The sequence below is a fragment of the Nicotiana tomentosiformis genome, chromosome 11 (genome assembly GCF_000390325.3).
Source record: "Nicotiana tomentosiformis chromosome 11, ASM39032v3, whole genome shotgun sequence".
Lineage (NCBI taxonomy): Eukaryota > Viridiplantae > Streptophyta > Magnoliopsida > Solanales > Solanaceae > Nicotiana > Nicotiana tomentosiformis.
This window is the reverse complement of record NC_090822.1, coordinates 100,499,043-100,571,131: the sequence shown is the minus strand read 5'-3', so window position 1 is coordinate 100,571,131 and position 72,089 is coordinate 100,499,043. Positions and strand designations below refer to the sequence as shown.

At 36.4% G+C, this 72,089-nt stretch overlaps 1 protein-coding gene and 1 long non-coding RNA gene across 3 annotated transcripts; both read left to right on the top strand.

Moving 5' to 3' along the window:
* Nucleotides 1-32,143: 32,143 nt before the first annotated feature.
* LOC104099480 (uncharacterized) lies at nt 32,144-43,150 on the top strand. 2 transcript variants are annotated; one of them, XM_009606487.4, is made up of 3 exons: nt 32,144-32,400; nt 33,190-33,372; nt 42,633-43,150. In XM_009606487.4, the coding sequence occupies exons 2-3, from the start codon at nt 33,211-33,213 to the stop codon at nt 42,798-42,800; spliced, it is 330 nt and encodes a 109-aa protein (XP_009604782.1). In that variant the 5' UTR covers nt 32,144-32,400; nt 33,190-33,210; the 3' UTR covers nt 42,801-43,150. The 2 variants fall into 2 exon arrangements, with proteins under 2 accessions (XP_009604782.1, XP_009604781.1); XM_009606486.4 differs by having other exon boundaries at nt 32,144-32,432.
* A 4,349-nt stretch (nt 43,151-47,499) lies between these two features.
* Nucleotides 47,500-48,409, top strand: LOC138900918 (uncharacterized). The gene is made up of 2 exons (XR_011412267.1): nt 47,500-47,583; nt 47,769-48,409. It is a non-coding gene; the product is annotated as an uncharacterized lncRNA (long non-coding RNA).
* Nucleotides 48,410-72,089: the final 23,680 nt, after the last annotated feature.

Here is a 72,089-nt window from a genome sequence, read left to right as displayed (position 1 = left end):
CGTGGAAAACCCTTTCAATGTGAAGAGGTAAAAAATTACGGGACCAAAGGCCCTCGAAGCTCCACTATATCAATCAACAATAGTTACAAAAGTTCTCTAAATTGGCCACAAAGCAAGTGTCAAACCAAGAACAACAATAAACATAAATTGCACTAAAACAATTGAAAAAAGGAGAGAAATCACCCCAAAATTGAGTTATTGTTCACGCCTCCAAAATCAAAGTTACAAGTCTCCAAATCCAATCTTCACCGTTGAACTCCAAGAACCTGATGTTGAGAGCTCCCAGTTAAAATTTGAGCACGATCCAACGGTTAACGAGTCGGAAAACGCTAATTGAAGCTAACTGCCTGAGAAATTTTCTCAAGTAAAAAAACACATTTTTTTCTCTCACAAGGCTTCAAAAACGGCGGCACCCTTATGTTTTCTCTCTTGTTACGTAAAATAGGTTATATTTATATGTTTTGATATTAGTAGGCTATAGGACAAAGTGGGCTAGGTCCAAAAGGTATTTTATTTATCCACGTAGGAAGGGAAAAAGCCCCAAAACCCAATAATTCTCCCCCTCCCGACTATGTGGAGGAGACAACCATCCCGGCGATCATGAAACACTCTTCAAAACTTTCAGCTTCTCCCCTAAAAGTCAAGAGTACATACTCAGTAGGAGTATAACGAGATGAAAGTACTTTCTCTCTAGTAGATCTTCTGAAAGAACTCTCTGGAGCATCGATAGTAGTTGGTAGCAGGTTAACCACATCGTCTTGCACTGGAGCATCAACAACATCATGTTGGTTATTTTGAACATGATCACCATCTTCATTATCAACTTGATTATCATTAGTTTGGATATTGAGAAATCTACGCGGTATGCCTACTAGAAACACCAGTTAACTCCATATACTTTTAAAATATTTATTTTACCTTGTATATCTACTTTATATAAGTTTATTTCATTTTAAAAATTTTAATATTATTATATGCCATTAAACAAATTTCACCTTTCAAGAAACTAGATTATTTCTCACTGATTCTCTCACGTATCTTCTATCTTCAGTCAAATAAAATCTTGGCATGCCGAACGCCCTTAGCTTAAAGCAAACATTCAGAATTTTAAAAACCAAAACATCATTAATCGTAGTCACATTATTTAGGGTTTTTCATTAAAGGAAAAAAAAAATATACAATTACTACACGACATCAACTTGAGTTCGTCGGTTATTTTTCCTTCTTGACTAGGTAAGACGATTGGACCATGAGTCCAGTAGTCTCTCATTGAAAGTATCGTTGATCAACCAATAGATGGAGTACTTTAGAACTGAGATTTAATTGCAGTAATGCAAATTTATTATGGACAAGATAATACTTCTTCACCATTTGTTTGTCCAATGTTTCTTCTCTTCCATCATGTAATCAAAAGAAAAACTAAAATAAAGTGAAAATATTCTAATTTGGAATACAATATCCAAATTAATATACAATATTAGAATATAGTATTCAGACCAACATATTACAATATTCTAATAAAAATACAATATTCAAATCAAATATATCACAATATTCTAATTTGGAATATAGTATTCAAACAAAACATACCACACAATTCTAATTTGAAATACAATATTCAAACAAAACAGGACTAATTGCAATATTCTAATGAAGAATATAATATTCAAACCAACGTACCATGATATTCTAATGAAGAATATAATATTCAAACTAAATATATCATAATATTCTAATTTGAAATATATTATTCAAACGAAAGATTCCATAATATTCAAATTTGGAATATCGTATTCAAACTAAACATACTTTCATTTTATTGGAATATTATTATATATATTTTATTTTGATTGGAATACTAGCATACTTTAATAGTATACAATGGCTAGTTATTGTATAAATTTGTATTGTATAGAAGAAAATAAGGACTAAGGTTCCATAATAAAAAAAATTATTTAATGAATAATCTTCTCTTATGTTCTTTAATTTTGGTCCAAGTTTAAAACGAATGGAGTACGATTAATTGTCGCTATCCCATACTCCTCCATGTTGAATCATGATTGGTATATTTTCCATTGCAACTGATGAAGTTTTATTGAATTGCATAAAACTTGAATACTGGAAAAAACAATATGGTGGAGAAGAGGAATATGTCTTGATTAGGAGAGATGTGAATCTTAATAATATTCTCTACATACATGTACAATAATCATGGCTACGTTTAAGGGATATTATCCCCTAAAATATTGATAGTTAGGATTATGTATATTAGTAAATGGGATATACGCTGTAATTATGTAAGGATTTCCTATGTAATTTTTATATTTAGGCATAAGAGTTTTTATAGATGGGTATACGATATTTTTTTCCCTTGGATATTTTCTTCAGATGGAACAGTCACAGGAACTGGATCAACATCAACTAAGCTCTCATTGCTTTGAGAATCAACCTTCTCAACCTTTTCAAAATCTTCAGTTGTCTGATCTTCAAAGAATACAACATCACGGCTTCTAACAAGTTTCTTTTCAACTGGATCGTAGAAACGATAGCCAAATTTATCTTAACCATAACCAATGAAGATACACTGCGTAGTTTTAACATCCAGCTTTGACCTCTCATCCTTATGAACATGCACAAAGGCCCTACACCCGAAGACTCTCAAATGATCATAAGAATCATTCTGACCAAACCAAACTCTGTCAGGGTCATCACCGTCCAAAGCAACAGTAGGAGACAAATTGATAACATAAGCAGCAATATTAAGTGCTTCTCCCAAAAGGAGTTTGGTAGCTTAGTATCTGAAAGCAAACATCTAACCCTCTCAACTAAAGTTCTATTCATCCTCTCTGTTAAACCATTCAACTGAGGAGTCTTTGGAGGAGTTTTCTGATGCTGAATACACTGCAATATGCAATAATTATCAAAAGGACCAATATACTCACCACCATTGTCTAATCGGATGCATTTTAATTTTTCCCCCATCTGCCTCTCAACTAAAGCCTGAAAATTCTTGAACACATCAAGTACTTAATACTTGGACTTCAAAGGAAATACCCAGAGTTTGCGAGAATGATCATCAATAAAGGTCACAAAGTAAAGTGCACTACCATGAGACCTTACTTCAAAAGGACCACATAAATCGGAATGCACCAATTCCAGCAAATCAAGCTTTCTCGAAGGCGGATGACTCTGAAAAGAAATTCTTTTCTGTTTTCCAGCTAAGCAATGAACACAACTCTGTAATTTTGCTTGATTTACTCCAGAAAGTAAATTCTTCTTAGCCAAACTATCAATCCCCTTCTCACTCATATGACTCAACCTTCTATTCCATAACTATGATGAATCATTCTCCACCAAATTAATTGAGTCAATAGAAATTGAACCATGTATTTTGTACAAGTTAGATACCTTGATACCCCAAATCACATCCATTGAGCCTCTAATAAGCTTCAACTGGCCACCACCAAGGATGTTATAATAGCCATCATCATCAAGTTTTCCTGCAGAGATTAGATTCATGCGGACTTCTGGAGCATGCTTGACATTGTTAAGAACTAACCTAGAGCTATTGTTAGTTTTCAAACAAACAGTACCAATGCCAAATACATCAACCTCACCATCATTACCCATTTTTAACTTTCTAAAGTTACCTGGAGTATAAGAAGAAAAGTACTCCTTCTTTGGCGTGACATAAGAAGTGGCACCTGAATCCACAAACCAGCTAGCCTCATCATGAAATAATTAATGGTATCTTCATTGTGGGCAAAAAGAAGATCATCATAAACAACTGTAGCAATACGATTTTCATTGTCGTCGTCTTTCTTTTGTTGTCTTATTTCTCTCTTAAACTTAAAACAGAACTTCTTCATGTGCCCCTTCTTGTTACAATAATCATATGTAACATTCCTGTACCTAGACGTTGACTTGCTTCTACTTCTGCCTCTATCATTCTGACCTCTGAAGTTACTTCTCCCCCTACCTTCAGTAACCAAAATATCGGAGTGTGAAGCTGAAGAAGATGAAGCTTGAGATCTTCTCCTCATCTCTTCATTTAAGAAACCACTCTTAGCATATTCCATAGTTACAACACCACTGGGAGCGAAATTAGTCAAAGAAACTCGAAGAGTTTTCCAAGAGTCAAGCAAAGTATTCAACAACCAGAGTCCCTGTATTTCTTCATCGAATCTTATACTCATTCCATACAGCTGGTCTAGGACACCCATAAAATCATTTATATGATCAGAAATAGGATTGCCCTTTTTGTATTGAATATTCATCAATTGGTTAAGCAAGAATAACTTATTATTGCCAGTCTTTTAAGCATAAAGTGTCTCAAGCTTTTTCCACAAAGTTCTAGCATATGTCTCATTAACAATATGATTACGAACATTATCTTCAACCCATTGTCTGATATAACCGCAAACCTGTAAGTGCTCAAATTCCAATCCTCATCAGATAGAGATTTAGGTTTGTTGGAAGCAAACATAAGTAAGTGCATTTTCTTTATAAATATAAGATCTTTTATCTTGCCTTTCCAAATGTGAAATTATTGCCATTCAAACAAACCATCTTGCTCGTATTTGCCTCCATAATTCAAATAGACAATCAACACAAATAAATATAACTGTCATGACCCAAAATCCGTTAAATGTCGTAATGGTGCCGGACACCACTGTCACGCAAGCCAACACTAAATAGTTAATTAATTTCTTATTTTAATATTTTTGAAATCCTAAATTCACTTCAATTTATCAAGTAAAAGATGTATTTACAGAATAAATAACAATGTTTTCCAATTTCAATACTGAATATCCCATAATCATCCCAGAACCCGGTGTCACAAGTACATGAGCCTTTTATAGGAATTTAAAATAAAATACAATAACTGTCCGGAATACAAATTTGGACAGGAAGGAAAGTACAATACTCTGAAGGAGACTCTGCTGGCTGCGGAGCGTCGTATAGAATGCAGCTCATCTAAGTCCCCGCCATAATCGCGCCTTTGCGCCTACAAGGCCGCTAAACATATGTGTACCTGCACAAAAATATACAGCAAGTGTAGTATGAGTACGTAAATCAATTTGTACCGAGTAAGTATTCTGCCTAACCCCGAAGAAGTAGTGACAAGGGGTCGACTTTGACACTTACTGTGGGCTATAAATAAATGGAATAATATCATTAAATTAGACATTGATTAATTAATACTGTTGCAAGCCCATTATTATGAAGTAAGTAAATAGTTCTTTCATAATTAAGGAATCTCCAAGTTTTATCTCCCATTATTTAATGATTATATCTCCGGCCAATGAGGCCATATCAAATTATCAGTTTATCTCAGACCAGGGAGGCAATATCGTTATTTATAAATTTCAAGGTAAGCAATACAAGCATGCGCAAATCATGCCGAGGTCGTACGACCCGATCCAACAATTATTTAAACTATGCACTATCAGAGGGTCGAATGGCGCGAACCATAGATGCATTTATTTACTACCGAGGCGCTCGGCCCGATCCATAAATAACAATTATTTTCAAGAAAATACAAGTTTCTCATTTATAGTCAAGTATCTCATACAAACCTTCCAGTAAGTGAATTTAACCTCATATAAACCTTCAAGTAGTGAATTTAACCTTATACAATTCTTTTTATCAATTTCTATCGTGACTAGGTGATTATATTAGCAAGTAAGGGCACAAACATTCCAAGTATAGTATGATACAGGTGCTAAACTATCCGGACAATAGCATAATAGCAGCTACGTATGGACTCTCTTCACCTCGTACGTACGTAGCCCCCACAATTAGGTACAAACATTTATTTAGTTCACCTATGAGGTTAATTCCCTCTTACAAGGTTAGAAAAGAGACTTACCTCGCTCCGAAATTCCATATCTAGCTTCAAAGCCTCCATAACACCTCAAACTGATACCAGTCGCTCCAAAACTAGTCAAATAAGTTACAACCCAATCAAAACATACTCTAATACTCATAATTAATCAATTGGTTACAATTCTAGCCCCGATCGAAAAGTCGATAAAAATCACCCTCGGACCCACGTGTCCGGATTCCAAAATTTTCGAAGATAACTTTACCCATAACCTCAAGAACTCAAATATATAGTTTATTCTCAATTCCATGCCCAATTTCGTGGTCAAAATCCAAAAATATCAAATTCTAGGTCTTCTACCAAAACCCCACAATTTATACTAATTTCCATGTTCCAATCCATGTATAATTTATGTTAACTCACAATGGGAAGAATTACTTACCTAGAATTGCTTGATGAAAATCTCCCCTTGAAGTTCTCCAAAATCGCCCAAACCAAATGAAAATGGGAGAAAAATGGCCAAAACCCTCGCTTAAAAGCATTCTGCCTAGCCCGGCCTTCACACTTGCGGTCCAATAGCCGCTCCTGCGGCTCCGCGGGTGCGGTCCAATTTTCGCTCCTGCGGTCCTCAACCCAGCCAAATCTCGCGCCTGCAGAAGTTTCTTTGCTTCTGCGAGCTTCGCAGGTGCGACCTGCTATGCGCATCTGCGCAAATATTACGCACCAGCCAAAGTCACTCAGGTGCGATTACACCAGGAGCATTAAGCTTCAGAAATTCTTAAGTCCAAAAATCGATCTGTTAACCTTCCGGAACCCACCCGAGGCCCTCGGAACCTCAACCAAATATACCAACACGTCCCAAAACACGTTACGAACTTAGTCGAGCCTTCAAATCACATCAAACAACGTCGAATTCATGAATCACACCCCATTCCAAGCTTAATGAAATTTGAAACTTCAACTTCTACAATCGATGTCGAAACCTATCAAATCACGTTCGATTGACCTCAAAATTTTCACACAAGTCACATTTGACATTACGGACCTACTCCAACTTTCGGAATCAGAATCCAACCCCGATATCAAAAACTCCGCTTCCGGTCAAACTTCTCAAAAACCTTCAAATTCTAACTTTCACCAAACTACTCCAAAATGACCTACGGACCTCCAGATCCACTTTCGGATGCGCTCCCAGTAACGGAATCACCATACAGAGCTATTTTGAGACTCGGAATTTCAAACGGACATTGATATCATTGAAATGCACTTCAACCCAAATTTATGGAATTATTCTAAAATGCTAACTTCCACAATAGGTGCCGAAATATTCCCGGGGCATCCAAAACCCGATCCGAACATACGCCCAAGTCCGAAATCATCATACGAACCTGCTGGAACCTTCAAATCTCGATTCCGAGGCCGTTTACTCTAAAATCCAATCTTAGTCAATTCTTTCAACTTATGGCTTTTGAAATGAGAATTATCTTTCCAAATCATCTCCGAACTTCCCAAAATTAAATTCCGACCACGCGTACAAGTCATAATACCTGAAGTGAAGCTGCTCATGGCCTCAAACCACCGAATGATGCGCTAGATCTCAAAACGACCGATCGGGTCGTTACATTCTCTCCCACTTAAACATATGTCCATCCTCGAACGTGCTAAGAACTGCTCTGGAGTTATCCGAAATTCCCGGTTAACACCTCGTGCACCTACCCGTGCTACCACAACTCAGTTGAGCACATTAGCTCGATCAAATCTGAAGATATTCTCTTTTATTTAGGAAAATAATCCTTAGAGCCCATTTCCAACATCTGAAATCCTCTGCCAAGCCTGCTTCCAACATACGAACACCGTATCAATCACCACACGGTGTACCAGAACACGACTGCATACCTTTTCCGAATTCATACCATATAAAGCAACATTCACATGACCATAATAACATTCTCTGATCATAATAGACGACATTCCCCGAATCGGATGCTCGCCATGCACCTCATGACATATATAAGTCTGGTTCCAACTCTTGCAATACCGCCACGACAGAAGAGACGTGTAGAAATTCATAACCGACTGCCGAGTTAACAAAGCATTGAGTCTCTCCTCCTGACTAGAATCATCACCCCATTATAACCAAATAATGGTATTTGCTCTTTACTATACTTCATATAATCTGATCGCATTGATCCCGGGTCCAATAATCTCGTCTCACCCCAGTACAAGCTGCTCAGGCAATAAGCCACCTCAGACACGATCAAAAGTCTCATGTGATGCCACAATGTGCCAACAAGCTACCAACTCGAACATGATACATAAAGAAAACGAACTCTGGAAAGGACTACTCAACCCACGTAACTGATTAAACAACCGAAAAGGCGTTATGAACCTTCCCTGGAAAATGAGAAACAAAGCACACAAGAATAGATATAGGGAATTGTACTCCACATCACACTATTGCGGCGGGCAACCCGATCAGAACATAAAATCTATATAAGGAGATACTTATCGAGCTAGAATGTTCATTATTACAAAATACCCGAATATCAGCCACGAGCACGTTAAGTGCATAATACCATCCATGGGGAGACAGATAGTGCCATACGCTACAAAAGTCAAGCACAACTAAGGTGCGATATATGATCTGAACCTCGAGAGCCATCCTGCTCACATAACATCATCGCTACGCGGAACCTCAACACATATGAAATTAATAAGCCGTTTCACAACTCACACAACACAATATAGTATTACATGAAATAGCTGACGATGAAATAACATCCAACGTCTGAATACTCCTCCATAAAGAGCGCTATGCCGAAATGAATGCATCCTGCCTGACATAGAGCCCATATTCACTTTTACATCCATCCACAGACCTTAAGACGATTCTGATCGCACCGTACTAGACTAATAACCTTTCAGGGATTCATAATAACACTTTTTCCCATAACACACAAGAACAACCATCATAACCGGAACAAACTTCCACAGTCCACAACCAAATGAACCGAGTGCTCTCTAAATATAAATTTCCAATTAGCGATATTACCAAAATCTTCATACTTGGTTTTCATTCTTCAAACAATAAAGTGACTACATGTCACACTTATACAATCTTCCCGTGGGATATGCTCCCATGACCTGCCACACCAGGTAATAAGTCTGTACATTCATACTACTGGCCACACCAATCGTGGTAAAGCAAATTCAAGAATTTGCTTTCAGTATGCCAAGCCTCTTCACACCAGGTACCGATCTCAGGCAGCGCCAAAGACCATACCAGCTTACTCTAACGATCTAAATCCTTTCCCGCTCATCCGAGCTCTTGACATTCTTGTCGACACCAAACTGTAACCTTGATCCTCAACTTTCGAATCCCATGCCGATCACTACACTTAATCCTACAAATGCGCAAGAGTACAAGAATTTCATCTTAACCTCCAAACTACTAATAGGGTAACACTTCACCATATAGAACCATTTTACTTAACTCATTCCAAGAGAACCATCTCAACACGAGACTGAATCCTCATATCTGTAGAAATACCAACCTCAAGTAGTGGTCTAAACCGCCATAACCCTTCCGGGATCCATCTGCACATAACATGCCATAATACTCGAAAGCCTCCAAATAAGATCAGTTATGGCGACCGTCAAACCTCGCACGTACGGTCATAAATCACATGAATAACCCAACACACTGAAAGAGCTGATCATTTCCATCAGTATGCTGATTCAACCATTGCTAACCAAACCCGATTTCTCCTAATTTTCTCTGGATCTTCCTTAGAACTAACAACAACCCCCTTATCAATATAACGAACTCAATTCGCACTTATCCTGAGTGACCCCATATCACGAGACCACATTGTCCCCAAAACCAACGAACCATCTCACACCTTCCTTGTGCGCACATCCGCATCTTCAACTGGTACACCCATTCTAATATTTTCTTTACGATTCCGAAGTTATTTTCTCCCATTCTTACATTGCTGCACCGCATACCGAAGATAACATAGAACACTACAAGTCACTTTTATCATAATCCGCTGCAAAAGCTCGATATTCAACCATACTATGGACTCGAAATCCTTAGACACCACATCTTAACTTTTGAATTTACTAGGACCGTTATTGGGAGTCACCCACTCTAACTTGGTCCCGAATATAATCAACTCCAAGGCTCCTCTAGCACATGAGAACCCTTTCAAAGAAGCACCTGGCCGAGTCATCTTCCTTGTAACTCGCCTCTACACGAAGCAGAAATCCTGAGTCTTCCCAAAGTCTGAGCATGAATCGGTAAGGCCAACTATAGCACACATTCCTCAAATCGCTTGCTCAAATTATCACTGATGTTCTCTTTCCTTAGTCGTAATAACCCATCAATATGATGATAACTAGAAATCTTTCAAATAGACGACCATGTAATCCAACTGTAGGCGGTGGGACTCTCCCACTTAGCTTGAAGCTACTATTGCATAAACCTGAAACCCACCAAGATTCTTCCTTCATCGACGTGATCTAGTACAATCAACCCGCTAAATTCCTCGAAATCCTTCCATTAACCTTTAATAAACACTCCGAACCACTAGCCACATTTACATATTAAATCTCTCACCGGATAGCCAGTAGAATTCTTTGCAGAAGCTTCGTCAATCACCACACGACCACTAACCTGCTCACAGGAGATAACCCACCTGTGGAGATTACATGCTGACATATTCCAATGTCGCTGCACTGGGTATAATTACTGTGAAATCAGTAGATCATCCTGAGTGTGAGTTTATTCACCAACTGCACCAGTCTGTTCACTCCTCACGGACGTCAACTAAAGGTGTGACAATACATTCCAATCCAAAGTCATGTGGTATCCTTCTTCATATCCTGCAACACCTTTCTATCACACCCAATCCTCCTCAATATAGCAGCCAATATTCCAAATTAAGTTCGTAGACCTAGTCACTGCCCACCATGAATCCCAAATCACTCTAAACTTCCTCAAGACGTGTAGCTATCCTACCCCGTAACCCATATGCTACCTTGCCACTCTCCCACTTTGGTCAAACTCTCTCCTTTAAGCAACTACTCGGCTTATGTTTCTCATACTTGGCCTTCTAGGAACTTAACCACCACAAGACACCTCCCACATGTCCTTCCTCATCCCTCGCTGCCCAGTTGTTGCCTTAAATCAAAATCTACTTCTGTAGCACTTGAACTGATGGACCGCTACCAACTTTAAACCCTTCCAGAAATTATCTTTCTCGAGCCATAAATATCGGGAATGCCGATTCGATCCTGAACCACTGCACACTGCAACCTCAGACAATCGCTTTCCCGAAAACCATTTATAATACTCTGTCCCAAGGCGAATTGATGAAGACCATAACATCGGCGAACTTAACACATTCAATCCAGGGCGATGACACCACATCACAGATAAAAATTGCACCATGCTCGAAATACCAAGTCTCGCAACTCCGTCAACCTAAACCTCAACATTCATAGTCCGATTGCCTTTCCTTCGCCGGAAATAAAATATTGGATCTCTGAATCATGCAGTGAGTAAACCTCATTCCAAGTCATTCACTGCTTCGACACATAGACAAGCATCCTACTATTACATAGACACGGTACGATAGCAACGCACGAATCGTCATAACAATCAATGCCAAACTTCAAAATCTTAGGTAACACTGATACTGAGCTGCAACGATAGAACGACCTTCCGCAAGGCGACGACAATAGCCCAATCAAATACGCAGGGAGAAACATCCTGCACCACATCTGTAGTATCATTAAAATTCCTCGATCCCCAATTTATAACAAGCGCTTCACGTCGCATAAGATTGAATAGAAAAGAAATGAAGGCATAAGCCTCAAAGGAATCAAATCACACGATGAGAAATCAAGAAGGGAAGTACTCCTAACAGCCTTGTAGCCTCTCGAAGATAAGTACAGACGTCTATGTACCGATCCGCAAGACCCTACTAGACTCGCTCATGAATCGTGAGACCTAAGTGAACCTAGTGCTCTAATACCATGTTGCCACGACCTAAAATCTATTAAAGGTCGTGATGGAGCCGGACACCACTGTCAGGCAAGCCAACACTAAATAGTTAATTAAGTTCTTATTTTAATATTTTTAAAATCGTAAATTTACTTCAATTTATCAAGTAAAAGATGTATTTACAGAATAAATAACAATGTTTTCCAATTTCAATACTGAACATTCCATAATCATCCCAGAACCCGGTGTCACAAGTGCATGAGCCTTTTCTAGGAATTTAAAATAAAATACAGTAACTGTCCGGAATACAAATTTGGACAGGAAGGAAAATACAATACTCTGAAGGAGACTCTGCTGGTTGTGGAGCGTCGTATAGAATGCATCTCATCTAAGTCCCCGCCATAATTGCGCCTTTGCGCCCACAAAGCCACTAAACGTATGTGTACCTACACAAATATGTGCAACAAGTGTAGTATGAGTACGTAAATCAACACGCACCCAGTAAGTATTCCACCTAACCCCGAAGAAGTAGTGATGAGGGGTCGACTTTGACACTTACTATGGGCTATAAGTAAATGGAATAATATCATTAAGTTATACATGGATTAATTAATGCGGTTGCAAGCCCATTATTCTGAAGTAAGTAAATAGTTCTTTCATAATTAAGGAATCTCCAAGTTTTATCTCCCATTATTTAACGATTATATCTTCGGCCAATGAGTCCATATCAAATTATCAGTTTATCTCAAACCAGGGAGGCAATATCGTTATTTATAAATTTCAATGTAAGCAATACAAGCATGCGCAAATGATGCCGAGGTCGTACGACCCGATCCAATAATTATTTAAACTATGCACTATCAGAGGGTCGAATGGCGCGAACCATAGATGCATTTATTTACTACCGAGGCGCTCGGCCCGATCCACAAATAATAATTATTTTTAAGAAAACACAAGTTTCTCATTTATAGTCAAGTATCTCATACAAATCTTTTAGTAAGTGAATTTAACCTCATACAAATCTTCAAGTAGTGAATTTAACCTTATACAATTCTTTTATCAATTTCTATCGTGACTAGGTGATTATATTAGCAAGTAAGGGCACAAACATTCTAAGTATAGCATGATACGGGTCCTAAACTACCCGAACAATAGCATAATAGCAGCTACGTACGGACTCTCATCATCTCGTACGTACGTAGCCCCCACAATTAGGTACAAATATTTATTTAGTTCACCTATGGGGTTAATTCCTTCTGACAAGGTTAGAAAGAAGACTTACCTCGCTCCGAAATTCTATAACTGGCTCCAAAGCCTCCCTAACACCTCAAATTAATGCTCGTCGCTCCAAAACTAATAAGTTGCAACCCAATCACAATATACTATAATACTCATAATTAATCAATTTATTACAATTTCTAGCCCCGATCGAAAAGTCGATAAAAATCACCCTCGGGCCCACGTGCCTGGATTCCAAATTTTTTGAAGATAACTTTACCCATAACCTCAAGAACTCAAATATATAGTTTATTCTCAATTCCATGCCCAATTTCGTAGTCAAAATCCAAAAATATCAAATTCTAGGTCTTCTACCAAAACCCCACAATTTATACTAATTTCCATGTTTCAATCCATGTATAATTCATATATTTAACTCACAATGGGAAGAAACTACTTACCTAGAATTGCTTGCTGAAAATATCCCCTTGAAGTTCTCCAAAATCGCCCAAACCAAATGAAAATGGGAGAAAAATGGCCAAAACTCTCGCTTAAAAGCATTCTGCCTAGCTAGACCTTCGCACTTGCGGTCCAATAACCGCTCCTGCGGCTCCGCAGGTGCAGTCCAATAGCCGCTCCTGCGGCTCTGCAGGTGCGGTCCAAATTCCGCTCCTGCGGTCCTCAATGCCCAGCCAAATCTCGTGCCTGCGGAAGTTTCTTCGCTTCTGTGAACTTCGCAGGTGCGACCTGCTATGCGCATGTGCGCAAATATTACGCACCAGCAGTGGCTGCCTCGCGCATGCGCACACACAGGTGCGCTTCTCTGGTACACTTCTGCGGCTCCCCCAGCTCCAGTCCCTTCTCGCTTCTGCGAGCAATTCGTCGAACCCGCGATCTCGCACCTGCAGCCAAAGTCACGCAGGTGCGATTACACCAGAAACATTAAGCTTCAGAAATTCTTAAGTCCAAAAATCAATCTGTTAACCTTCCGAAACTCACCCAAGGCCCTCGGGACCTCAACCAAATATACCAACACATCCCCAAAATACGTTACAAACTTAGTCGAGATTTAAAATCACATCAAACAACGTCAAATTCATGAATCGAACCCCATTCCAAGCTTAATAAAATTTGAAGCTTCAACTTCTACAATCGATGCTGAAACCTATCAAATCATGTCCGATTGACCTAAAATTTTGCACACAAGTCACATTTGACATTACGGACCTACTCCAACTGTCAGAATCGGAATCCGACCCCGATATTAAGAAGTCCGCTTCCGATCAAACTTCTCAAAAACCTTCAAATTCTAACTTTCGCCAAACGACTCCAAAATGACCTACAGACCTCCAGATCCACTTCCTAACGTGCTCCTAGTACCGGAATCACCATACGGAGATATTCTCAGACTTGAAATTCCAAACGGACATCGATAACATTGAAATGCACTTCAACCCAAATTTATGAAATTCTTCCAAAATGCTAACTTTCACAATAGGTGTCGAAACGTTCCCGGGCATCCAAAACCCGATCCTAACATACGCCCAAGTCCGAAATCATCATACGAACCTGTTGGGACCTTCAAATCCTGATTCTGAGGCCGTTTACTCTAAAATCCAATCTTAGTCAATTCTTTCAACTTAAGGCTTTTGAAATGAGAATTTGCTTTCCAAATCAAGTCCAAACTTCCCGAAATTAAATTTCGACCACGCGTAAAAGTCATAATACTTGAAGTGAAGCTTCTCAGGGCCTTAAACCGCCGAACGACGCGCCAGAGCTCAAAATAACAGGTCGGGTCGTTACAATAACCACAAACTATGATACCACTTGTTAGGATAAAAAAAATCAGGTGTCATGCAGAATCTAGTAAAGCAAACTTTGAACGACAATAAATCACATAACAAAAGAGAAATATACCAAAAGAGACACAAATATGTAACGTGATTTAGTCAATTGACCTACATCCACGGCGGAGATGAGCAATCTACTATATAAAAGAGAGTACAAAATATCGAAAGAACAACCTCAAGAAAAGGCAAACTCAAGTGACACACTAACACTTATCCCGTAAAGTTCTTCCCCTAAACAAGACTCTCAAACCCCTTATGGTTACAATGTGGATGCTACTTAAAAAGAAAAAATGATCCTCAATTTATAAAAGTCTAAAACCTTTTCTTATAAGAAAAGGAATTAGCCAAATATGAGAGATTTATACTTTTCTTCTACAAGAAGAAAAACTCAATTATGGTAATTATATTGCCCTTTTCCTTCAAGATATATAAAAACTAAATATGATAAGAAAACCAAGACAAACACCTAACAATTCTCCCCCTCTAGCCTGGATTTTCTGACAAAATAAATTTGATCCACATTCTTCACATAATCTTCAAGAGGTCGCATCTCCAAATCTCCACCACAAAATTTGTCTCAACGTGAGTAGTAATCGGTCAAATTTCCCATACAAAAATTACGATTACCGTCAAATAGGTTGAGACTAGAACTAAACCCACCAAGATGAACCTGTCTTAAACCTCGCTCTGATACCACTTTGTTAAAAAATAACAAGCACAAGCAATGTGCACGATGAGGTAGCAACGAAATAATCAAGTCAAACTTTCCCAATCTACTTGAACCAAGAGAAGACAATAAATTGGCACAAATGGTAATACGGGAAGCAACTATACAACAAGAAAACGAAGAATAACAAAGCAAAAGTAATCAAGATACGACACACCACATTTACGTAGAAAACCCCTTCAAGATGAAGAGGTAAAAAAACTACGGGACCAAAGGCCCTCAAAATTTTACTAAATCAATCAACAAGAGTTACAAAAGTTCTCTAAATTGGTCACAAAGCAAGTTTTAAACCAAGAGCAACAATAAAAATAAGATTGCACCGAAATAATTGAGGAAAAGAGAGAAATTACCCCAAAATCGAGCTACTATTTACGCCTCCAAAATCGCCGTTACAGGTCTCAAAATTCAATCTTTACCGTTGAACTCTAAGAGGCAGATGTTGAGAACTCCCCGTTCAAATTGGATCACGATCCAACGGTTAACGAGTCGGAAAACACTAACTGACGCAGACTAACTGAGCAGAAATTTTCTGGAGCAAAATAACACACTATTCTCTCTCACAAGGCTTCAAAAACGGTTGCACCCTTATGTTTTCTTTCTTGTTATGTGGGATATATGGCAAAGTGGGCTAGGTCCAAAAGATATTTTATTTATCCACTTAGGAAGGGAAAAAACCCAAAAATCCAACTAATTGGCCTTCCGTGCTACACAACTACATGGAAGAAATGTCCACCGAAAATAAATTTATCCGCACTTAATATATTTACTTCAACTCAATCCAATCAATACATAATACAATCTTTTAATGTATTATTCTCACTTATTATGGTTGACTAGTATTAGTACCCGTGGAGATGCACGGACATTGATCATGTCAAATTATGATCTTAGTTATTTGGCTTATGTGTAAATAATATTAAAATTTAATTCTTCTACATAATTATAGATAATCATGGGAAATTAATAAAGAAACAATAGATGCTCACCCAACTGCTTAAATTTAAAATTTAAATGATGTATAATTTATATACAATCCATGTATAATATATATAATCGTGAATAATTAGTGTATCATTTATGTATATCAGCTATAAAAGATAAATAGTAAATTTGAACGCATATTTTATATAAATATTTTCTAAGATTTCAGTGACATGATTTAATACACGATATGACTTCTCTTATAATAATTCGAAAAAATATTTACTAAAATTCATAAATGTCTTATCCTTTTATTTTTAAAATGGCACTATATTCTAAAAAATATCCCATTTCGAAATACATATTTTTATAGTTTTTAAAAAATATTTCATGTCATACCAAATATTTTTTAAATATATACTTTTTGTTAAAGTTGAAAATTTATTTAGAAAACTATCAATTAGAAACCAATATCTCTTGTTGAAATTCGGGAAGAAAAATTTTCGTATAATCTAATGACTCAAAATTAATATTCTTAAATAAAAATAAATTATATTCTTTAACAATGAATATGATTCTAATGTTATTTATACCGTACCGTTGTGGTAGATCTTAAGAAATTCCATCATCTTATTCTGAGCTAGATAGCTTTCTTAACTTTAAAAGATTTAGTTTTTAATTCAAACTTATAGCTAAAATTTAGATGATATTATTTTTAAGTCGAGATATTTTTTCACACTTAATATTTACTTCAACTCAATCAAATCAATACATAATATAATTTTTTAATATATTATTCGCACTTATTATAGTTGATTAGTACACCTTTTTGCTTTAATTTTAACACGTAGATCATAATAAATTACTGTAATTTAGTGTAAATAGTAAGAGTGGATAAAAGATATTTCCCATTACTAACCATAGTCATCCTTTAGAGGACTAGAATCACACGTGAGCTAGTATGGGCTTTATATATCTATATACATATATATTAAAAGAATAAAATTACCATATATAATTGACATTGTGATTAAGCCAAATATCAAACTATTAAAAAGTCACTTGGCATTTTTAAGTGAGTTTAGGGGGGAGATTTTCAAATAAGAAAATAGAACTTATATGAAATCCCATTTAATGGACATCTAAGTTTTTTTAAAATTTAGTTTTGACTCTTATATGGCAATCTTCAACTCAATTCTGTTATGAATCTTTAATTGTTTCATTTTCGGCTAAGTAGTTTTATTTGTCCAGACAAATATGAAAAAAAGGAAAAGTAGGAATTTATTAAGATAACTAAAAGATGTATCAATTTCCTAAAAAAATGTAGATGTCATATAGAATACTATAATTATGGAAAAAATAGAAAAGACAAATCCATCGAAACATTCATGGATATAAAAAGCAATAGGAATTACTTTAGCAAAAAGGAAGACGAAATAAATAAAGTTATTTGAACTGTTAAAAAAGAAAAGAGTAAATTGCTCTTCCACATAGTGCATTTGATATATATAATTGTTTATGTGTTTGAAATATAATAACTAAGAGAGTTTTATTTGTTTTCGTATTTTTCCTTTTATTCATAAAAAAATATATAAGTAAATTTACTATAAGAGCAAAAGGATAAACAACAAATATATTGAAAGGAAGAGAAATCTTATTAGAAGAAGAATAAAGGAAGATTGAAAGTGATGATTTCAAAAAATAATAAATATATTTATATTGAATAGTAGGTCAAAACTGATAAAAAGTCACTTAGTAAAATTAAGTAGCAAGCTAATAAAATGTCACTTGGCAAATTTAGGCCAAAACTAATAATTAAGAATTTGAGAAGGAAACATGATTAATGGGAAGCAACTGAACGAAGTTATCTAAAGTATAATTAATAAAAGTAATTAAATAAAGTTATCTAAAGCATTAAATAGTTTAAGTAATCTAACTAACGTTTTAGAAATATATAGAGAGATAAGAATATTTGAATTGAGAATTGTATTTTGAAAGATAAAAGTATATTAGTTTTAAATTTTGCCTCTAATTTCTAAGATCTAAAATAAAGACAGTTATAAAATTAATTACATGTCACGACCCAAAATCTACTCTAGGTCGTGATGGTGCCTAAAGCCGCTGTCAGGCAAACCAACGTTAATTCGTCAATTTGTTTACTCATTTTATTACTTTCGAGATCATAGTCTTCCTTACTTAAATAGTATAAAATGGAAGTTACAGGGTAAAAAGATAATAACTACGTGAACTACAATAACAAACAACCAGTAGGAACTCCCAAAATTCGGTATCACAAGTGCATGAGTATTTTTCTAAGGAGTACAATAATAATACAATATCTGTCCCGAATGTAGTAAGACGGGATAAAATAAACAGTACAATGGAGAAGAGGTGGACTACGGTGTGTAGCCTGGAATATAGCTCACATAAAGTCTCCTCAACAGGCGTGCCTACGCGCCAAGGTGATCATCAAATGAACCTGTCAGATCCTGCACATTTAGTGCATAAGCGCAGCATGAGTACGTAAATCAATGCGTACTAGTAAGTATCTAGCCTAACCCCAGAGAAATAGTGACGAGCGGTCGACATCGACACTTACTAAAAGGTAAAGGGTCAAATATGCCCCTGAACTATTGAAAATATATCAATTATGCCCTCCGTTTGCATTTGGGTATAAAATTGCCCTTGCCGTTAATAAAGTGGTTCACTTTTTCCCTTCCCCACTAACAGACTTCACATCAAGGACAATTTTGTACCCAAATACAAATGGAGGACATAATTGCTGTATTCAATAGTTCAAGGGCATATTTTACCCTTTTCTGTATAAAATAATACTTTTTTGCTGAGTTGAAAAGGTCCAAATATGCCCATAAACTATTAAAAATAGAGCAATTATACCCTCCGTTTGTATTTGGGTACCAAAGGAGGGCATAAGTTTGTACCCAAATACCCACATCAGAGAAATGTAAAAGTGGAATTTGTGATAGTAACTTATGGATGTATCGATATGCGGTTGTAAATTAAAACAAGAAGACGAAACGAAAAAACTTTCACCATTAATTACTTGATACTCTAATAATAAGATTTTGCATTAAGAATTGATATTACAATGTAAAAGGTCATTTTATTACGGATACATCAATGATGAACAATGACATTGTATCCTTTGAGCAGATCCGGATTCGAGTCCCTCTAATGGGGTATTGTTTGGTTATCTTACATGCTAGGACTTAGGAATTCAAAGAAAATAAAAAATCAAATCACACGAATTTGATCTAGTAAGAAAATAATAAGTAAAAAAGTGAAGCATGAGGTTGTGATCAGCTGGCCGGAGAGATTTTCCGGTGAGATTTCTCGTCATCGTAGTAATTACTATGTAAAAGATATGGCAAGACATTCCTTTCCCTCTTTTTTTTTTGAAGAGAAGACTTTTTCTCCAACATGGATTTTTAACTCAGCAAAAAAATATTATTTTATACGGAAAACGGTCAAATATACCCCCGAACTATTAAAAATAGAGTAATTATGCTCTTTGTTTGTATTTGGGTACAAAAGTGTCCTTGATGTAGAGTTTGTTAGTGGGGAAGGGCAAAAGTGAACCACTTTATTAACGACAAGGGAAATTTTGTACCCAAACGCAAAACGGAGGGCATAATTGCTCTATTTTCAATAGTTCAGGGACATATTTGAATATTTTTCGCTTACTAAAGGTCCAATAAAATAATGTAATACAACATGAGTAGATATGAAGCATACGACAATGATGAAGTAAATCTGTAAGTTACATAATCTTCCAATTACTTCTTTAAAAGCAAGAATTCTAAATATTGTATTCTACCTTAACAGTTCAGAAAATGGAAAATGTCATTATCAAATCAATAAGGAGTACCATATAAATGTCGGGCATGAGTGGGAAGATTAGCTCGTGAATAATCGGACTACTAGCGATATAACGTACGATTTTGCCGAAATCGTTCGGCCCGATCTAGAATAATGTGTACACTGCCGAGGGTCGAGCGACACGAATCATATATCCATCTATATACTGGCGAGGCGTTCGGCCCGTTCCTCATGAAAATGAAGGAAGTTACTGAATCACGAGACACATGTTTATAATCCAGCACATGAGCATAAAATGAATATAATCTTTACCATTTCTCAAATAACTCACCCAAAACTCAAAGTGTCAAGGCTTGACCTAATGTGCATATATCTATTTCTAAATCAATTTCAATTATAACTTCAATTAATTAAGCCAGCGGAATGAGTCCAAATAATTCAAATATTACATGATAAGGGCCTAAGTCTACCCGGACATAAACATGTCGTAGCTACGTACGGACTCTCGTCACCGCGCGCGTACATAGAAGTCACAACTAGTTGCACATAATAATAATTATCACCTAGGGGATAGTTTCCCCTTCACAAGGTTAGACATGAGACTTACCTCGCTCCGAAGTTCCATAACTGACTCCAAAAGCCACTCAAACACCTCAACCTGATGCTCGTCTCTTCAAAAATAGTAAAAAAAACGTGCAAACCAATCAAAATATACCCCAATACGTATAATTTAACAATTTATAACAATTTCCAACTTCGCTCAAAAAGCCAACTAGGACAACCCTCGGGCCCACGTGCCCAAATTCTGAAATTTTTTGAAGATAAACTTTATCCATAACACAAAGAACTAAAATATATAACTTATTCTAAATTCCATGTCCAATTTCGTGGTTACAATCTAAAAATGCCAAATTCTAGGTTTTCTACCAAAATCCCAAATTCCTACTAATTTTTATGTCTAAATCCGTATACAAACCATGTATTTAACTTGTAATAGGTGGGTATCACTTACCTTGTGTTGCTTGATGAACATCTCCCCTTGAAGCTCTCCAAAATCTCCCCAACCAAATGAAAATGGAAGAAAATGGGTCAAATCCCGTTTTTATAAAAACACCTCTGCCGAGACGACCTTCCGCTTCTGCGATCATCTTGGTCGTTTCTGCAGCGTAATCCACGCTTCTGCGAAGTCGTGTCCAACAGCCCTGCCTGCTTTTGCGCTCACATAGGTGTGGGAATTACTTCGCACCTGCGGCCTCTGCCCTGGTCACCTCTAGTCGCTTCTGCGACCCACTTCATCGCTTATGCGGGCCTCACCCCGCAGGTGCGGTTCCGCTTCTGCGGACAGTCGATCGCATTTGCGGTCTCAGCCTTCCCCCAGCACAATTCGCATTTGCGCTAGCCTAGCCACTTATGCGGAGTCGCATCTGTGGCCCTGTTTTCCGCAGGTGCTATTGCACCAGCAATTGGCCAAAACCAGCATTCCTTAACTTTAAATCTTGATCTGATTCCAATTTGAAACTCACTCGAGGCCTCCGGGACCCCGTCCAATCATACCAACCAGTCCAAATACATGACACGAACCTGCCCGAGGCCTCAAATCACATCAAACAACATCAAAACTACGAATCGACAACCAAAATCCTTCTTAAAAAATTTCAAACTTCTAAACTTCGACGAACGCGTCCGAACCATATCAAAATATCCCAGAATGCCGCCAAACTTTGCGTACAAGTCATCAATCACAATATGAACCTATTCCAAGGCTCAGAATCCCAAACATACATCGATAATACCAAAGCCTACTTCAAACCAAACTTAGGAAATTCTAAAACCTTCCAAATGCCAACTTTCCACAATAAGCTCTGAAATACTCCCGGACGACCCGATACTCAATCCGAACATACGCCCAAGTCCGAAATTATCATGCGAACCTATTGGAACCTTAAATCTTGATTTCGAGGTCATTTACTCAAAAGTCAAACCTTAGCCAATTCTTCCAACTTAAAGCATCCGAAATTAGAATTCTTTCCAAATAAATCTCACACTTTCCGAAATTCAATTCCGACCACACGTACAAGTCATAATGCTTGAAGTGAAGCTACTCAAAGCCTCAAACCGCCAAACGAAGCGCTAGAGCTCAAAACGATCGGTCGGGTCGTTACATTCTCCCCCACTTAAACATACGCTCGTCCTCGAACGTGCCAAGGACTGCTCCGGAGTTGTCCAAAATCATTGTTTAACATCTCGTGCACCTACCCCGTGCTACCACAATCTAGTTGAACACATCAGCTCGAGTCAGACTGAAGATCACTCCTTTTATTTGGTCAATAAACCTTAGGACCAAATTCCAACTTCCTAATTTCTCTATCGGTCCTGATTCTAACATACGAACACCATACCAATCACCACACACTGTACCAAAACATGATCACACACCTATGCTGAGATCACACCATGCACCACATAAGTCGGTTTCCCATAATAACATCCTCCGACCACAATATCTGAAATTTCACGAATTTGATGCCCGCAATATATCTCATGACACATATAAATCTTGTCCCAACTCTCGCAATAATGCCACGATGAAATAGATGTGTAGAAACGCATAACCACCTGCCGAGTCAATAATTAATGGAGTACCCCCTAATGACAAGAACCATTACCCTATTCTGAACTGAATAACGATATTTCTTCTTTAATGTACCTTATATAAATTTGATTGCACTAATTTCGGGTCCAATAATCTTGTCTCACCCCGTACAACTGCTCAGGAAATGAGTCACCTCAAACACTGACCAAGATCTTATGCAGCACCATCAAAGCGCCAACAAGCTACCCTTCGAATATAACTCATAAGGAAGAATGAACTCTAGAGAAGGACTACCCAGCCCGCGTAACGAATAAAATGGTCGAATAGATGCTGTGAACCTACCTCAGGGATGAAAACAAGGCACACAAAATAAGTGTAAGGAACTATGCTCAACATCTCATTGTTACGGCATGCAACTCGATCCGATATGACACTGTTGCGGCGTGCAAATCGATCCATATAACATGCCCGTGGCGGCGTGCCACCGGTTTCAGACAATATACCCGTGGCGCCGTGCCACCCCATCCGCACATAACATCAAGAAGAAAACACACACATCAAGCCGTAACGCTTATACTTACGAAATGTTCGAATATCGACCACAAGCACGCCAAGTGCATAATACAAATCTTGGGGAGATAGATAACGCCATATGCTACGAAACCCAAGCATAACTAAGGTGTAATGATGACCTGCATCTTGAGAGCCACCTGCTCACATAACACTACAAGCTACACGGGACCTCAACACGTGTGCGAATAATCAAGCCGCCTCGCAACCCACATGGTACAATAGAGATTTACATGGAATAGCTGACGACGAGAATAACATCCAATGCCCGAAGACTCCTCCGTTGGCAATGCTATGACGAACGAACACATCTGACATGACATAAAGCACACACTCGCACTAAACCCACCAACGGACCTCACACTAATTCTGATCATACCATACTTGGCCAATAACCTTCCAAAGATCCACAATGTCCTTATTCATGAAACATAAGAACAACCGTCAAATCCGAAACAAACACACACGGTCCACAACCCAAGGAACTTGACACCTCTCAAGCATAAATTCTCGCATTTGCGATATAACCATAACATCCATACTTGGTTTCAATCTTTCACGATCAAATGACTAACATGCCACACTTATACAATCTTCTCGTGGGGCACGCTCCCACGACCTTCCATACCAGGTAGCAAAATTCGTAACTCCGTACCACCAACCGTACCAATTCTGTAAGGCAAATCACAATTCGCAAATCAATACACAATGCCTCTTCCACAGAACACTATTCTCAGGCGACACTAAGATAACGCCAGTTTACTCTAAACATCTGAATTCTTCACTGCTCATTCGAGCTCGTGACATTCTTATCAACACTGTACCGCAACCTTGATCCTCAACTTCCAATTCCCATGTCGCTCATGGCACCCATCATGCTGTCATACAAGAGTACAAGAATTCATCATAAACCCTGAACTACTAGTAGAATGAACACTTCATTGGCTAGAAATCTTTCACTTAACTCATTTCAGAAGAACCAATGCAACACGCGACTGAATTTCCAAACCGCAAAAAAATACAAACCTCAAGTCGTGATCTAAACCGTCATGACTCTTTCGGAGTCCATTTACATAACAAGACCATTCGAACCCAATACTCCCCAATCAGGTTATGGCGGCTGCCAGGCCCGCGCACACAGCTACAAAGCACATGTATGACTTCACACGCTGAAGGAACTGATCATTGCCACAATCTTGCTGATTCAACAATTACTAACCGATCCAACTTCTTCCAATTTACTCTAGAATTACCTCAGAAATAATAATAGCTCCATTCAAACATACGAACCCAATCCTCACTCATACCGAGTGACCAAAATCGCGAGACCACATCGTCTCAATACTCATGAACCATCTCATACCCTCCTTATGTGCTCCATTGTATCTCCGACTAGTACACCCATTTTGCAAGCCCTTCCGCGAATCCGAAGCTAATTCTTCCTTCCCTCTAATACTGCACTGCATACCCGATGATAACATAGAATATTTTGAGTCCCGTTTGCAATCCATTGTGAAGGTTTGATCCTTAACCACACAGGGGACCCGAAAATCCTTAGGCATTTCACTTTAATTCTTAAACCACTAGAACCGTTGTTGAGAGTCACCCACTCTAACCTAATCCCGAATATCACCAAACTTCAACGCTCTGCTAGCACATGAACACACTCTCAAAGAAGAAACCAGCTGAATTCTTTTCCTTGTACATTACATCCATAAGAAGCATAAACTCGGAGTCTTCCCAAATTCTGTACCTCAATCGATAAGGCAAAGTATAACACACATTTATCAAGTTCCTTGTTCTACTTACTCCCGACATTTCCTTTCTCTTAGTCATAAATAATCCACCAATACACCAACAACCGAAAACCACACAAGCAGACATTCTCGCAATCTAATCGTAGACGGTGGGCTCCCCCACTTAGCTTTAAGCTACCACCACATAATATAAAGCCCACAATGATTCCCCCTTCTCAATTACCTTGATCTCGCACTGTTAACCCGCCAAATTTCTCGAAGTCTTTTGTTAAGCTTTTCATGAACATTCTGAATCATTAGTCACAATCATATATTTTGACTTCTTATCGGGTAGCAAGTAGTATTCTTCGCAGAAGCTTCATCAACATCACGCAACCGCTAACCTGCTCACAAGAGATAACCCACCTGTGGAATTCCTTACCGACATCTTCCAACGACGCTGTACGGGATACAACTACCAGTTAATCAGTAAATTCTCCTAAGCCTATGATCGCCCACCAGTTGTATAAGTCTATTCCTTCCCCCATTGACATCCACTGAAAGTTCGACAATACCCTCCAAACTCAAAGTCATGTTGCATCTAAAATGATAATCAAATCTTCACACCCCTCTCCATTTCAAGTAAACTCCTTTCTACCATATTCAATCTTTCTCCGTACAGTAACCACCAACCTAAATAAAATTCGCAGACCAAATCACCTTCCATCACGGTTCCCAAATCGTTTTGCGCTTCCTCAAGGCACACAGATAGTCCACCACAGAATTCATATGATAATCTGCCACTCTTACTTCAGTTAAATCATCTCCTTAAAGAAACTCCTCGACCTATGTTATTCATACTTGACCTGTTAGAAGTTCAACTACCACGAGACACCTCCCGTCCTTCCTCATACTTCGCTGCCCAAATGTTGCCTCAAATCAAATCCATACCTGTAGCACCAGAACTAATAAATTACTGCCAACTCTAAACCTTCTAGAATATCATCTTTCTCGAGCCATCAACATTAAAAATACCAATTCGATTCTGAACCGCTGCACATCTCTATCTCTAACAACCGCCCCTCAAGCACCATTTCACGACACCCTGCCCCGATGGCAAAATTAAAGAAGATCAAAACACTGATGAACCTTAATGCGTTCAAACTAGGACGACGGCACCGCATCACAATGAATATTCCAACACGCTTGAAAATACCAAGTCTCGTTACTCCATCGACCACAACCTGAACATCCATAGTCTGATTGCCTTTCCTTTGCTGGAATTAAATGCTGAACCTCTAAATCATGCACTGAGAAATCCTCCTTTCGAGTCATTCACTTCCTCGACACTAAGCACCTTACCATTACACCAACATTGTGCGATAATAACACATAGGCATCGTAGCAATCCGTGCACAGTCTCGAAACTATAGAAAATACAGATACTGAGCTGGAAAAAAAGAACAACCTTCCACAAGGCGACGATAATAGCCTGCCCGAACACGCAGGAAAAAACATCCTACACCATGTCTGCAGTACCACTACAACTCCTCGACGCCTAATTGATAACAAGCGCTTTGCGTCGCATCAAATTGAGTAAGAAGGAAATAAAGGCACCAACCTCAATGGAATCAAACCGCACAATGAGCACCAACTCCTAACAGCCTTGTAGCCTCTCGAAGATAAATACATACGTCTCTGTACCGATCCGCAAGACTCTACTAGATTTGCTCATGACTCGTGAGACCTAAGTGAACCTAACGCTCTGATACCAAGTTGTCACGACCCAAAATCCACTATAGGTCGTGATGGCGCCTGACGTCGCCGTCAGGCAAGCCAATGTTAATTCGTCAATTTGTTTACTCATTTTATTACTTTCGAGATCATAATCTTCCTTACTTAAATAGTATAAAATGGAAGTTACATGGTAAAAAGATAATAATAATAATACAACATATGTCCCAAATGTAGTAAGACATAATAAAATCAATAGTACAATGGAGACTCGGTGGACTGTGGTGCTTAGCCTGGAATGCAACTCACATAAAGTCTCCTCAATAGGTGCGCCAACGCGCCAAGGTGATCATCAAATTAACCTGTTAGATCCTGCACATTTAGTGCAAAAGTACAACATAAGTACGTAAATCAACGCGTACCTAGTAAGCATCTAGCCTTACTCCAGAGAAGTAGTGACGAGGGGTCGACATCAACACTTACTAAATTCCCAATAAAATAAAATAATATAATAAAACATGAGTAGATATGAAGCATACGACAATAATGAAGTAAATCTATAAGTTACATAATCTTCCAATTACTTCTTTTAAAGCAAGAATTCTAAATATTGTATTGTACCTTAATAGTTCAAAAAATGGCAAGTGTCATTATCAAATAAATAAGGAGTATCATATAAATGCCGGGCATCAATGAAAAGATTAGCTCGTGAATATTCGGACTACTAGCGATATAACGTACGATTTTGCCGAAGTCGTTTGGCTCGATCTAGAATAATGTGTACACTGCCGAGGGTCGAGCGACACTAACCATAGATGCATCTATATACTGGCGAGGTTTTCGGCCCACTCCACATGAAAAGGAAGGAAGTTACCGAATCACGAGAAACATGTTTACAATCCAGCACATGAACATAAAATGAATATAATCTTTACCATTTCTCAAATAACTCGCCCAAAACTCAAAGTGTTAGGGCTTGGCCTAATGTGCATATATCTATTTTTAAATCGATTTCAATTATAACTTCAATTAATTAAGCCAGCAGAATGAGTCCAAATAATTCAAATATTACATGATAAGGTCCTAAGTCTACCTGGACATAAACATGTTGTAGCTACGTACGGACTCTCGTCACCGTATGTATACGTAGCACCCACAACTAGTTGCACATAATAATAATTATCACCTAGGGGGTAGTTTCCCCTTCACAAGGTTAGACACGAGACTTACCTCGCTCCGAATTTCCATAACTGGCTCCAAAGCCACTCAAACACTTCAACCCGATGCCCATCACTTCAAAACTAGTCAAACACCGTGAAAACCAATCAAAAAATACCTCAATACATATAATTTAACAATTTATAATGATTTCCAACTCCGCTCAAAAAGCCAACAAGGACAACCCTCGGGGCCACGTGCTCGGATTTCGAAAATATTTGAAGATAAACTATACCCATAATACCACGAACTAAAATATATAACTTATTCTGAATTCCATGTCCAATTTCATGGTTAAAATCCAAAAATGTCAAATTCTAGGTTTTCTACCAAAATCCCAAATTTCTACTAATTTTCATGTTTAAATCCGTATACAAATCATGTATTTAACTTGTAATAGGTGGGAGTCACTTACCTTGTATTGCTTGATGAACATCTCTCCTTGAAGCTCTCCAAAATCGCCCCAACTAAGTGAAAATGGAAAAAAATGGGGCAAATCATGTTTCTATAAAAACACCTCTGCCCAGACGACTTTCTGCTTTTGCGATCATCTTCGCCGCTTCTGTGGCGTAATCCACGCTTCTGCGAAGTGGTGCCCAACAGCCCTGCCCGCATCTGCGCTCCAGGCACCGCATCTGCGCTCACACAAGTACGGGAATTGCTTGCACCTGCGGCCTTTACCCTGGTCACCTCCAGCCGCTTCTGCGACCCACTTCATCGCTTCTGCGACGCCTCACCTCGCAGGTGCGGTTCCGCTTCTGCGGACACTCGACCGCATCTGCGATCTCAGCCTTCCCCCAGCAAAATCAACATTTGCGCTAGCCTAGCCGCTCATGCGGAGTCGCATCTGCGGCCCCCTGTTTTACGCATGTGCGATTGCACCAGCAATTGGCCAAAACCAGCGTTCCTCAACTTCAAATCTCGATCCGATTACAATCCGAAACTCACCTGAGGCCTCCGGGACCCCGTCCAATTATACCAACCAGTCCCAATACATGACACGAATCTGTTTGAGGCCTCAAATCACATCAAACAATATCAAAACTACGAATCGACGACCAAAATCCTTCTTAAAACTTTTCAAACTTCTAAACTCCAACGAACGCGCTCAAACCGTACCAAAACATTCCGGAATAACGCCAAACTTTGCGTACAAGCCATGAATCACAATACAAATCCATTCCAAGACTCGAAATCCCAGACAGACATCGATAACACTAAAGCCTACTTCAAACCAAACTTAAAAAATTCTAAAACCTTCCAAATGCCAACTTTTCACAATAAGCTTCGAAATGGTCCCGGGTGACCCGATACTCAATCCGAACATACGCCCAACTCCAAAATCATCATGCGAACCTATTAGAATCTTCAAATCCCAATCCCGAGGTCGTTTACTCAAAAGTTAAATCTTAGCCAATTCTTCCAACTTAAAACTTCCGAAATTAGATTTTTTTGCAAATAAATCCCGAACTTTTCCAAAATTTAATTCCGACCATATGTACAAGTTATAATGCCTGAAGTGAAGCTACTCAAGGCCTCAAACTGCCGAACGACATACTAGAGCTCAAAATGACCGGTCGGGTCGTTACATTACACATATAAAAGTAAATAACGAAAATTTAAAATAAAATTAAAACTCAATATTCTATATTGAAAATAAAGGAGAACATAAATTTACGCTTGAAATAATGACATATGCATTAAGCTATATGTTTAAGATTTATGTATTTTTTTGTTATGTGTAATAATAATAATAATAGTTTATATTTTTCTATCTATTTATTTTGTTAAACAAATCAAACAAAAACTTATCCAAGCTTTTGAATTGAAAAAGAAAACTCCAAAGATGAAAAAATACCTTGAGATTTTGGTAAAGTATAAAGTATGAGCATATGCACTTCTATTTTTTTATTTTATTATTATTAAATTAAATACTAGATGAAATAATTATATCAAATTTTATAGTAAGGGAAATAATATTTAAAGAGGGGGTGGATATAATGTGAGAAAATTTATACTTTGAGTAATGTTAAAAATAAAATAAAGACAATAAATAAATAATACTCAAAATATTATTGATAAGTTATAACATTAATCTGAGCTATAGAATAAAAGAATACAAGAATAAAAGTAGATGAAAATTTTCATTACAAGAAAAAAGAAAAATCAAAGTCATTGTTATAATTAGAGTAGCGGAAGATATCAACAATTCTAAATTATGGATAACTTAATAACATGGACAAGAAACCAAAAAAGGGAAAAAGAAATATGTAAATACAAAATTTTAATGTTAAGATATATAAAAGAATAAGACTTATTTGATCTTTGAGATGAGAAAGTTTTTTGAAATAATTCATATGGTCATGCTATATAGATAAGATTGCGTAACTGAAAATATTATAATAGATAAAACTAAAACAAAACATATAGACAATTGGCATAATTCTAAGAAACAAATAAGAATATAAGGAAATAATTTAAATTTTTATGTAATACTTTTAATAATAAATTAAAAGTCAACTTTCATATTAGCTACAAAAAGGAAGGAGAATTTACTTTAATTTCTTATTGCAAGTGGTACTAAAATAATAATAATTATATTTATTAGTAGATTTATGACATATAAGAAACAAATTTTCTTATTTAAACTTTGAGCTAATTCAACACCACGCATTTAGAAAAATAATATAACAATATTCACATTATAGATAAACGCTAAATACAAAAAAGTTAAAATATTATAGAACAAAAGCTAATGTATAAAGAGAAAAATAGAGATAATATGACTTCATCCATACTTTAAATTTATTTGACAAAATTAAGTAAATAAATAATACCAAAAAATATTATTGATAAATTTGAACAACGAGAGAATTTGAGAAGTAGTCAATACAAGATAAAGTCAAGTTAAGTTTTATGAGTACTACAAGACTATATCCATTTTATTATAATAAAGTGGTAAGTTAATAAAAACTTCATGTCATAATTTGATAATACTAAATAACAGACAATACAATTAGAATAGGTAAGGAACAAAAAAAATATAAATTTTAGAAAACATATAGAATATAAGACTTATAAGTAGAACTATGATGAGAAATTTCTTACATATACTCATAATTGAATTATAATAAACAAAGAGTCATAAAGGAAAAATATTGAAAGAAGAAAGAATTCCAAGCGATAGCGTAAAATGTATATATTAATTAAAATTTTAATATAAAAAGTTTTAGTTATTAAATAGAAGAATAGAACTCATAATTCCATATTAAAAAATAATAAAAAATAAAAAAATATTAGAATATTTATACATAAGATAAGAATATTATATACATAACACAAAATAACAATTATTAAAAATATTAGTATATTTTTAAAAAAAATTAAAGGGCTTATCTTTTTATATTTTTGATAAATTCAAAATTATAATTTAACAAAAAAAAGAGATATATTACGTAATTTTAATTACAAGTAGAATGCAAAATGAGAAAACTAATTAAATATTACATAGAAAAGAATGTATAAAAATAGAGGGATAAAGCTAACATTAGAATATTTATAATTTAAATTAACTAATAAAAATAAGAGGTAAGTAAATAACACTCAAAAAATATATTGATAAATTTAGATAATTATATAATTTTAAACAGTAAAAATAATAAAAATATTTTCAGAGTAAGATTTTTTTTTTTTTTTTTTTTTGTGGCAACAACCTGTCTGACCTTCTTCTAATTTTCTATCTAACCCACTCCAACCAATATCCAAGAAAAAAAAATAAAATTATGAAGTAAATAAAATAAAAAAGAAGTTGGACCGAAATTAACTTTTATGAAACTTTTGGTTACCTTGTTGTAATTTCAAAGAATCTTTCATCTTCAACAGGACTACAGGAGAATCCATCTCTCTCAAACTTGCAATTTAAAGACTAGTCCTAAAATTCTCTGTAACCTCCCCAATCAGTCCCCAATCATTTTCCAAATTCACCATCATCATTTTTTGCTCTCAAAATCCCAATTTCCCTATTTGAATTTGTCTTAGTGTAAAGCAGTTTGCTTCTTGGAAACTGCTAGAAGTTCTAACACCAAACTCAAAAAAAGAAGCAAACAGTGAAACCCCAAAAGACCATTTTTGGTACTTCACAATTAGAGGACCTATGGTTAGTTAAACTCCACTTCAAGCTTAGATCTTGTAAGTTATCTAGTCTATCTCTAAATTCTCATTTGGGTCTTTAGGAATTTTTGTGGAATTGCAAATTAAATGTGAAAAAGATAAGTTCTTTATAGTTATAGCACTGTTGTAAGCTATTCTGTTACTTTGGGTTTTTAGATTTTTGGTCAATTTTTGTATTCTCTATTTGGGTCTCTGAATGATTTGTGGAATTTGATATTAAAAGTGAAAAAAGATCAGTTCTTTGTTGCTACAACAGGGCTACTGGCTTTTTAAAAGATTCTATCCATGTTATTTAGTGTTCTGTTACTTTGGTTTTTAGTTATGGAGTATTTTAAGTTATTTGGTCAATATCTGTACTCTCTATTAGGGTCTCTAGCAAATTTGTGAAATTTCACATTAAAAGTAAAAAAGATTAGTTCCTTGTTGCTATAACAGGGTTACTGATTTTCTTTAAATTTTATCCCTTTTTTTAACTGCTTTGCTACTTCTGTTTTCAGTATGGAGCATTGTAATTTAGGGGTTTCATTTCTTTTCTCTTTTGAGATAAATCCTGTTTTCTCTTTCGGTTGATGTTGAATTGCAAACATTAAAAAAAAAAATGCCGCTTTAATAATGTTACTTTGAAGATACTACTATAATCTATTGAATAAATGAGGGCATTACCGCTTAATGTTTGCTAGATTATAGTGAAGGTGGGTTCTGTTATGAATTCTGAGGATGTGTCTGTTTCTGAATTTGATGTGTATACTTTTTCGTTTGTTGGGGTTGTTGGCAGGTGGTGTGAGAGTAGCTCGTTATGATGTCGAGACCAATACTGCTTGTTTTTCTGTTGATTGTACTCATAATCACATCTCAATTGGAATGGAAGCAGCAGTTGGTGAGTGATGTCGAACCGAGTCCTAGTATATCTCAGAAGCAGCAACAGATTTCAAATAGAGAAGAAGCTGTTAAAGAGAAGGTAATCATGTGATCATGTTTTTGTTGCATATTGTGTGATTCTCTTGAATAAATTATGTACGTTCTTATTGCTTATGGGTAGTTGGGAGCTTGGAAGATGGGTATTTACATAAGTCATTGTATCTTACTGATGAATATTTGCATCATTAAATGCGCAACTGATATTTCACTGACAAATTCCAAGTGAAAAATGGACATAATATGCATTGGATAACTTAATTAGACTACCTAGTTACAAAATTGGAAATATCATAGTTTCATGTTACTGCACTTGTTGACCTCTTCCATCTTTTTTTTTTTAATAAAACTTTCTTTCAACTGTTTCTTATCTTGGTCGATTTTAAAGTCCGTTACATTTTGATACTTTATTTCAAGATTCTGCATTAATTAGGAGTAAAAGATTTAAAGGGATTCTGTAGTTTTCAGAGGTTTTGAACTTGGTGGTGAAAAAATCATAGCAACAATAGGAGATATGGAGTGTACAAGGGCTAGAGTTATCAACGGATCATTTGGTTTGTGTAAGATGAAATTACTGGATTATGTTTTTCATACCATCACTTCTTGTTGTCAAACCAGCTACTTTCGTATTATTCTTTCCTTCGGCTGGGCATACTATAGTCTTCCCCATGAATCCTTCTTATCCTAAGAATGGAAAGAACCAAGTTAATCTAACTGTGAGTGAGGAATAAAAACCAACATTCAACTCCCTCTTATCAATTTGCAATGCTTCAAGCACCTTAAATGCCTTAATATCTTGGGAAGATTCAACCCAAACACATAGTCGCTTTGTTTTGACCGTTTTGTTGCACTGCATAGCTTGCTTTGCACTTTAAAGCTTTTTTGTTATCTCACTTTGAAGTTTGAATGAAGTATGCCTCAGTTTTTGCGGTTATGTCATTGCATGGAGCTTGTATAGAAAATACTTTTTAACCGCGTAATATATATATTTTGAAGGCCAAGTATCTGTAAACTGCTCATTACTCATAGAGTTAGCTCCATGAAGTACCAAATCCGTCATGTTCGCTTTAAGTAGTCCATTTAACTTTGATCTTGATTAAAGAAGCATTAGTTTCTAATCTTATGAAGCTTTAGCCAAGGTTGCAACGAATCAATAAATAAATTCACAAGTATACTGACATTACAAACTTTTATGGTCTTGAAAGTGTATAATTAAAGGAAACATGAGAGTAAGGACAAAAACTAGGAAAGAACTTGCAACTACAATAGGGCTGGCGCGTGATTCCTTTTATAGCATGTATTGCATCAATTGTTTGTAGGCAAAAGGTGAATGCCTAATCCTGTGAAGCATGAGGCAAATTATGTGCAAGGCACAATGGATGCCCTGGGGCCCGCTTCAGCTTTACCTTTAGACCAACTGACATAGAGCAATGACCATCTACAATAAATCTCATGGACAAACTATCCATTGTATTATTTACCAATCAAAAACTATTTGTTGTATTGTCTTCCCAAGTCGGACGGTTTAAAGAAACTCATCTTTTAACAACTTTTGAATCCTAGACAATTCTTGTTTTAAAGTTATTATTAAAATGGTTTCCAACCAACTTGCATGCACCTTGGCTATTCTGTCGAGTACCTGCTGCCTCCCACCAGTACAAGAGGTACCGTAGAACTCTACCCCCAAAGTTTAGGTAGATGGGAAGAAGTCACTTAGTGTTTTTTGTTGGTGCTGGAATTTGAATCTTGGTCCCATGATTTTCACTCACTTCATGACATCGATTTCCCGTAAATTCTATAATGATATCCTTTATTTTCTTTATTGTTATTTTCTATAAAACAGCAACCGCTGAGTATTTAACATGAAATATGCACGATATATTTACCATTTTCAACGTATTATACCCATCTTTATTAGCCATAATCTCATATATCCTGGAGTTCATCTTATTTCAAACTGGGAGTTGCCTTCTAGAACTTGTGTCCCAGCAAAAAATATATAGGATCTAGGAAATCAAATTTTTTTGCTTCTGAAGGAGAGACAACTGCTGAATTGATAATAAGGGCTCTATATCCGCAATCCCCCAAAAGTTCACATCATCCCTAAGCCCCACTAATTAATCAAATGGCTCATACACTACAGTGTTAGTCAGACAGAAAAAAAATACCGATTAATTAAAAAGTCAAACAAAATAAAATCCACTTTACCCTTTTTACTAACTTCAAGGTGGCCATCATTTGCTTATATCTCAGAAATTTACCGACAAACTTTCAGAAGTTGAACGGGTAACAAAAGAAATAAATAAAATGGAATAGACAAAAAGTTAAGCCTTCTATATGTGCACCCAAGAGTGTGACCTAGTGGTCAATAAAGCGGGTTGAGAACCATGAGGTTTCAAGTTCAAATTTAAGCGGAGACATAAGCACTGTGTGATTTCTTCCCATTTGTCCAAGCTTTGATGGATAGAATTACCCGGTACCTGTGCTGGTGGGAGAGAGCAGGTACTCCGTGAAATAGCCGAGGTGCCAGCAGGCTGGCTCGAATACCACAATTATTAAAGAAAACCTAAAATAAATAAAGCCTTCTGGATATAGACTTAGGGGATAATGTTTTTCATCCAAGCAAAGAAATATGAAATATATTTATATAAATCTATTGTTAATGGAGGTTTGTCTTTTTTCCTCACTGCTAAACTAACTATTATGTATGTATCAAAGTATCCTCTCATTATTATGAGGTCCCACCATCACTATGTGACATGATAAAATCAACAAAGGTAGTAACAAATTAGTCTGTGCTCTTACTTTCCCCTCCCCCCTCCCCCACCCCCACACAAAAATGAATTAAAATTAGCATCTTAACAATTAAAATCTGATGAAATTAGTAATGTTATCCTCAAATGCATTGAACTCGGGATATTGTGTCTACAAGAGACTAAGTAGACTGGGAAAAAGTTGGAGAGATTGGCAATGCAAGTTATAAATTGTGGCATTGTGGGATAGATTAAATGGCAACGAGATAGTAATCGTTTTAGAACCAAGACTTATAGATAAGTTGTAGAGGTAAACTGAAGTGGTGATAGCATTATCCTGTTAGGACCTATGTTGTTCGAACTCTCCTAAAATGTCGCTGAGTGCTTGTCGGATTCTCCAAAAGCAATGTATTTTAGGAGAATCTGACACGGGTGTGGCCCTATTTTGGAAAATCCGCGCAACATAGTTAGGACTAGTGTGGTGAAAGGTGACAATTAACATCATAAGTGCATGAATATGAATAGGATTAAATAAGGAAACCAAGATTAAATTTGGGGAGACATGGATATTTTGGTCCAATAGGATTCCAAATGACCAATTGATCTTTATTGGGGCAGATTTGAATGGACTTGTGGGCAATGACAGTTTCGTTCAAGTACATGGAAGATATGGTTATAGTACAAAGAATTAAGAAGGAAAAGCTTTTCTAGAGTTCGCCTTTGTTTGTGATTTAGTTTTGGCTAACAAATACATTAAAAAAAGGGAGTCCCACTTGATAACATTTAAGAGTGAAAGTAATCACAACATAATAGACTTCATTCTTGCCGGAAAAGGTGACAGAGTTCCATGTAAAGACCTTAAGGTTATACCAGCAGAAGCGTTTTACCCAACATAATTTGTAGTTCTGGATTTGAAGCGAAAGAGTAGAGTGGAAGAGGAGAAGAGCTGCAAGCAAACGAAGTCGGCGCTGGGACTAAATGATATAAATCAAATAACTTTCAAGGACAAACTATTGAAGGAAATGACAACTTACGTTATGATAGTAGCAAATAAAGTTCTAGACGTGTCTAAACAAAGGTCTAGGACCTCATAAGAATCACGGTGGTGGAAGAAGGGGTGTAGAGAAAAGGAGAGTGGTATAAAAATGATACCAAAAGCAGAATTTGGATAAGTCTTGGAAGAGTATAAGAGAGCTAAGAGGAAAGCTAAGAAGGTTGCTATCAAAGCTTGGATAAAATTGTAGATGGCTTGTACCAAAAGTTAGGAATGCATAGTGGGGATAATAAAATGTATTAAGTACACTTTGAGTAAAAAGAGGGGTAAATTATTAACATTACTAATATTAATATTACTAATATTTATATAACTTAATAAATTATAAAAAAACCAAGTAAAGAATTATAAGATATTAAAACAAAAGACTTGTAACGAAATATGTTAGTAATTATAATAGACTTGTAATTTATTTAATATAATCTCAAACTATAAAGTAATTAAGTAAGAAAATGGCATCCCTGTGCACTAAGCTCCCGCTATGCGCAGGGTCCCGGGAAGGGTGAACCATAAGGATCTATTGTACGCAGCCTTACCCTGCATTTCAGCAAGAGGTGGTTTCTACGACTTGAACCCGTGACCTCCTAGTCACATGGCAACAACTTTACCAATTATGTCAAGGCTCCCCTTCTAACTAAGACAACTCAGAAAAAAAATTCAAGGCTAAAGCTTTTTATTTTATTAATAAAAGTTTCAAATTTCACATACAAATACAAGTCTTTTGAAGAACACCTAATCTGCGCACCCACCTCCTAGGAAGGGTTCTGTTTGAACTAGGCCTTTTATTAGCTAATTACAAATTATCATACTAATATTTGTAAGCTCCTATATAGCTTTGTTTTAACTGATCTATAGTTTCTGTGGGACATTGTTGTGGAATTGGTAATGTTGCTTGATGTTCCATTATAGTTCCATGCCGTCATTGCTCCCAGTGCGAAGTATCTTATTGTATTCTTCTTCTTCTTCTTCTTCTTCCCTAGTGCTTAATTTTTCTAAACCAAGATTTCTTCTTTCTGAATTAATCCAATCTCTGAATAAGACGGAAATCTCTAGGTTGTCCTCTGCTAATGAATGTTTATGATCTCCGATTTGAAATCTTGTCGCGCTAAAAGCACTCTCCGATGCTACTAATGATGCTCGAATAGCAGTATATCTTGGGCCATTATTGAAAGTGTTGGAAATGCCTTGCTACGCTCCCTCCACCATGTCAAAAGTTGTTCGTTGTCTTCTTCGTCTTTAATACATTCCAATCCCTGATTAAGATAAGAATCAAGTTCATCATCAATAGAGGAATCAAGACCTATTATATCTTCCATACCTTCCCATATATATTCTACTCTAGCCTTAGAAGTAGTAGGACCATTTACACCATCTGCAGTTGCTATAGATTTATAACTATCAAATATTAATCCAGCATAAAAATATATGTTAGCTTGGCAGTTTTCGAGAGATAGACTTTTCATTTTCTTGAATTTCTAAATTCTCATAAATTTTACGAACAAGTCCCTTTGCACCTCTTAATTTTAAAGATGGGTTAAGTGGAGTAGAAATTAAATAAACTTGGGGAATAGGGAAAAAATACTTTTTAAATTTTGCAATCATTTCATTTACGGCTTGTACATAGTCTGCATTTGTTTTATACTTACCAAATACAATAGAAATTTCACAAATATACCATAATATTTGTGTAACAGTAGGATAATGTATACCAAAAAATTATTTTGTAGCATAATAAAATTTTTCTAATAACTTAGTAAGCTCTTTGATCTCACACCAATCAGACTAAACAATTTGATCAGCATGTTTAGCATTATGCATATTAAATACCATTTATATAGGTAACTGATAATCATAAGCGACTTTAAGCATTCCATAAGTAGAATTCCACCTAGTACAAACATCTTTTGGAATTTTTCTATATGGAAGGTTAGCGCATGCACATCGTTTCGTCCTTTAAACTCACGAATTCTACTCGCTTTATTAGCACGAAAAATAAAGCGAGTAGAATTCGTGAGTTTAAAGAACGAAGCGATGTGCATTTGCTAACCTTCCATATAGAAAAATTCCAAAAGATGTTTGTACTAGGTGGAATTCTACTTATGAAATGCTTGAAGTTGCTTATGATCATCGGTTGTATATACAAATGGTATTTAATATGCATAATGCTAACCCTGTTGATCAAATTGTTGAGTCTGATTGGTGTGAGATCGAAGAACTTACTAAATTTGTAGAAATATTTTATTTATGTTACAAAATAATTTTCTGGTGTATACTATCCTACTGTTACACAAATATTATGGTATATTTGTGAAATTTCTGTTGTATTTGGTAAGTATAAACAAATGCAGACTATGCATCGGCCGTTAATGAAATAATTGCAAAACTTAAAATGTATTTTTTCCCTATTCCCCAAGTTTATTTAATTTCTACTCTACTTAACCCATTTTTAAAATTAAGAGGTGCGGGACTTGTTCGTAAAATTTATGAGAATTTAGAAATTCAAGAAAATGAAAAGCCATCTCTCGAAAACTGCCAAGGTAGCATATATTTTTATGCTAGATTAATGTTTGATAGTTATAAATTTATGGCAACTGCAGATAGTATAAATGCCCCTACTACTTCTAAGGCTAGAGTAGAATATGCATGGGAAGGTATGGAGGATATAATAGGTCTTGATGATAAGCTTAATTCTTATCTTAATCAGGGATTGAAATGTATTAAAGACGAAGAAGGCAACAAACAACTTTTGGCATGGTGGAGGGAGCGTGGCAAGGCATCTCCAACACTTTAAATAATGGCTCGAGATATACTGGCTATTCAAGTATCATCAGTAGCATCGAAAAGTGCTTTTAGTGCGACAAGATTTCAAATCGGAGATCATAGACATTCATAGCGGAGGACAACCTAGAGATTTCCGTCTTATTCAGAGATTGGATTAATTCAGAAAGAAGAAATATTGGTTTTGAAAAATTAAGCACTAGGGAAGAAGAATACAATGAGATACTTTGCACTGGGAGCGATGACGGCATGGAACATCAAGCAACAATGTCCCACAAAAATTATAGATCAGTTAAAACAAAGCTATATAGGAGCTTACAAATATTAGTATGATAGCCCTAGTTCAAACAGAACCCTTCCTAGAAGGTGGCTGCGTAGATTAGATGCTCTTCAAAAGACTTGTATTTGTATGTGAAATTGAAACTTATATTAATAAAATAATAGGCTTTATCCTTGAATTTTTTTTTTATGAATTGTCTTGCCTAGTTACTTTATAGCTTGAGATTGTATATAAATTACTAAAATATTTCATTACAAGTCTTTTGTTTTATAATTCTTTACTTAGTATTTTTATATAATTAAAAAAGTCAAATAACTAGCCGTTGCGAACTGTCAACTTTAAAAAAATAACCGTTGCTATCTATAAAAAAAAAATAGCGGGTGCCAACTTTAATGTTTAATATTTAAATGATTTTTTTAAAAAAAGGCCCGCTTAGGGCCCACGTCCCATCCCGTTTGGTAGTGGGATGGGACGGTTCATCCCGGTCAAATTTCGTCCCGTCCCGATAATTTCCTCCCCCTGCTGGACAGCCATATTGCCGACATATAAGAACAAATGAGATATTCAAAGTTGTGCAAATCATCATAGTACCATTAATCGTCCGATGAGATATTGGTAAAAAGTGATCAAATGTAAACTTAGGGGCATTATAAAAGTGAACCTGCTTAGGTTATGCTCGCTAGATCTACAACAAATACTATATTTTGTTACAAGATTGAAGAAAATTATAGGAAGAAAGAGGATCACATTATTTTATTGTCATGGAGAAAGTGTGTTATAGAGTGCCAAGAAAGGTATTTTGGTGGGTGTTGGAGAAGAAAAGAATTCTATTAGATACATAAATACCATAAAAAGATTTGTAGGAAGGAGATATCGCAAGTGAGAGAATAGAGAGTTGTGTTGGAGTTTCCCTTAATCGTGGGTCAGGGATCTGCTTTGAATTATGGATGGGTTACCACTTACCAATATAGTACAAGATACGATTTCGTGGTGTATGCTATTTGTGGACGATATCGTGTTAATTGGTGTAACTAGTGAATGAGCTAACCAGAAGCTTGAGTTTTGTAGAAACACTCTAGAGATTTATGGCTGTAGAATAAAAGTGAGACTAACTATCAATTTTAGCAGCATCAGAAAAATGAAGTAATACACTTAACTAAAAAAAAAAGCATTAGAAAAATGAATTCGATGTCAGACTAGACAGAACTGAGGTGCTTATATGCAGACAAGTTAAAGTCCTTCAATATTGACATATGTGTCGATAAATAAATTGGAAAAGAAACCTCCAAATTTAACAAAAAGCAACAAAAGTACAGTAGGTGTTGCACCAAATATACCTGTTTGACTTGGCATAAAAAATTTGATTTCTTAGGTGGTTGTGTTCATAGTGCAATTTTTCTAATTTTAGCTGGTTTATCATTTGACATGCTTAGTTAGAATAGATGCTATTGTGATTGTGCTCAGTTTTCCTATGGCATAAGTTTTGCACTAATATATTTGAATTTTAAAATCTGAAAGAAAAGAACAAAACACGCATGATTGTGAAATTAGTAAGGTTAAGCAAAATCTCCATTTTACAAATATTTGATTGTTGTGGCCATAGTTCTTCCTCCCAATTTTTTCTCTGTGGGAAGTCACTGTTCTGTTAAGAATGGAATGTAGTAATTGTGTGGGGAGCAAAGAGATGTAGTTGTGGGTAGTGGGATTACGACCAGTTTATTTGATGCAACCGAGTTGGCCCGGTATAGGCCAGAATTTTTCTGGTGCTACAGCTGAACTTGGTGCTTTTAATGATAGTGCAGTGTCCTCGACCACTTGCTACTATCTTGTTTCTCTTTCATCATACATTACTTTTCAAAATTAAATTTCTGACTTTTCTTCTCTTCCCTACACCTAATCTTACAGAATTACCAGTTCGCTCTTCTTTGTTACTGTTAATTGATAAAAAAACGAACCTTCTGGTTATGTTACAAGTTTATTGGACTTGTTTCTTCCCTGTTTTCCTTTTTCTTACTGCTGCTAATTAGTTCCATTTTGGCCTATCAAAAGTGGTCATATTAATTTTGTTATTATGAAATCTTCATCTTGAAAGGGAGCCTTGGAGCAACGGTCAAGTTATCTCCCTATGACCTATAGGTTACGGGTTCGAACTGTGGAATCAGCCACTACTGATGTTTGCATTAGGGTAGGCTGCATACATCACACCCCCTTGGGGTGCAGCCCTTTCTCGGACCCTGCGTGAATGCATGATGCTTTTGTGCATCAGACTGCCCCTTTTTCATGAAATCTTCATCTTAATATTTTTGGTCGCGGTAGAGCATTTGTTTTATTGCAGTAAGTCTTATATACAGATACACTGGGGACTGCTTATTTTAACCGGAATAGTCAATGAAGACTTGTTATAGCCTTGCTCTAACTAGTGTTTTCAAAATTTGCAGATTATTTTATCACAGGAGAAGAACATCCAGAGACTTAACGAGCTAGTGCGGAGTCTCAGGGAACAGTTACTTCAGTGCAGAAGTAGCAGCAATGAAACAATAAATAGCAGTCTTAGCTCACTGGCTGAAATTGCCGAATTTGAAAAACAGCAAATTCTTGAGGATTAGACTGTGACATCAATAACTTTGTCATGGTCACATTACTAAATTCTATTTGCTATCTGTAACTTGTTTTTTCTTTCTTTCTGCTTATTTTGTGTGTTAAATCTTGTAAGTTGCTGATGAAATGTGCAATTTTTTGGGTTAATCTGCCCGACTAATCCATATGTCAATGCTAGTTGTGTAAAAAGGTTCTGAAATTAGATTTCTGGCACAAGGATATGAGGGTCAGTTACTAAGTGCCCTGCAACTTGATATACTTGAGGTGTTTCAGATGACTAATTAAGGGGTCTTTTGGTTTTGAAGACACTTTATGCTGAGATTAGTTATGTTGAAATTAATTATCCTGGTTAAAATTATTTTTTATTGACTGTTTGGTATGTCGTAATCTTGGGTTATTCTTTCTTTTTTGTAAAGATTTTAATTTTTGGAGTCTTAAATTTTTGGGACCTAAAATAAGGTTATCAGCCGTCACCTAATTGTAAGTTAGACATCAATGCATATACGCAAATTATTAGGTGTAGTGACCAAAAACCTGCAAACTTGTAGTAATTGTTTGTGGCTCCCTTTTGGAAAATTAAGTATTCTTTTCTTGTTTGTAAAAAAGAAATGGGTCCAATTAATGATTGAAATAGCATTTTTCTTCTAAATATTTTTTTTTAATTTACTATTTTTTAATGAAAACTATATTAAAATAGTGCTATCATGTACAATTATTACTCCATCCGTCTCATTTCATATGATATATTTTTTTAGTCTATTAGTTTTAGCACCTTCATTTTACCTTTAATGACATGATTGGTTCGGACTCACACCATATACAAGTTCATCCTCTTATAAAAAGAGTGAAAATAGAAAGTTATATAGAACTCTCATTACCACTTATTTAAAATAATAATTTTATATTTCGAATATTTAGCATATATATCAAAAATCTTCTTTAATTTCTTAAACATGTATAGAATTACGTACCTTCACATAAAACTGCACATAAGGAAACTAGCGTTGTCCCTTTCATTGAAGGTACACTCAATAACTTCAAATTTATCAGCATTGTCAGCTGGTTGGTACAATTATTTTGCGAAAGACAAAAAAAATATTGTTTGTCATTTATAGAGTAACATATTTTCATGTTGGGAGTTCTATAGTGGCCGACAATAAATTGCTCACATACATTATATTTTTATTGTTGGAGTTGCAGCTGCGATGGATGCTACTATTAACTCGCAGGCGGCTCTAAGAATTTGGGTAGTGAGGCCATTGACTTAGGCCCCAAAGTTTGAAGGCCCCCAAATTTATTTTAAATTTTATTGTTATTGTTATTATTATATATTATATAATTTATATAAATAATTAGAATAAAAAAAGTGTTACAGTATATTTTTTGTTATTTGATTAAGGTTATTTTATGCAATAAATTTATAAATTATGATAATTTTTTCCCCTCATTAATTAGTATATTTGACAAGAGTGGGTTGCTCTAGTGGTGAGCACCTTCACTTCCAACCAAGAGGTTGTGAGTTCGAGTCACCCCAAGAGCAAGGTGGGAAGTTCTTGGAGGGAGGGAGCCGATGGTCTATCGGAAACAGCCTATCTACTCCAGGGTAGGAGTAAGGGTTGCGTACAAACTACCCTTCCCAAATCCCACTAATAGGATTATACTGGGATTAAGGGCCTACGAATATAGTTTTGTCTTAGGTCCCGAGATCTATTGAGCCGCCCCTGTTAATTAACTATATAGGTTCAACATTTTAGTTAAATTAGATCACCTGTCAATACTCTTGCAATAATGAATTCATAAGCAGTGATAAATGATTGGTTATAAATATTTACGGAAATTAATTAGAGAAATTGTTTCGTAAGCAACTTCCTTTTAATTATTGATTACCTTTATTTTAATGCTCTTTTAGTGTTTGGTTTACATATATACAGCAAACAATTTACATTTCGAGTTGATTGTAGAGCAAATTTGTTGCTTGAAATAAAACAAGTACGTAGCTACTAGTTAAGAGTGTCACGAGGTAGAACTACACGGCCGCAGTCAACACGTAATGACCCGACCCACAAGACGAATCAAGTACGGTCAGATTTCTCTATAATATTCATCATTTATAACAAACTTCACTATAACGCCAAGTTTTCTTTGGAACTAATTTTTCATGTTATGTTATAATATATATTTTCTATAACAACATTTTACTGAAGCACAAAAAAATATCGAAATAAACGAGACTGAAAAGTTTAACCGTATCTTATACTAGTAAGACAACTAAAAACTGCATGCTCTTATCAGATCATGAAGTTTAATCATGTCATACTCTATTCAACTTCTTCAATTTTTAAACATTGAAAAAGGTAAACAAAATAAAAAAAAAGTGAAAGAGATTGCGGAACAGAAAAAGAATTATTTTCTTATTTCTTTTGTAGTTTTTCATTTTTCTAGTAAACCTTATTTTCTTCATCATTTGTTTATGTAGTATATAATATGAACTGAACAATAACTAGCAAACATTCAAGAAAACCTTATTAATTAATACCATAAACATTTAATGATGTTGTGTAGTAAATTAAAAGACCTCATCAACTTAATTACCAACCAGCATGCATACAGTGCAGAGAATGTTGGTTTACTAGGTAGTAGCAGGGGCGGATATAGCTATAGGTTACTAGGTTCATTTAAACTTAGAGCATAAATTTATATGTAAAAATTTATTACAATTACAATAATATAATTTTAAAAATATAATGTATTCAATGTTAATAACCTTAAAGTTTGAATCCATAGACCTTCTTAAATCCTAGATCTACCTCCGGGTATTAGGTAAAAGTTTTCAAAGTTTATGTGAACATGTATGGCAATGTTAGGAGATGGAACTGAGAATTAACCATTATAGATTAGGTAAATATTTTCTCTTGTGACATTAAAGTTATGTAAACATTAAGGGTGTGTTTGGTACGAAGAAAAATATTTTCCATGAAAAATGAGTGGTTTTATCACTTATTTTCTCTTGTTTGGTTGGTGAGTGGAAAACTTTTTCCGAAAATATTTTCTAGTGTTTGGTTAGATAGTAGAAAATATTAATAATATTTTTTTAGGGTGGGGTTGGGGGTGGGGGGGTGGGGGGTGGGCGGGGGTTGGTGGGGATAGGGAAGGTTGAGAAGGAGTTTTGAAAAATATTTTCTCTTCTCTTGATAGGGAAAATATTTTTCTCCAATTGGAGGAAAATGAATTTACGAGAAAAAATTTTTTCAAAATATTTAAGCCAACCAAATATAAAAAAATTAAAAAATATTTTTCGAAAAATATTTTCCTTCGTACCAAACACACCCTAAATAATGAGAGTACTCGGACATGTGCTCCATTAATGTAATGCTTTAACTAGGTTAGGTTACATAACGAGAATATAGCACGGTGATGGCCCCGGGCCAAGGGGTAGGTATTTCTTTTTATTTTATTTTTTAAAATTTTTAGGGGTAGGCATTCAAGCCATAACCGACTAATTTTTTTATTTTTATTTTTTGATTTTTTTTTTTGAGTTTAAGTTTATCCAGTAATAGTGTAAAAATTATTTTACAAAATCACGTCACCTCCTGATAAGTATAAATTAGTGTAACTTGATAAATATGACAATTAGATTGGTAGAACACGTTAAATTATAATAATAGCATATATAAATATTAATATTATCTGTGTATGTAATTTGAATCCTATTTTTGTTTTACAGTCTGGAGGAGTCCTTCTAGCATGAATTAGTCCTTTTTTTGGGGTAATGAATTAGTTCGGTCATTTATATCAATCACGTTGCATACTGTGCTAATTTTTGTTGATGTTGAGTAGAGTTATCAAAACGTATCGTATAATATCCCCAAATATACACGACCTTTTTTTCTGAAAATTTTGTATTAATAAAGTAAATATATAGATAAACCGTTGATATTAATGTTTTGCAGTTGCTATGTTGCTGATGAGAAAGGGAAAATCGTAGAGTGAAGCGCTTTCAGGTTATTTGTTTAATTAATCAAACATTTGTCACAAATAGAGAAATATTTGGGAAATAATGACTATACACAAAAGGGTAGTAATACCAACTAATCAAAAGTTAGAAAAGAAACGACCTTCAATAAATCATGTTAAATTGAGGTCAAAAGTTAGAAAAGAAATGTCGATGAATCATGCTCTCATTTGATTAACTAAACATTTTCAAATTCGTGTGATTATATGGTTGGATGCCCAAAAAACTCTTCTTTAAAACCTATAATAAAGGTGGCATGTGAGAAATTAAAATGTATAGTTAGCCTTTAAATAACATCATAATGATATTTCCATTGTAGTGATAAGTTTTTAATCCTGAGAAAGCGATATTTTCCAAGATTTTAATGAAATCGTCCCTCAGCTTTATTAAAATGATCACATGACTTTATATAAAGTTGCAAAAATTTACTATCTCAAGAATCTACACGAACCTAATAAATAGTTCAAACCGCTATTTATCTGCCATACGAAATTTACACTTTTTAACTGCTTTACCGAATTCTTCTTCATTACGTTGTTACCTCTAAGTTAAAGCCTTCTCAAAAATATTCCTCGTTGTCCTATTGTATCCAAGTCGCAGTCATAATTAATTCTGCACTAAATAAACCTCATAATTAACTTCTCTTTCTTCTAACTTACTATATAAATCTTGGCCAACTTAGGCTCTTTCCTCCCACTCCAAGCTTACTTTCTTCCTTTCAATTCTCACAAAATAATCTTGATCTACTAGTAGGTAAATTGTCAACTCTTCTCATCGAGGTAATTTTATCTTCTTGACATGGTCACACCTCTTTTTATAGTGAAATATAATATAACATGAAAGATTGGTTCCCAAAGAAAATTTGACAGACTGCCATGAATTATACATATATTTTACACTTATATGCTATTCTTAATTTAAGCTACTAGTATTATTTATTTCTGAATTATATATATGAATATAGGATTTCGTGATCAAGAAAACAAAATGAAGTATAGCAACGAGAGGCATGCAAAACTTGAGTTGAAGCTAAACTTATCACCACCAAGGGCAATTTTTCCAAGAGTAGTTTCACCTTCACCAAGCAGATCATCATCATCATCTTCTTCTTCTTCAATGGAGAGATCATCACCAGCAGTCAGCTCCTGTGTTTCTCGAGAACCGAGCCCCGACGATCAATTTATCGGTTACCCTAGCAGCCCAGAAATAACTTCAATGATGCTTGTGGGATGCCCTAGATGTTTAATGTATGTTATGTTATCAGTGCATGAGCCAAAATGCCCTAAATGCAAGAGTACTGTTTTGCTTGATTTTTTCCATGAGGAAAGAATCAAGAACTCAAAGTGATGAACTCAAGAAACAATCATATTTTCTTTGCTTTAAGTCTTAATTTAGGTTTTAGTTTTGATATTCTTGATATCAATTTTTTTTTTTTTGTTGGGTGGCCTGTTTTCGAAAGATGCTTTTGTAATTTCATATTACTTTTTGCAGCCAATTGAGACCTAGTACTATATATGGTTGGTCCTTCATATTAAAATTTTGATGTTAGCAGCTCGTATATATAGTTGCTATCTTTACTGAATGCATCCATTTTTGTTGAGACAACCCTCGTTATTACCTTCACTAATTAATTACACAAACTTCAAACGTACTCTCCACTTTCAAAAATACTAAAAGTACTACCTAATTATTAAAGGTCCATATTTTAAGGTTTTTAGTAAGATTTTTGTATACACATTAAAATATTAAAGATATTTAATAGGCTTAATTAATTATAATGAGTTGTATATGTCTAAATATCTCTTTATGTCTCCAACATTTCATTAATTAATGCTTCACTAATTAGAACAATAAAAATAGATTTGAGTCATTTGACCCAAAAGAGAAAAAAACAGAAGCAATATGTGACTTCTTTTTTTTTTTCTAAAACATCATATCTTTCGAAAAATATTACTCCCTCCGGTCCACAATAAGTGACCATTTTACCTTTTTATTTTGGTTCAAAATAAGTGTCAATTTACATAATCAAGAAGGAATTAATTTTATTTTTCCAAACTTTTCCCTTATTTACATATTCCAATGTGTTAAGGTAACAATTAATTAAGGTTAATTTAGTGAATACTTCTGTAGGAGTTTGTATTTTCTTAATGGATATGCCAAAACTAAAATTATCGCTTATTGTGAAACGGATAGAGTAGCATATTAAAATGACTAATATTTGAAACCTGAGGGACGTAATTACATGGGACTAACGGTGGCAAGTGGGCCGGTCCAAACGATTCCGGTCCCGGTCCCAAACGGTCCCGGGCCAAACAGTCTTTTTGTAGGGACCGGCCCGGGACCGGGACCGTTTGATCCAAAGCTAAACGGTCCCGTTGCGGGCTAAATGGGCTAAGTGGGTCCAACAATTTTTTTTTAAAAATTAAAGACAAAAGAATATTAAAATTATATATACTTCTATAAAATGTAATGCTATATTAATACAACAACATTAACACATACATATTAATGCTAAATATTCTGTTGGTGGACAGAAGATATTTATAGAATAATTAACAATAATCTTGAGAATCTTATCGAGGAATCAAGAAAATTCTTGTGCCTTGCAAATTATTTTATAATAATATTTAGAGCCTGTGCTTTAATTAACACATGCTAAGGATGAGACAAGGTAATGGTTGCAATTGTTCACACTTCTGAAAAACATTAGACAACAATCAAGTAAGTACGTTTTCCTTATTTTTACTATTTTTTAACAGTCTGTGGCATGTGGGCAGTAGTAGTACAAAATGACTACTAGAAGGGACTCGTGCAAATTAATGAGATTGACTGCTTCCCTTTTATAGTAAGATAAGCACTAAAACAGGTGTACAATGTTTCTGATAATATTTAGTACGTAGAATAATATTTTCGCCGACAATGCCATTATCTATTAGTACTTAATGAAATCGTACTTCTCGAAAGTAATATAGTACCTCATTTGTTCCCCTTTTACTTGTCCCTTAAACAAAATATTATTAATTAATTAAATATTTATTTACTAAATTATCCTTACTAATGGCACTTTAAAATTTTAAATTTGACCACTAGTACTCCAATTAGTTTGAAAACTAATAATTTAATGATAAGGATAAAAATATAAAATAATAATTAATTGTCATTTGATTTATTAAAGTGAAGAAGTAAAAGAGGCAAAGGGAACATAAAGAGTATCAAAGAGTCTCCTTTATATCATAGTCAAATTGCAGCTGTTAGTTAATAAATGGGCAAATTTCAAAGTCCAACATGAATTACCAGATTGTCAAAATAGCGGCCATTGAATAAGCTGTTTTACATCTTTAACAATGGAGGTTAAATAACAAATGTAGGTCAGCTAATTAGTTGGTTTATTTATGATCTTTTTGTGAGCTGCTAACGGTGGCGGATCCAGAATTTTCATCGAGAGTTGTCAAAATATAAATAATTAGATACATCGAAAACTCAAGGATAGTCAACGTATAGTAAATATACATAAAATTAAAAAATTTATCTAGCAAAATAATATAATTTTTCGGCGAAAGGGGTATCGCTTGACACCCCTTGCTTCAATGTGGCTCCGCCACCGACTGCTAATAGGTGCAAACACACTATTGAATTCTTTACAACCTGTTCACGAAGTTAATGTTGTGAAAAATATCATGTTTAGAAGCCATAGAATTTTCTTCCTGATAATTCACAAGTTTGCACGTACCTTGGCGAATTAAATAGGGTATTTATCACCTTCCACCAACATAGGTGACGAGTGACTCTATCCATTAATAGCATGTTTGGCTAAACTTATAAAATCAGCTAATTTTGAAAAATTTTTTTTTCAAAAGTGTTTTTAAGAAAAATACTTTTGGCGAGAAGCAATTTGTGTTTGACTAATTAATTTGAAAAGTACTTTTGAGCAACAATTAGTATTTGAAAAAATTCTTAAAAATTGTTTCTAAATATATTTTTAAAAGTGCTTTTCAAAAAAGTATGTTTGGGAATAAGCTATTTTTTTCTGCTTTTGCTCAAAATTACTCCCTCATGTCCACAATAAATAATTTTTTGACCTTTTTTTTTAATATATGATTTTTTCAGATTTGAAGAATGAATTAATTATCTTTTCTCTACATTGCCCTTGGAGTAAATAGTGTTGGAGTATGTGTTAGGAATGTTTATGTGAAGAGATAGTAAAGATTAATATGGTCAATTTCATAACTAATTAATATTAAAATATAAATTTTTTATTCTGTGTGAAAACAGCCAAAAAGTCACTTATTGTGGACCGAATAAAGTATTTTTTTCCTTTTAAAAGTTCGTTCAATCACATTAACTTTAGAAAAAGAACTTTTGGCCAAAAAGTATCTTGGTCAAACATACTATAAAAGTTGAACATATGGGAAGAAATAATCTCCTAGTGTATTTTTGCATACGCTGAGATTTGAACTTAAAACCACTTGGAGTTTATTTTTGACGACTTAGAAACATTGACGCGAAGGTAATTTCTTCTTATTTTCTTGTGCTTTTCTTCCTTTACTGTTTTCTTTGTAGGTCAAACAAGAAAGATATATGTTCTTGTCTAACAAGATGATCCACACATGAAGAAGGATGTTTTAGGGTGTGAAGGGATGAGTACTTATTTTGGCCCGAATATCGGAGAGATTACTCTCAAGATGACTCGACTATCGGAGAGATTACTCTCATTGTGGCTTAACTATCGGAGAGTTTACTCTCAAAATGACCCGACTATCGGAAAGATAATTCTCAATGTGACTCGACTATCAGAGAGATTACTCTCAAAATGACCTGACTATATCATCATTCAATGAATTGTACTACTTCTGCCAATTATTCACATTAACCAATAGAAGCTCCCACATTTGGGTGTTTCCTAATTCAAGAACTCATTGAATATGTTCATCTCTATTTATTCTTGGTTAGGTCATGGAGTTTCTCGAAGCTATAAACTGTTACCTATATATATATTGTTTTGTGTCAGGTATGTGCCCATAGAGATTATATTATTAGACGTATTGTGTACCTGTGGCGGCTTATATACGGGGCACGTAAGCTAATGATCTTTTCGTCAAATTAGGTATTTTATGTACATATTTTCTCTGCTAGCACTCATGCTTCAAAGAGGCTAAATAGTGCACTTAGTTGGATGCTGAGTTATTTACTTAAAGGAGTAAGGATCAATTCTCACTTAATACTTTCTTTTTACTCCTTCTTTAGTGATGTACCATCTTATAAAAATTCTAGATCAACCTCTGATCCTGTCCACTAATTTTACTAATAGTGTTATCTTTTTTCGTTAACTTTTTACTTATATACAACGGTAATATAATTTTTATATTGTCAGATTATTTTTATCTATTTGTAATAAATAATTTGTCTTATTTTTAAAATTACGAAATCACCTTTTATGGATAATTACTTGTATATATTTTTTGAGTGACCTTATAATGTATTTTTTTTCTTTTTCAGTGTATTTATTTATATATGTTGATCTTATGAAACTCTTTGCACCTTTTCTCTTTTCAACGATTTGCCCGATAAGCACTACTTTTTTCTAAAAGGTAATTTCCACTCCCACCTTCATTGGTTTATGATTTGCCTCCTTATGTGTGCATCAGATTTGATTTGTGCTTTCTCCTAGAATAATCATAAAGTATTTGATCTGTGAAGATAGAAGTGATATTATTTAAAGGCACTATAACAAATATTGGATGATAGCCGTAAGAAAACTGGACTTACATTATTAAATATTTTATTTATATTTAAATATTCGGGTTTGATAATAGTCATAAACGTGAGCTCAATTATAAATGTGATAATTAGTTATTGGGCCGTGCACTTTATGTGCCTGGTGGATCGGATCTAGTACGACGGTGAGTGTAGGCTCAACCCAATGAGGCCCGTAATGGGAGGGCTCTTCAAGATTTTATTAATTACAGCTAGGTTCTCTCTCTAGCCCTTATATAAACACATAGTCAGAGTTCTTTCATAAAATTTATTGTGTGTGGTAGATGTCTCATTGACGCCGTCATATTGGAGAAAGGGTAATAGAGAGGAAGACCTAGTTCTTCGTCAATCTACGATATGGTTCAAACAGGTACGCAACCGTTCTTGCAAATTTTGTGAAACTAGGGTTTTAAAAACAAAACGAATTGAGTTTCAATTTTGATCCATTAAATTGTTGTTTTGATTAGATTAAAAGGTTCTATTAAGTTCCTTAGATGTTTCTACACTGGTTTATAACGTTTAATTGATTTTTTACGTGGTAAAGAGTGAATTTTTAAAGTTAGGGTTTACTATTTTAGAAGCCTTCAAATCCAAATTTAAAACTACAATTTTTGATAGATTTCTTGAGTTTTGAAGATATTAAATCATACAAATATATTTAGAAATACTTTTAGCATGATTTTCGTGGATTAAATCGAATCAAAACTAAGGAATATAAAAGATTTGAAAACGGGTCAAAATACTCACATTTATGCAATTTTACCCATTTGAGTTGGAGAAGACAAATCCAGCTGTCTTAGCAAATCCCACTCTAGGCAAGATGAGAGTAAGGGCGCGTGGGGCCCTTCCACAGCTCCAATTTAGCTGAAATGTTTACCGTAGATTTAATATATTATTCATGATTTGCTGATACGTTTTCATAATTTTTGGAGTTTGGGAAGTATTTGTCTTAAATTCATTACTTATGAGACTTTAAAAAAATTCAGTAAATAATTCTGGCCGCAAAAATTCTGAAATTTTACTGAAATTTATTGATCATTATTCTGAAGATATTAGTATTCTTCACTCTCCTTGTATATCATTAGATTAATTATTCTCTTATTTTTGAGTATATTAAGCTCACTTTATATTGCAATAAAAGAGAATATAATTTCACAAAATTGAATTGTTGTTCAATGTAGCAACTCAGTATGGCATACCCAATTTTTACATAAAAGCAATAATATTTTACACATATAATCCTATTAATTTATAAAATTATCAGCCTAATTTTAGGAATTAAATTTTTTGTTCATGGAGTATTTGGAATTGAGACTTGATTGAGAAAATATTTCTCTCAAAGGAGATTATTTTTAAAGTCATTATGTCTCGTGGGAGATGTGTGACTTGAAAAGTTTGTCTACTTAAAGGGGATAAATTGTTTTTTTTTAAAAAAATCATTGTATCTCATTATATATTTTGAACTTCATGAAGTGGTGCGCTGTTGTATGTTTTTTTCTCTGCTCAAAGGAGAGTAAATAATCATACAATTAATTTCACAATTTTTGGTGGATTATATACTAATGTGTGTAGTGCCATAACTAATAAAATTTGTATTTCTTACATTATTGTTACAATCTCCTTTACAAAGAACAATAATGTTGCTGAAATTGAAATTCTGATTGGGTCAAATTATAAGAAGTGAAAACGTACTGTGGAGTTTGCTTTTGAATTGGTTGAAATGGATATGGCTATCCTAAAGGATGCACCGCAGTGTTTTAAAAAGGTGTAGGCATAAGGCGTGGCGTTTTACATATGTCTCAGCGGGGTGTAAGCCTCGAGGCGCGGGGCGTAAGCCCCATAGGTATTTAATTTTTAAAATTTTATAAAATAATATAATGACAGTTAATATTTATAAACAGGTAAAATTGCATAAAAATTGAAGAAAACTATATATATGTGTGCTCCATTCCCACAAAAAACTAATCAAACAATCTATTATACGTCACTTACAAGTACAAGTAATTTGAATCTAAAAGAATAAAGTTTTCTATATGGAGGAACAATAAAGATATTAACCTGCAATTTGAACTTTGGATTTGCTGCTATGAAGAAAAATATAGTTCTCTTTGTATTTGTAAAAAAAATTAAATATTTATTGCTTTTGGAAGATATTTGCAGACTAGCGGACAAGATAAAAAATTGGAAAAATCATGAATTAGAGCTTAAATCAATAAAAATAGTCTTTACTTTTAAATTTAATACTTTATAGTTTCTTTTTAAACCTTTTGAGTAATTACCAAACTGACTTTTGAGAATTTGGGTATTATATGAAGGACTAATTCAACAAATTTTGTTTTAATTTTAAAAAGTCTCTAGGGCTTACTCCTTACTAAAAAGATCCGCTCCGAATGCCACACCCGGGTGTACGCCCCAAATTGCGGGGCATACGCCTCTTGAGACTTTCGCTCCACACCATCGCGCTGGGGTATTTTTGGTACGCCTCGCCCCAGAAACGTCTTTTAAAACAGAGGCACCGCCAAAACCAACTGAGAAAAGGAGTAAGAAAGAGATAAACCTATCTGCTAAATGGGAAAGATGTTATATGTTGTGCTTAAAGGCCTTGAAAAGGTCAATTGCTGAGCATTTATTGGGGTCTCTACCGAAAACAGACAGTGCCAGAGAATATTTCAAAGCTGTAGGTGAGCGTTTTCAAGTTTCTGATAATGCTGAAGCCTCAAGGTTGATGGGTGAGCTATGGAACTTAAAGTATGATGAAACAATTAGAGTTCGCCAATTTATGTTGAGCATGGTTTCTATCCAAAGTAAGGTGAAGAACTTAGATGTGACCCTTCCGGATAGTTTCATCATTCATGAAGCTCTTTTATAGCTTCCATCCCAATTTAGTCAGATGATGACTGCTTATAATACTAGCAGTCAGCCATGGACTGCTAATGAGTTAATAACTAAATGTGATGCTGAGGAATCAAAAGTGAAAAGAGAAAAAGTGGAGTCTACTATTGAAAAGGTAGAATCTGCTAACATGGTTACTCAAGCTAAATCTTCCGCTCATAAATTTAAAGGGAAGAAAAAGTGGCAAGCTTCGAAAAAGACTTAGAGTTTCAATAGAAATGGTAAAAGTGCAAATCAATGGCAATGCCAATAAGAATCAAAGAGGTACTGATATGAAATGTCATTTTTGTGATAAGAAGGGTCACAAGATCGTAAACTGCTTCAAGTTTAAGGCTTTTAAAGAGAAGCAAAAGGGTGATCAAGGTGAGTATGCTTATATTTATATAGAAGCTAATTTTGTTGATGCAACAAAAGATACTTGATGGTTAGATAGTGGTGCTACTATTCATATAAGCACTATTTTGTAGGAGGTAAGAAGTCAGAGGAAGCCAAGTCCAAAGGAAGAAAATGTTAGAGTCGATGGTAGCACTCTTCTTGATGTTGTTGCTATTGGGACGATCCATTTGGAGTTAGATACTGATTTTCAGCTTATTTTAGATAATGTGTTTTGTGTTTCAAATTTTGGACGAAATTTAATTTCGATTCAGTTATTAGACAAAAATGGTTATCTTGTTACTTTTAGGAATAATAAAGCTTAAATTTTTTATGACTCTAAATGTGTTGGGGTTTGTCCTTTAGTTGTTGATTTGTACAAATTAACTTTGGCTCTTAACTCCCCATTTCATGTTGAGACGACGAATGCTAATTGATCTTTGACTAGTGAGAAGTGTCGAACACTTTGGCATAGACAATTGTGTCACATTTCGAAAGAACGAATTGATAGACTGGTGAAGACAGATATTTTCTCTCCCCTTAATAATGATGATTCAGAAATATGTGTTGAATGTATTCGTGGTAACTTGACCAACATAAAAAAGAAGGGTTCCACTTGAAGACAAGATCTCTTAGAAATTATTCATATTGATATAAGTGGACCATATTCTACCACTTTGTGCGGCAACAAGTACTTCATCACCTTTATTGATGATTATTCCCGCTATTGCTACATTTATGTAATTAAAGAAAAATCTCATTCTCTTGATGTTTTTAAAAATTTTCGGGCTGAAGTTGAGAAGAAATTAGAAAAAGCTATCAAGGTTGTGAGGTCTGATCGTGGTGGGTAGTATTATGGAAGATACATAGAAACTGATCAACACCTGGGACCAATTTCTGAATATCTTCAAGACAATGAAATCATTGGCCAAGTAACCATGTCTGTAGACCCTGAGCAAAATGGTGTGACAGAAAGGCGTAATCGTACATTGATGGAAATGAAAAGAAGCACGATGAGTCAGACTAATATGCCAGAATTCCTTTGGGTGAAGCTATTAAGGAAACTACTTATATCCTGAATCGAGTTCCGAGTAAAGTTGTCCCCAAGACTCCTTTTGAGTTATGGACAGGCAGGAAACCAAGTTTGAATCATTTTCGAGTTTGGGGATGTCCTGCAGAAGTTAAGATATTTGGTCCGCTGCAAAATAAAACTGATTCTAGGATTGTTCGGTGTTATTTCATGGGATACACTGATCATTCAAAAGGTTACAAGTTTTATTGTCCTTCTCGTGGCACAAGAATTGTTGAATCACGGACATCTAAATTTTTGGAGACTGATTTTGCTGATTGGAGTAACTGCCAGTCTAATGAGCCTAAGGGGAGCAATTAACATGATATTGACCCTATGGTTATAGAAGATGAGAATATTCAAGCTAATGAATCATTTTCTGAAGCACAAGATAATTCGCTTCGTAGATCACAAAGAGAGAGAAGATTAGCTATTGCTACTGATTATCAAGTATATTTGGGTGAGGCTGATTATGATATTGGCCAAAGTGAAGATCCTGTGACATATAATCAAGCTATTAATAGTTTTGAATCAGAAAAATGGCCTAATGCTATGAAAGATGAGATAAAGTCCATGTATGACAATGATGTCTGGGATATTGTTGAGTTACCGAGTGGGAACAAACCAATAAGTTGCAAATGGAGTTTACAAGATCAAGAAAGATAGTCATGGAAATATTGATCAATTTAAGGCTCATTTGGTTGCAAAGGGTTTTACTCAGAAAGAGGGAACTGATTATAATTAGACTTTTTCTCTTGTATCCACTAAAGATAGTTTCAGAATTATCATGGCATTGGTGGCTCATTTTAACCTCGAGCTACACCAGATTGATGTTAAGACATTGTTTCTAAATGTAGAGTTGTCTGAGAAAATTTATATGAAACAACCTGAAGGTTTCATCGAAAGTTGAAAGGAACACCAAGTGTGTAAGTTGAAGAAGTCTATATATAGCCTGAAGCAAGCTTCTCGCCAATGGTATTTGAAATTTGACAGTGTTGTGACACCATTTAGTTTTGTAGAGAACAAGTTTGATGAATGCATCTATTTGAAGATTAGTGGGAGCAGATTCATTTTTCTTGTCCTCTATGTTGATGATATTCTACTGGCCAACAATGATCGTGGATTACTTTTTGAAACCAAACAATTCTTGTCAAGACACTTTGAGATGAAAGATCTTGGAGATGCTTCTTTTGTTCTGGGCATCAAGATTCTCCGTAATAGATCTCATAATGTCCTTGGGTTGTCTCAGAGGTCCTATGTGGATCATATTCTTTCCAGATTTAATATGCAATCTTTCAAGCCTGGGGATATGATGTCGCCCAAACTCACACCACTAATTGGGATTGTGAGGCGGTCGATGCAATTATAAATACCCAACGCGAGTTAGGGTCGATTCCACAGAGAGCTTTATGTTGGATTAGGTATATACCTAGTCTAAGTATATGACGTGCCCAAGATTGCACTTTCACATATTCAGTTGTTTCTTTTTTACTTCTAATTTTTATGCTAATGCTTGTAATTGTAAAGCTAAGGGACAATATTTTTGGTATTGTTATTTTTCAGGTTATAAAATATCTAGGGTTGTAACTTCCGCCTAGTTGGTTACCTACCGGATTGAAAGCTTTAGGGTATGTTTGGTTGGATGGGATGCAATATAGCAATTACACACGATTACTCACTCTATACCTCTCGATAGTTTGTGTGATTTTGCCCAATTTGGCTTTCTCAAGTCCAAATGGGTATCTCACGAAACAAGTGATAGATGCTCAAGTCGGGTCTTACTATCTCTAGGTTCGACCCTTTAATTGGGGCTATCAATTTCTCGAGTTTACCCCAATTTCTTGTTAACCAAGTTTTCCTAGACTTAGTCTCTCTTTCTCAAGTAGAGACTTAGTCAATTAGGCATGAATCAATGTTTGCAACCATCAATTCTTAAATTCAAGCAAGAACTAGGCTAAATATCATATACCCAATCATAAAAATGCCCTAAATCAATCACCCATTAGATACCTATACTAGGGTTGGGTGACAATCCTAGTTAAGGGTTTAGCTACTCATAGAAAATAAAGAAATTAAATAAGAAACTAAGATAAAACTCATAATAGATGATTAAGGGAAGAAAATCTAATGTTCAAATGATAAACTATTACAAAGTTACCCAAAACAATAAAGAAAAATGACTATCTATTCTCAGGTGTTCAAACTTAACCTAAAAATGATAAAAAGATCTATTTATACCAAGCTAAAATTATCGGACAAAATTGCCCCTGCGGAGGTTATGCGGTCGTACAATTCTGTGTGCGGTCTGCACTTTGAAGCTGACTTGACAGGGTGGTCTTCTGCGGCCGCATAAATCTGGGGTGCGACTGCACTTCCTCTGATTGTGCGGACTGCACATTTCTGAGTGCAGTCGCACTCTTGATCTTGGGTTGGACATGGGAAATTTCTGCGGACCGCACATTTATGAGTGCGACCGCACTTTTGCATTCTGCGGCCGCACAATAATAGTGCGGTCCGCACATATTCAGGTCCCCAAAACACATCTCTCTGAATCTTGTCTTCTGCGAAAGCACAATAATTGCGCGGTTCGCACCTTGTGAAGGAATTCTGACAGTGGCTCTTCAGAGTCTGCAGCCGCACACAGTACTTTGGTCCTTTTCGCCTTGTTTTGGTTCTTGTCCAATTTTTACTCCTTCTTAGTTGATTTTTATTTCTTTGGCTCCTTTCCCAATATTCCTGCAAGAAAGCACATTTCATTAGTTCTCGGGAATACTTTTAAGCATTTTTGAGCTAAAACGTAAGTAAAAGAGAGAAAATAAGCAGTCAAAATCCCTACTTATCAACTCCCCCAAACTTAAGCTTTTGCTTGTCCTCAAGCAATTAAGGCAATTCCCACCTCCACTAGAAAATGACTATTTCAGCCGGCCTAAGTTGAATCAAATACACATCAATTGGAACCAATAATTACCCACATATTTATAAATCATTAACAAGCCTATGATTTGAATGTTAAAGCACAAATAGCTCTAATGTGACACTTGAGCATCAAGAGTTGACTTAATTCTCCAAGGAAGTTCGCACTTTCATATAGGTCATTGTGGATCCCAAACTACTCCTCCTATACTCTTCTGAAGCTCATCTCACTTAAGAATATTACACTCAATGTAATGAATCGAGAAAGGTTCACTCATCACTTTCAAAAGAATGTCACAACTCGGCTCTAAGTACTATATGCTTTCCCCTCATATAGATCACCACTAATGTAAGTTTACTCGGCTTGAAATCACGTAGGGCTTTTTCGGCATGTAATGAAGGCTTTTGGACTAAGGTAGGAAATGTTAGAGTAGAACAGGTTCATCTTTCCTTAAGCACTCCATTTTCTCTTTGTGGCTCATGCTTTGCCGAATCTTTGAGTCATTTTCTTTTTTCTTAGGGGAACTAGAGAGACTTGACATCACTCTTTCTTGGTCATGCTATTCATATTCTCCTTCTTTGTTTTCTCCATGCTTTGCACTTTTGCTTTCTTTTGAATCTTTTCAACCCTTTCACATTATTCACTTTCTTTTTGTGTTTTTTCTTTTGTTCTTCCTTTCTTTTTCTTTGCCTTTCCTCTTCTTCATTTTTTTTCTCCTTTTGTGCCTTGATACCATCTTTAAACTCCTCGTCTCCCCCCCCCCAAAAAAAAATTATGTTTTCGCCATTTGTTTCTCATGAGTGCTAAAGAAAGCTTGGGTGCCAAGAGAGGGTCACTATAAAACGGGTAAAGACTTATAACGTAGTTATCGAATAAAAAAGGCTTTAGGCTTAAAAGGGTTGACTAAGGATGATATCATTGGTGGGCCATTGAAGGTTTCAAAACGAGTCAAGGAGAGCCTACAATCACTTCTCAAGCCAAGCTAACTTAGAATTTTGCCTAGAAACACATTTGGGGCAAGTTCTAGACCATTCGCACGGGTACTTGGACTTGTAACAAATTACCTCACTTCTCACACAACCGAATTGTTAAAGAGAATAGAGACGAGGGCCCACAACAACCGCATTCAGGATTGAAAATCACTAATGATTCAACTAAACCACCCGATGATTGCCTAAGTCAACACAAGTGTCACAAAGTCACTAACTAGAGCCATTTCTTTCCAAAAACTTGTTTTTAACCATAAGAGTATAGTTAAGTGTGTTGATACCAAGTGAAGCATGTTTGACCCTTATTTATTCAGTACTACTATTGTTTCTACCTAAACATCAAGAACAGACTCGATCATTTAAGAAGGTTATCACGCCATCTATCGTTGGGAAGAGCCACCCAGTTCACACAAAACCCACATTTAGAAAGAACCGTGGCATAAAGAAAACCAAAGGCTTATTGTTCACTTAAACGTAAAAAGAAGCTAACAAATAAAAAAGGAGCTAACAAATCAAAAAGAAGCTATTAAAGTAACTAAGAAGCTATACTATTAAGAAAACAAAATGAAGAAGTTATGAAATAAACTACTGAAAGTAAGGCAAATGAATATACAGACCGAGAGAAATAGAATATATATAAATGAATATACAGACCGAGAGAAATAGAATATATACAAGAGGGATGAATATATACATAATGAGGGAGAAAATAAAGATGAAAGAAAAAGAGTATTAAAGTTATTACAGGCCAATGTCATCAAATGTCATCAAATCAAACCAAAATAGACCACCCCCTTGAATAAGAACAAGCATTGTCCTCAATGCTTAGCAAAATCAAAATAAGGGAGGGTAGAGAGTAGAGAAAACTCCCTATGTGGTCTCAGGGTGACTGTCAGCATCACCACACTCGAGCTCCTCCAACTGTATCTCATCATCATCTGGCTAGGAACAATAGGGTTGGCGAGCATCTGAAGCATCTCTTCAGCAGTGTGGGCAGCATGATCTAGCTCGTCACACTGGCCATCTGGTGCCTTTGCTGATGGTGTTGTTGGGTCTACTGGTACTGATGGATCTGTCTCCAACAGTAGGTCAAATGGAAAATCACTCGCGGCTGCGATCTTCGTTACCTCCTTCCTCAATCTCTCTACTGATTTCTTTGAAGCCTGGGATTTCATCATCTTCTTTGCCTGCTTGCCCAACTTCTCAATAGCTCCCCCATGAGCCACCAGTGTATCCATAATGGTCTTCTGGTTCTCCAGAATCTTCTTCAATGTTTCCTCCACTGACGGAGGGACCTGTGGTGCTGCTGCGGTAGAAGACTGTGCTGCAACAGTGCTGGATATGTCAGACAACTTAGAAGTGGTTGTCTGCATCCAGTTGTTGAGACTCGCCAATGTCTGGTAGACAGGCAGCCCAATGAGTGGATAAGTGGATGAAGCTGGCACTGGTACTGAGACTGATGGTCTAGAAGATGGAGGTGGTGGCATGTCAGTTGTCCCTGTGGAAAGCCTGGCTGCCATGGGAGGTATGGGAGTTGTAGATGGCTCAACAACAGACTTTGTACCCACCACCGTTGGCTCATCAGACTGACCAACGATGGTAGTGGCCTTACCCTTGAACTTTGGGTTGTCCTCACCCTGCAGGTGGTACCATGAAAAGGGTTTTTTGGCCCTCACTTTCGTATCAAATATCCTTGGCTCCACCTTTGCATCGTTGAAATATTCTGTGAGGGTGTTGGTATATGGGTAGGAGCTTTCACCTTTTCAGACATCTATTGTCATGTTGGCCAGCATGATGGCACCCACATTGATTGGGTACCCGGCCATAATCGAAGCCAATAAAACTGCTCGGGGAAGAGGAAGATTGTTCTCATTTCTGTTGGGGTCGTTACGGCTGCACACAAAGGTCTACCACCCTTTTGCTTCAAAATTTGGGGTGTCCCGGAGGATAGGAACCTCTGCTGTGATCCACGGTGGTGGTGGTCCTGGTGCTGCCAACATCTCTTCTAGCAAGGGCGAGCTGCATCACCCATATCATGCTTCTCCAAGTATTGGATTGCCTCTACCTCTTCGAGTCCCAGGTAAGTGTTCAGAGTGATGGGTCGAATCTGACTTTCAAATTTCTCACTTTGGTCACTTTGGTACCCTTTTTGATGTGTGCCACATTGGTATAAAACTCCCGTACCAAGTGCTCATTTGCATCAATGAACTTTGGGTGAACCCCATCCACCCCTTTCGCTCCCGGAACTGTCGAAGGACATTTGGATTATATTTATCCAAATCCTTCATTAAGAACTATCGTTCAAGTGTGAGCGATCTTTGGGGCCACCACTCTCTGAACCTTGTGAAGGTTGTCAAACTCACAAATCGATCCTCCCGTGCTTCCTTCTTCTTCGACCTCTCTAGGCCGCCCACTCGAGTGTCACATCCTCTACCATCATCATCATCATCTATTGCTATTGGTGCCGGAGGAGTAGGTGTAGAGAAGGGCTCTGAACCCTGGATAACGGCATCAGAACCCTCAGAAGAACTTGTTGTAATGGAGGGTTCATCGCGGAATTGATATCTCCCAGTGGGTTGTGGTGGTTGGGACTGGGCCTCAGGTTGTACCTCCATTGACTGACCCTCGGAGGCTTCCCTAGACGGGGCATCCGCTCCCTTTGGATGTATCGTCTCTATCTCGTGAATGAACCATTGGCTGTAATACAAGGCACATAAGTCAGTTGGAGTTCAAAACATGTTAAACACTTGCGGTACAATTGCAGGACAACATGTTACAGAAGAGACAGTGCAGACCACACAATTTTGAGTGTGGCAGCAGACTGTCATGTGCGGACTGCACAATTTTAAAGTGCGGTACCCTGAAGTGCGAACCGCATAGTTTTGAGTGCGTCCGCACATGCTGAAGTGTGGACCACATAATTTTGAGTGCGTCCGCACAATTCCAAGTTGAGACATTGGTTCTCTGAAGTTCCAATGTGCGGACGCACACGTTTTTCTGCGGCAGCACAATTTTTAGTGCGGTCCACACTTTTCAAGCACATGTTTGCCCTAATCGACAAATCTGCGGACCACAAAATTTTATGTGCGGCCGCACAATTTGAAAACATATGGCAGTGACTTTAGGTTTCTTGCAATATTTTCACAAATTAGACATGGTATTTGAAAATAAACATGATCAATGGTCTACCCAGTCCCCAATGAACATACATGAAATTACCCACATGGTTTTAAGCACATATGAAGAACATTTGACATTCTTAGGCCTAAAAATAACTAAACTAATCAAGAACAAAAATTAAGAAAAATGGAAAAAGTGTAACATGGATTGAACATACCAGTGATGAAGGAATGCAAGTGAGAATCTAGATTTGATGAATTGATTATGAAGTGTGAACTATTTTGTGATGCACAGTGTTTGCTTAGGGCTCAAGAGTTCAGAGTGTGTAAAGTGTGAATAGTGTTCAAAAGCCTTTTTATAGTTTGACCAAGTCGGTCACCAAGTGAGCTGAGTGCGGCCGCACAATTTTGAGTGTGGTCCGCATTCTTTACCTGGACTTGTGCTGAGATTCTGTGGTCCTCACAAAAGTGAGTGCGGACGTAGAAATTTGTGCGGTCTACACATTTTTGTGTGCGGCCGCAGATTGGCCTATTCTCTGCAACTCAAAACTTCAGAGAGTTCACATATTTGGGTCTCCAGTTGTGCGGCCGCAGAGTCTTCTCTGCGGTTTCAATAATAATTGTGCGGTCCTCACAATAAATGTGCGGTCTGTACTTTTTCAACACTTGGCCAATTTTTCAATCACAGTACCTGCAATGCACACTCATTCCTGCAAATCACTTCAAAACCAGTTAGCTCAATACAAAACCTATCTAAAAAGGAAGAAAATAAAAAATAAAAAGAAACATGGGTTGCCTCCCAAGAAGCGCCTGATTTAACGTCGCGGCACGACGCAGGTTACCATCAATCACTTGAAATGGATTAATGCCACAACGTGGACATCATCAACTTTGCCAAGGTAATGTTTCACCTGGTCACCATTGACTCTAAACACTTCATCATTATTGTTCTTCAAGTCTAGTGCACCAAAGGGTGTTACATGCACAACCTCAAATTGAGCACTCCACTTGGACTTCAACTTTCCCGGAAACATCCACAACCGAGAATTGAACAATAACACATGTTCACCTTCTTTGAACTCCTTGTTCCGGATGTACTTGTCATGGAGGCACTTCATCTTGTCCTTGTATAAGGACGAACTTGAATATGCATGATACCGGAATTCATCAAGCTCACTTAATTGTGCCACCCTTAAGTTGGCAGCGACATCCCATTCACGATTAAGCTTCTTCAATGCGCACCAAGCCTTATGCTTAAGTTCCACCGGTAGGTGACAAGCTTTCCCGAACACTAACCGATACAGAGACATACCAATCGGTGTTTTGTAAGCCGTCCTATAATCCCAAAGAGCATTATCAATTTTCTTCGACCAATCCGTCCGGATGGCATTCACAGTCTTTGACAAAATTCTCTTGATCTCCCGGTTGAAGACTTCGACTTGCCCACTTGCTTGAGGATGATAGGGAGTTGACACTTTGTGAGTGACACCATACTTTGTGAGTAAGGTATCAAAAGCTTTGTTACAAAAGTGTGATCCCCCATCACTAATAATGGCCCTTGGAGTTCCAAATATCGTGAAGATGTTCTTTTTCAAAAATGCCACCACACTTCGAGTTTCATTGTTGGGTAAAGCCACGACTTCAACCCACTTGACACATAATCCACAACTACCAATATGTAAGTGTTCCCACAAGAGCTCACGAACGGACCCATGAAATCAATGCCCCACACATCAAAAATATCAATCTCCAAGATGGTGGTGATGGGCATCTCATTTTTCTTAGAAATCCCACCGGCCCTTTGATATTCATCACAATGCTTGACAAGATCGCTAGCGTCCTTGTAAAGAGTAAGGCCAATAAAATTCACAGCTCAACACTTTTGTTTCCGTTCTAGCTCCACCATGGTGATCACCATATAGTGAAGAGTGGCAAGCCTCAAGAATTTTTATTTGTTCCTCCTCCGTTATACATCGTCGAATCACACCATCGGTACAAATCCGGAAGAGATACTGCTCATCCCAATAATAGTCAAGGCAATCCCGTTTGAGCTTCTTCCTTTGGTTTGAAGAGAACTCATTCGGTACAATACCGCTCACAGGATAATTGGCTAAATCGGTGAACCATGGCATCCCATTCATTGAAATGGCTAGAAGCTGCTCGTCGGGGAAGGAATCATTTATCTCAAGGCCGTCATGTGGCCTCCCTTCCTCCTCCAAACGAGATAAGTGGTCCGCCACTTGGTTTTCACTACCCTTGCGGTCTTAAATCTCTAGATGAAACTCTTGTAATAGAAGCACACACCGCATTAACCTTTCCTTTGAATCTTTTTTGCTCATTAAGTACCGAAGAGCTGCATGATCGGTGTGGACAATCACCTTTGTACCCATCAAGTACGGGCAAAACTTCTCCATAGCAAAGACAATAACAAAGAGCTCTTTTTCGGTCACTGTGTAATTGACTTGGGCATCATTCATGGTCTTACTATCATAGTAGACCGGATGGAAAATTTCGTTGATACGTTGCCCCAAAACTGCTCCGACCTCCACATCACTTGCATCACACATGAGCTCGAAAGGCAAGCTCCAATTCGGTGCGGTGATAATAAGAGTAGTAGTCAACTTGAACTTGAGCAATTCGAATGCCTTCATACAATCCTCGTTGAAATGAAACTTGGCATCCTTTTCCAAAAGTTTACACAAGGGTTTACCACCTTAGAAAAGTCCTTAATGAATCGGCGATAGAACCCCGCATGACCCAAGAAGCTACTCACTCCCTTCACAGATGTAGGGGGAGGGAGTTTGGAGATCACCTCAATTTTGGCCTTGTCGACCTCAATACCATGCTTTGAAATTTTGTGGCTGAGGACTATGCCTTCCTCGACCATGAAGTGACATTTCTCCCAGTTCAAAACCAAGTTTGTTTCCTCACATCTTGCCAAAACCTTGTCCAAGTTGTCCAAGCACTCATCAAAAGAATTCCCCACCACGGAAAAGTCATCCATGAAGACCTCAAGAAAATCCTCCACCAAGTCACTGAAGATGGCCATCATACACCGTTGAAAAGCGCTAGTGCATTGGATAACCCAAATGGCTTCCGTGAGAATGCGAAAGTACCATAGGGACAAGTGAAAGTAGTTTTCTCTTGGTCCTCAAGAGCAATAAAAATTTGATTGTAGCCGGAATATCCATCAAGGAAACAATAAAAAGCTCGTCCGGCCAACCTATCAAGCATTTGATCAAGAAATGGAAGCGAAAAATGATCTTTCCGAGTGACTTTGTTGAGCTTCCTATAGTCCATGCAAACTCTCCACCCGGTGACCGTTCTTGTGGAGATCAACTTGTTCTTGTCATTTGTTACACAGTCATGCCCCCTTTATTTGGGACACATTGCACCAGAAAGATCCACGAGCTATCGAAAATGGGGTAAACAACCCCGACATCCAAGCATTTTATGATCTCCTTCTTCACTACCTCTTGCATTGCTTCATTTAATCTTCTTTGATGTTCAATGGAAGGTTTGACATCCTCCTCCAAAATAATTTTGTGCATACAAAAGGAGAGGCTTATACCCCGATAACCTCCAGTGTCCATCCTATAGCTTTCTCTTTTTTTGAAGCACCGCCAAAGTAGAATCTACCTGCACGTTAGTCAAGCAAGAGGAAAGAATAACACGTAAAGTAGAACATGGGCCAAGAAACTCATACCTGAGATGTGAAGGCAATGGTTTTAACTCCAAAGTGGGAGGCTCCTTGATTAAGGGCTTTGTTGGAAGAGTCTTCTGGTTCCCAAGATCTAAGGACAATTTTCGGGGTTCATAAGTATACGACCCCATTCCTTGTAATGCATTTACACATTCCACAAAGCCTTCCTTCTCATAATCATCATGATTATTCAATACGGCCTCCAAAGTATCATCAACATTCATCATGGCATCATCATCAACAATCACCTCGGTCACTAAGTCTACAAACGAACAAACTTCATTGCTATTCGGTTGCCTTATAGATTTGCATACATGGAAAACCACATTTTCATCGCCCACCCGAAAGGTGAGCTCACCGACTTCCACATCAATAAGAGCCTTCCCCATAGCAAGGAAAGGTCTACCTAAAATAATAGGCACCTCATAGTCCACCTCGCAATCAAGAATCACAAAGTCTGCCGAAAGGATGAACTTATCAACATGAACAAACACATTATCAATAATACCCAATGGTCTCTTCATAGTACGATCCACCATTTGTAACCTCATAGATGTGGGTCTTGGTTGCCCAATTTCCAAAGTTTTGAACACCAAGTAGGGCATCAAGTTGATACTCGCCCATAGATCGCATAGAGCTTTGGAAAAATCGGCGCTCCCAATAGTGCAAGGGATTGTGAAAGCGGCGGGAGCTTCCAATTTCGGAGCCATTGAGTGCACAATAGTACTCACTTGATGTGTCATCTTGATAGTCTCACAATTCATTGATCTTTTCTTTGTCACCAAATCTTTCATGAACTTTGCATAACCGGGTATTTGTTCTAACGCCTCAACCAATGACACATTAATGGATAAGCTTTTCATCATGTCAATAAACTTCTTGAATTGGTTCTCACTATTTTGTTTGGCGACCCTTTGAGGGTATGGAGAAGGAGGCTTTGGCATTGGTGCCTTGACCTTTGGAACTACCAGTTCCGGTATGTCAATCACGTGTTCCCTAGATGAGTTCACTTCTTCTTGGGTCTCCTCCACACTTTCATCAATATCAATTCTCACCTTTTCATTAACTTGAACCACATTGCTTGGAATCTCATCTTCTTTGATTTGAGGTGGTTGCATCTCCACCTCTCCCAATATCATCTTGCACAAATTGTTTCACACAATTTTGCACTTGTTGACCCTTTGGCCTTCGCTTGTTCACCATCATATTGACACCTTCCATTGCATTTACTTGCTTAGGACCTTGAACCTGTTGAAGTTGAGCTTTGGCCAATTGATTCATTGTAATGGTCAACTCGGCAATTGCTTTCCCATGATCATGCAATTCTTTGTGTAGGTGAATCATATTTGGATCACCTTAAGGAAGATTTGCTCTACTTTGCCATGCTGATGAAGTATCTACCATTTCATCTAAGATTTCACAAGCTTCGGCATATGGTGTTGTCATGCAATTTCCACCAGCAAGTTGGTTGACCACACATTGATTGGTAGTATTGATCCCCCTGTAGAAGGTTTGTTGAATCATAGCCTCAGTCATGTCATTATTCGGGCACTCTTTCACCATAATGTGGTACCTCTCCCATATCTCGTGCAAAGGCTCATTGGATTCTTGTTTGAATACTAGAATCTCGTTTCTAAGAGTATCCATATACCCGGAAGAAAAGAACTTGGCAATGAATTTTTCCGCCAATTCATCCCATATATGGATAGAATGATTTGACAATCTTTCTAACCAGTCCAAGGCTTTCCCCCATAGAGAGAAGGGAAATAGCCTCAACCTTAGAGCATCCTCGGAGACGTTGGTCTGTTTACTCCCCCAGCAAGTATCCACAAATCCTTTCAAATGTTTGTACGCATTTTGATTCGGAGCCCCAGTGAAGAATCCCCGTTGCTCAAGCAATGTGAGCATAGCATTTTTGATTTGAAAGTTGCCCTCCCTAATGCGGGGCAGAACTATGGCACTTGCGTACCCTTCATTCGGAAACACCCGGTGTGGAGCCGCTCTTGGTGGATTTGGGAGTGGAACAAGAATGTTGTCTTGAGGCAGTCGACCTCGTCTATTTGCTTGAGGCTCATCCTCAACTGGGTCATCTTCCACGTCCACATCCCCCAAAGGCATGTTCCCGAGAGGATCATTGTTGAGAGCCATTTTTGTACCTACAATCGATTCACAAAAAAGTTAGTAACCCGGAAGGAAAAGAGGACAAATCACACACAAAACCAAATATATAGCTAAATCCGTTTTTATCTCCCCGGCAACGGCGCCAAAAATTGATGTCGCCCAAACTCACACCACTAATTGGGATTGTGAGATGGTCGATGCAATTATAAATACCCAACGCGAGTCAGGATCGATTCCACAGAGAGCTTTATGTTGGATTAGGTATATACCTAGTCTAAGTATATGACGTGCTCAAGATTGCACTTCCACATATTCGGTTATTTATTTTCTACTTCTAATTTTTATGCTAATGCTTGTAATTGTAAAGCTAAGGGACAGTGTTTTTGGTATTGTTATTTTTCAGGTTATAAAAGATCTAGGGTTATAACTTTCGCCTAGTTGGTTACCTACCGGATTGAGAGATTTAGTGCATGTTTGGTTGGTCGGGATACAATATAGCAATCACACGTGATTACTCACTCTATACCTCTCGATAGTTTGAGTGATTTTACCCAATTTGGCTTTCTCAAGTCCAAATGGGTATCTCATGATACAAGTAATAGATGGTCAATTCGGGTCTTACTATCTCTAGATTCGACCCTTTAATTGGGGCTATCAATTTCTAGAGTTCACCTTAATTTCTTGTTAGCCAAGTTTTTCTAGACTTAATCTCTCTTTCTGAAGTAGAGACTTAGTCAATTAGGCATAAGTCAATGTTTGCAACCATAAATTCTTAAATTCAAGAAAGAACTAGGCTAAATATCATATACCCAATCATAAAAATGCCCTAAATCAATCACCCATTAGATACCCATACTAAGGTTGGGTCACAACCCTAGCTAAGGCTTTAGCTACTCATAGGAAATGAAGAAATTAAAGAAGAAACTAAGATAAAACTCATAATAGATGATTAAGGAAAGAAAATCTAATGTTAAGATGATAAACTATTACAAAGTTACTCAAAATAGTAAAGAAAAACGGCTATCTATTCTGAGGTTCAAACTTAACCTAAAAATGACAAAAAGATCTATTTATACCCATCTAAAATTATCGTACAAAATTACCCCAGCGGAGGTTATGCGGTCCACACTTTGAAGCTGACTTGACAGGGTGGTCTTCTGCGGCCGCATAAATCTGAGTTGCGGCCATACTTCCTCTGATTGTGCGGACCGCACATTTCTGAGTGCGGTCGCACTCTTGATCTTGGATTGGATATGAAAAATTTCTGCGGACCACACATTTATGAGTACGACCGCACTTTTGCATTCTGCGGCCGCACAATAATAGTGCAGTCCGCACATCTCCAGGTCCCCAAAACATATCTCTCTGAATCTTGTCTTCTGCGGCCGCACAATAATTGTGCGGTCCTCACTTTGTGAAGAAATTCTGACAGTGGCTTTTCAGAGTCTGCGGCCGCACACAGTATTGTACGGTCCCTTTTGCCTTGTTTTGGTTCTTGTCTAATTTTTACTCCTTCTTAGTTGATTTTCATTTCTTTGGCTCGTTTCCTAATATTCTTGCAAGAAAGCATATTTCATTAGTTCTCGGGAATACCTTTAAGCATTTTTGAGCTAAAATATAAGTAAAAGAGAGCAAATAAGCAGTCAAAATCCCTACTTATCAGGATATACCAGTGGTCAAAGGGGACAAATTGAGTAAGAAGCGATGTCCTAAAAATGATATTGAAAGGGAAGCCATAAAAAATATTCCTTATGCTAGTGCAGTTGGCAGTTTGATGTATGCACGTATTTGCACTAGACCTAATATAGCTTTTGTTGTAAACGTCCTTGGCAGATACTTGTCTGATCCTGGTCATGATTATTGGGTTGCAGCCAAGAAGGTCATGAGATATCTTCAGAAGACCAAAGACTATATATTAATCTACAAAAGAGTTGATAGTCTTGAAATAATTGGTTTTTCAGATGTTGGCTTTGGCGGGTGCATAAATGATTATAAGTCCATATCTGATTATGTTTTCACTCTTGCTGGTGGTGCCATTTCTTGGAAGAGCGTTAAACAGACGTTAGTTACACCATCGACAATGTATGCTGAGTTTGTGGCTTGTTATAGTGCATCCGCTCAAGCTGTTTGGCTCGGGAATTTTATTTCAGAACTCATAATTGTTGACTCAATTCAAAGACCCATTATAATCTATTGTGATAACAGTGCAACTGTGTTCTTTTCTAAGAATAATAAGCTGCGTAGTGGCACCAAAAACATGCAAATCAAATTTTTGACAGTGAGAGAGTTGGTAAAGCAAGGAGATATTATTATTCAGAATATTCGTACAGATGAAATGCTAGCTGATCCACT

Excerpts from the sequence above, each read along its gene's own strand:
- LOC104099480 (XM_009606487.4), top strand. The coding sequence starts at position 33,211 with ATGATGTCGAGACCAATACTGCTTGTTTTTCTGTTGATTGTACTCATA. Across the intron at positions 33,373-42,632 it reads AAGAAGCTGTTAAAGAGAAG|ATTATTTTATCACAGGAGAA; the intron begins GTAATCATGTGA and ends CAAAATTTGCAG.